At 35.1% G+C, this 72,089-nt stretch overlaps 6 protein-coding genes across 7 annotated transcripts; all 6 read right to left on the bottom strand.

The window, feature by feature from the left end:
- Positions 1 to 37,849: 37,849 nt before the first annotated feature.
- On the bottom strand, positions 37,850 to 38,991 carry LOC127096031 (protein WHAT'S THIS FACTOR 1 homolog, chloroplastic). Its single transcript, XM_051034658.1, has one exon. The coding sequence runs from the start codon at positions 38,909 to 38,911 to the stop codon at positions 37,850 to 37,852; it is 1,062 nt and encodes a 353-aa protein (XP_050890615.1). The 5' UTR covers positions 38,912 to 38,991.
- Positions 38,992 to 39,828: 837 nt separating this feature from the next.
- On the bottom strand, positions 39,829 to 40,743 carry LOC127097592 (protein WHAT'S THIS FACTOR 1 homolog, chloroplastic-like). The gene has a single exon (XM_051036092.1). It carries the CDS (start codon positions 40,741 to 40,743, stop codon positions 39,829 to 39,831), a length of 915 nt encoding a protein of 304 aa, XP_050892049.1.
- An 876-nt stretch (positions 40,744 to 41,619) lies between these two features.
- On the bottom strand, positions 41,620 to 50,455 carry LOC127097593 (uncharacterized). 2 transcript variants are annotated; one of them, XM_051036094.1, is made up of 6 exons: positions 50,290 to 50,455; positions 45,792 to 45,931; positions 44,559 to 44,682; positions 44,214 to 44,399; positions 41,949 to 42,020; positions 41,620 to 41,850 (listed from the first exon to the last, which is right to left on the bottom strand). In XM_051036094.1, the coding sequence occupies exons 3-6, from the start codon at positions 44,664 to 44,666 to the stop codon at positions 41,764 to 41,766; spliced, it is 453 nt and encodes a 150-aa protein (XP_050892051.1). In that variant the 5' UTR covers positions 44,667 to 44,682; positions 45,792 to 45,931; positions 50,290 to 50,455; the 3' UTR covers positions 41,620 to 41,763. The 2 variants fall into 2 exon arrangements, with proteins under 2 accessions (XP_050892051.1, XP_050892052.1); XM_051036095.1 differs by lacking the exon at positions 50,290 to 50,455 and adding an exon at positions 46,253 to 46,447.
- LOC127097590 (protein WHAT'S THIS FACTOR 1 homolog, chloroplastic) lies at positions 46,092 to 47,935 on the bottom strand. The gene has a single exon (XM_051036090.1). It carries the CDS (start codon positions 47,843 to 47,845, stop codon positions 46,559 to 46,561), a length of 1,287 nt encoding a protein of 428 aa, XP_050892047.1. The 5' UTR covers positions 47,846 to 47,935; the 3' UTR covers positions 46,092 to 46,558.
- LOC127097591 (protein WHAT'S THIS FACTOR 1 homolog, chloroplastic) lies at positions 46,092 to 51,977 on the bottom strand. The gene is made up of 2 exons (XM_051036091.1): positions 50,575 to 51,977; positions 46,092 to 46,537 (listed from the first exon to the last, which is right to left on the bottom strand). The coding sequence occupies exon 1, from the start codon at positions 51,880 to 51,882 to the stop codon at positions 50,596 to 50,598; it is 1,287 nt and encodes a 428-aa protein (XP_050892048.1). The 5' UTR covers positions 51,883 to 51,977; the 3' UTR covers positions 46,092 to 46,537; positions 50,575 to 50,595.
- Positions 51,978 to 52,205: 228 nt separating this feature from the next.
- LOC127096030 (uncharacterized) lies at positions 52,206 to 58,241 on the bottom strand. The gene is made up of 13 exons (XM_051034657.1): positions 58,154 to 58,241; positions 58,010 to 58,063; positions 57,837 to 57,932; positions 56,892 to 57,664; positions 56,513 to 56,696; positions 53,651 to 56,402; positions 53,400 to 53,596; positions 53,128 to 53,207; positions 52,958 to 53,035; positions 52,757 to 52,866; positions 52,545 to 52,623; positions 52,382 to 52,446; positions 52,206 to 52,269 (listed from the first exon to the last, which is right to left on the bottom strand). The coding sequence occupies exons 1-13, from the start codon at positions 58,239 to 58,241 to the stop codon at positions 52,206 to 52,208; spliced, it is 4,620 nt and encodes a 1,539-aa protein (XP_050890614.1).
- Positions 58,242 to 72,089: the final 13,848 nt, after the last annotated feature.

The following is a 72,089-nucleotide window of genomic DNA, read 5'->3' as shown; positions in this document are numbered from 1 at the left end:
TAACACACACATAAAAAAATGAAGAATATACTATAATAAAAACTCTTTAGTTGCAACAAAAGCGACACGGTTACGTGACATATGCCTTCGGTGCTCCCGAAATACTGCACACGCGTGTGCTCTACCAAGGCGATAAAACAATATATCACCACTCAAACAAAAATAGAGATGAAAACATAACAATGACACACAACAAAAAATTTGCTAACATTATAACATGTTCAATCACAATTCATGAGACAATAGATAACAAGCCAATGCACCAATTATATATTTTAAGCTTGACGAAGATAAACATAAAGTCACTATAAGCTTATAATTGACATACATGAATTAGACATTTTTGGAAATGAACATTCATGAACTATCTTATAGATGAAGAATATCAATCATTCTAAACATAACAACATGCAAAAGGAAAAACTTACACATAAAAGAAAATAGAACGATAGTACCTTGCTTATGAATTCATAAGATATATATATATATATATATATATATATATATATATATATATATATATATATATATATATATATATATATATATATATATATATATATATATATATATATATATATATATATATATTGTTTCTTTAACTTCATCAATTCATAAGCAAGGTACTATTATCTATTTTCTTTTATGTGTAAGTTTTTCCTTTTGCATGTTGTTATGTTTAGAATGATTGATATTCTTCATCTATAAGATAGTTTATGAATGTTCATTTCTAAAAATGTCTAATTCATGTATGTCAATTATAAGCTTACAGTGACTTTATGTTTATCTTCGTCAAGCTTAAAATATATAATTGGTGCATTCGCTTGTTATCTATTGTCTCATGAATTATGATTGAACATGTTATAATGTTAGTAAAAATTTTGTTATGTGTCATTGTTATGTTTTCATCTCTATTTTTGGTTTGAGTGGTGATATATTGTTTTATCGCCTTGATAGAGCACATGCGTGTGCAACATTTCGGGAGCACCGAATGCATATGTCACGTAATCATGTTGCTTTTGTAGCAACTAAAGAGTTTTTATTATATTATATCCTTCATTTTTTTATGTGTATGTTACATTATTTTACATAAGTTGTGACAATTATGTTCTATTGTTACTTTATTGCCTTTTATTTATGTTCAGGTGTCAAACCCCAATTTTGATCCTGAATTAGCATATAAATATATTCATCATGATATGAACATCATCTGTATAACATAACATGTATCTTATCTCGCACAATGCTTAAAATGTAAACTTGAATAAAATTTCGGATCTACAGACAAATCGGTTGAATCCTTTTTCAAGTATACGTAAAATTAGCAAGCAAAAAAGTTTCAAAATTAAGTTTGCATACGTCAGTTTTGTTAATCTACGGTTCGCGTAGTTTAACTTGACATGCTTGTTTTATTTTTTTTGGTCCTTTTTTAGTCTCATTTTGATTAGATTAAGCTAGATCAACCATACATTTTTTACTTCAAATTTTGACAAAAACATGTATGTTTCAGAGAAGTTTATTTCATGTTGATCATTCTAGTGCATTCATTTTAATTTCTTGGGTGCTTTTACACTCAATTTTTATTTTTATTCAGTCATTTTATTTTTGTTCTTTTGTCAAAATATTCAGAAAAATTAAATAGGAATTTTCATGTCTTCAATATGTTTTTATCATATTTATTTAAGATGGTGTAAATTTTAGTTGTTTTAATTAATTTAATCTTATTTTAATTAATTAAAGCTTCTATAAGGGGTAACTTTGACATTTTAAATTATGTGTTCTTCTTTAATTTAATCCAGATCATTGATTCAAATCAATCAATGCCCCATTTTACTATTCATGCTCATTTCTATTATCCAATTAAAAAATAGATTTAAATGAATAGATTTAATAAAGAGAAATAAAAAGTCCTCCCTCTTTGAATGAGAATCACGAACAACTAGTGGGAGGATTTTTCTTCATGTATTTTGGGATAGACCATTCTCTTGGTGGACGAGTGACATTCGATTAGAGGGGGAGCCAAAAAATGTTTTTTTTTTCATTTAACCTTATCCAAACACTGCTTTGAGCGAGGACCTCCCTCTCACAAATCCAGTCTCTCTCTCTCTGTCTCATTTTGGAGTTTCATAGAAAGAGACTCACACATGGCCCTTTTATCCCACTCACCTCATTTTTCCCGACCCACCTCATTCTCCCTCCATTTAGCAACACTGAAACATCTCCCTCTACTTCCACGTCCTCCATCTTCACCACTGAAATCCACACATCTCTCAGCGTCGGAGGACAAACAATAAAATCTCCCATGATACCATTATGTTTCTCTCTTCCAACTACCATTCCTTCCTTTTCACTACCCATTAAACCAAACACCACCACCTTGAGATTCCATCTCAAGCTCCATTAACACAACCTTCAATTTGAATCTCAAACCTCTGTCGTGTTAACTCACCTCTGAAGCAACCAATCACTGTCATCCTTCACCGAATGATAAACCACTTTCACAACAAAAACATCACTGCGCCGGAACTTACTCCCTCCATTTCATCACCACCGCCTCCATAAACTTCTCACGACAACAACCACAACCACCATTGAAAATCACCCATCGGTTGCGGAAGCCACCGTGAACTGCCTGTAACCACCACGAAATTCCTTATGTTCACCCTCTCTCTTCAACCTTTACACCACAACCATAAGCTTTGAAACTTCCTCTGCTGTAAACTTTCATACATTTCCAATTTCGTCCACGGTCTCTACCACATGCGGCTCACCCCCTTAGTCGTATGGAGATTCACATGAGAAACCTCTTTTGGTGATATTCTTTCTCCGCCGCGATCTGAAGTTTCTTACTACCACCACCTTAACATCCACTAACAACTCTTCTTCTTTCTGTAAATGAAAGCAACCTCAGCTCATCTCACTCCTTGATATAGGGATGACGGTGGATGGTAGATATTCAGCTTCATACTCATTTTTCAAAGGGCCTTGTCGTGTCTATTACAAGCTAAACACTATATTTCCATTTGCTGCATAAGTTCACTATGATTTGAATTTCTATTTGTTGCATAACTTTGCTAGTATTATGGTCATTTAGTTGTTGTTCTAAAGGAAAGAATAGATATAGCTAGTGGTTGTGCAAACAGAAGTGACTTCTCACGCACAATTTAATTCGGCTTTGCTACCCACTGACAAACTGTTCACGGCAGCATCTTTCGACATCGCGGTAATGACGTACATTGCTTTTACCTTTGTGTTATTTTGTTTTATGTATGTTTTTTTATTTGATTTCATGGCGGTGTTAATGCTTCTTGTTGTTTGTGATTCGATTTTTTGGAGGTGTAAATGTTTCTTGTCGTTTGTGTTTTATACTGTAATGAACATTGTAAATAAATCATGTATGTTGCTACTGTTTCTATTGATTGTGCCGCATTACGATTAGTCGGACTTTGATCCGCGGATTTGACGATTATATATCGTTATGTCGCTAATTTTTCTTTCGATATATTAATGTAACATTATTGTTGCACCTTTAAGTTATTTTAATTCAAATAGTGTAACATTATGTTTCGGATAATAACGATGTAAGTAATATTAGTTTGCCATTGTTTATTTTCATTAATTTAAGATCGGTCTTTGATCCCCGGATTTGACATTTTTATGTCGTTATGCCGCTAAAATTTCTACACATTAGTTCAATATTTTCTTCGCATTTTTGTGCTTACGTACGACACTTCGATCTCATTGTCGCTATGTAGAAACCGACTTTGAGCACATTTGGCTTCAATCACCTTGCCCTCAATATTGTCACTTATTTATTTTTAATTAAATTAACTAATTACCTAAAGTTTTGATTAATTAGATAATTTTGTTAACCAAATTTAATTAACATGATTATTTGATTTCATTGAATAATTTTGATAATTTATCTTAATTAGCTTAATTAATCGATTTAACTTGATTGTAATCAATTAATTTTGTTAATTAAAAAATTGATAGACTTATGTCATCATCATTTAAAAATCGTTTATATACCATTTCAACAACCATTTTCATAACTTAATTCACTCCGCAAACACAAATCAAATGTTTGATCCAACGTCAATCCATTTTCCCAATCAAATTCAAAAACACTGAATTCTTATTAAATATTTTCAATAAAGATGGAAAAGGAACGTGGTGGTTACCACAAGCTCCATAAGTTAGGATTCAAAATGGTTATCTCGCTCATCCAAGCTCTCACCGTCTATTAAAACTTTTAACCTTTTTTTCGCGTAAATATTTTTTCAATCAAAACCTCAAAAAACATCTAGAAATATCAAATCATTTTGCAAATAAGATGGAGAAGGAGCGTTGTGGTTACCACAAGCTCCCGAGGCTAGGATTCGAGATGGTTATCTCGCTCATTCAAGTTTTCGCCATCATTCAAAATACATCAAACAAATCAAAATCTTTTTTTCACCATCGTTTGATCTTTCAACTCTTTCACAAACATAAGATATTGTGTCTTGAGACGTTGCAAAACATTGCTTCATCCACAACCATTTGAGTTGAGATAAGTGGTGTTTTTCCCATGAATGTTGATATGTAGAAATCCATTTAATGTGATGCAAACGACTGCTCATCACCTAATTTGGGTAAAATAATATTTTCTGTCGAATGCGACTAAATATCTTTTTTCTAAAATCGACTAACGAACAAACATTTTCTACCCAAAACTACGTAGTCTTGAATTCTCTATTACACCGGGAGATACATAGGAGCAGGATTTTGAAATCTTGTCAGACACATTAATAAAAAAATCCAAAAGCATTTTCTCTTTTCTTTTTGCACCCAAATAATAAAAAACAAACATTTTTGTCTCATTGTTTTTCCCTTTCAATAATTGAGACGCTCAACATTTATAAGTTAACATTAACGCTTAGAACTAACCTAAAGGTTCCTATTGAGCACAACAAATGTGAGTGGTGCTAATACCTTCGCCTTACGTAATCAACTCCCGAACCTTGATTTGGTTGCGATGACCATATCTTATCCTTTCATTTAGGGGTTTTATCAATATTTTACCTTTCCCCCATTTGGGAGTAAATAAAGTTCGGTGGCGATTCTATTTAGTTTATCTCGTGAGCGTCGTGTTCTCATTTTTCAAGGTACGACCGATGGCAACTCTGCAGGGGACTTCTTCCATAAGTGAGTGAATCCTGGTTTGGTTTGTAGTGTGTTTATGTTTGTTTTACTTGTATGTTTTTCCTTTATCTTATTTGTTGTTATCTCTATTGCTTAATTGTTATACATTATGTTGTATGGTTCCATTATGCTGTGGTATTGGATGAATGCTTTGATTGAAAGAAACCTTAAGGGAAAAACTCTTTACCCGAGTTTAGAGAAAAAAATATGATATGTGACGAGGTTGAGTAGTATGGACTCTTGAGAAGCTTTTTCTCGTAAGGGTCACACAAGAACCTAACTTATAGTAGATTCTTTTGACATTTTTGGCGATCGACAAGCTTTTTCCGTAAGCATCAATGTTTTCATTGGGATCCATGACTCTAAGGACCTTTGTAGAACCTTGAACCTTTGGCCAACTAGGAATGATGGTCACGTAGTGCGGGTCCCCGAGAAGCTTTTCTCGTGTGGGTCGTTACGAAGACCTCACTCAGAATAGATTTCCTTGATGAAGTTGACGTCTAGCAAGTAAATTGACATAAATGGCAAACATTAAAGGAAATCGATGACTCTAAGAACCTTATCTAGAAACTAATGTTGATGGTCGCATAGTGCGGGTCCCCGAGAAGATTTTCTCGCGTGGGTTGGTACTAGGACCTCACTCAGAATAGATTCACTTGAAGAAGTTGACAATCGACAAGCATTTTGTTGTAAGTGATAAACATTCTTGTGAATCCATAACTATGGGAACCCAATTAAGCCCTAGACAATTCCCGGTGAGAACCATGTATATCAAGTAATCAACCTTATCCCTCATCCATACCTCGGACTCATGAGACCCTGTACTTGGAAAAACTAAAAATATGCAGTGCATTGCATTCATTCACATACTATTACATTTGTATCCATCAATATGCTTGCATATCATTTTCCAAAATAACAAAAAGAACTCATTACACCTTTTGTCCATAACCAGTCGTTGATTTCCTGGTGCACATATTGAACCTGTCTGTTAAAGGATGATAGAGCATTTGAAGCAAGATCAAGTAGAAACAATAGGGACCATATATAAATTAAAAGGCCATCTAGACTAGACGTTGGAAGCTGCACTAATCATGTTAAAGACCAATATTCAGCATGCTTCTGCGGAGAATGTCAATCCCCCGTCAGGTTTTACTATGGTGACTAACCTAATGTATGATCTTCCTTTTGATAATGTGGGTGTCTGTTAGGGACCAATTAGTACTACTTTTTATACAATTTTATTGGTCCCTTTTACCAATTTTTGATGTAAATTACACACTTTTATTCTCACTATTTCCTATAAATGCAATTAGGTTTAATTTATGTTGTTTTGAGTAGTTATTTCACATATTTGTTAGTTTTGTAGAATTTTTGGACAAGAAAGCTTTGGAATGCATAAGCATAATTTGGAAGAAGTGTTGAATGCAAATTGGAAGCCTAATTTTAAAGAATTACATTTGGAAGACTATTTGGAGGAAGCTTGCAAGGCAAGGAAGCTGAAGTAGCTTCAGTTCGCGCCGCGAACCTTGCGAATCCAGCAAGCTGTTTTGGCCAAGTGTGCTGTTTTCAAGGCCAACTGTGTTTTGCCATTTCTGTGTCTGTTTTAGGGGGGCTTTTTAGCTTTAGATGAAAAGGAGCAATTTAGGAAAGGTCAACCCTTTTTAGAAAACATAATGGAAAATATGGATGGATATTATTGATAGTTTGATATTTTGTAAAAAAAAAATAGAGTTTTGTTCTCCATTTCCTTTGGCTGTCCAAAATGATGATGAAGAGCTAAACCCCATTTTGTCAAGATTGGAGGTAGTAGCTATTCCTATTTGTTTATGTATTTCATTTGACTCTTATATATGATAAAAAATTGTTGATGTATTGAATGATATTTTTGCCCTAAGTTGAATATTAGATTTGAGTAGTTGTTGAAAGAGATTATTTAAGTCTTGACAGAAAATATGTTTTCAAGTAGTGAATAAGTTGTAGAGATAGATTTATTCACTACTCTTCTTTTGTATCAACCATTAAAGATTGCTATATTAATAGTTAGGTGGAGAGATCGTCTAAGGATTAATATAGTGATTATCACAATATCACTTAGACATAAATGATATTGAGAGGATACTTGAACATCATCAATAATCTTAAATCTATATAGTTGTCATAAGGAATCATAAGCAATTGGAATAGTGAACTCCAATCTTGCCAAGCCTTTTACATTTGATTAAAACCATTTTATTGTTTTAGTGACATTTTACTCAAAAGATAACTTTTCAAACAAAACAACTTGGTTACTTTTTAAACTTATAACAATTTGGATTATAGAACGGCGGTAATAACAACCAATCTCTGTGGATACGATATATAAATATTTGCCGAAAATATACTTTTCAAAAAATTGGCGTCGTTGTCGGGGATTGATGTTCGGTATTACAAGCATTGCAATAATTCATTGTTTTAAGTTTTGTACTTACTATCACTCTTGTGTTTCACTTGGTTTGTTAGTTTTGTAGATTCTAGTGCATGCGAGGAAAAGCTACGGAGGAGCAATTTCAATTCGATCCCGAAATTGAAACAACACTTCGAAAGCTCAATAGCAAAACACGAAGAAGAAGGAAACTAGCCGAAGAGAGGAACCGGAGAGAAGAAGCATCTACTTCCACACTTGTTCAAATTGAAGAAGTGGTTGTAGAGGCTTGTGAAGGAAACATGGCGGATGATACTCCTACCTAAATGTCCGCTAATAGTCCAAGAAGGAATGCTCAATTTGCTCGTGGAGGAAGGAATACGGAGATGAAGACCGGAATCCTCCAACTTCTCTATGCAAATCCATTCACCGGAATGGACCATGAAGATCCGTATACCCATCTCATCAAATTCTATGAGATTGCGGGTTCTACGGGAATTGATGAAACGGGTGAAGAAGCATTATTCAAGAGAATGTTCCCACACTCCTTAGTGGGAAAGGCAAAAGAGTGGTACCTTGATCAAGCACCAAGAGTGATGACGGATTGGAATTTGCTAGAAGAAAAGTTCTTAGAAAGATATTTCCCTCAATCCCGATTCATGGAAGCCAAAACGGCTATTGCGGTATTCACTCAAGGAAGCAACGAGTCTCTAAATGAGGCTTGGGAAAGATTCAAGTCAATGTTGAGGAAATGCAAGGGTCATGGTTTTGATGAGCTCACTCAAATCCATATTTTTCTAAATGGGATCCAATCAACTCACAAGACACTTTTGGATGCTACCGTGGGTGGCTCTCTTATGTCAAAGAATGCGGAAGAAGCTAAAGTCATTATTGACCGGATGACACTCAATGATCATCAAAGTCAACATGACTGTAACCCTTCACAACGTAAACCGGGAGTTCTTGAGTTAAATACCAATGATGTCATCCTTGCTCAAAACAAGCTACTTTCTCAACAAGTGGAGTTGCTTACTCAACAAATGGCCAAGCTTCCACAACAAATGAAGGAAATTCAAGGGTCTCAAGCTCGACATCAAGTAGCATGTTGCGAATTATGTCAAGGAGATCATCCTACTAGTTTTTGCCCTCCACTAGAAGAAGTGAGCTATGTGAACAATCAAAATCAAGGCTATCAAAGACAACCTCCTCCCAACAACTCATATCCAAGAAACAATCAAGGTTATCAACCATCAAGGTTCAACAACCAAAATTTTCAGCAACAAAGTCCTTATCAACACCCAAACTCTCAAGGACAACAATCGCAAGGAGGAAATTCAAAGCTAGAGGACACTCTTCAACAATTCATGCAAGCTTCCATGGCAAACCAGAAGAGTAACGAGGCAACAATTAAGAATCTGGAAAATCAAGTAGGCCAACTTGCGAAGCAATTGTCGGAACAAAATGCAGGATCTTCCTTTTCCGCTAACACTCAAACCAATCTAAAGGAGCATTGTAAAGCAATTGTCACGAGGAGCGGTAAAGAGTTGACAAGTGGAAAAAGTGAGGAAATTACAGTAGAGAATGATATGGATGGTGTGCTGGAAAAAGAGGATATGGTTTGTGGAAAGGAGAAAGTGGCAGGAACTCTTCAGTTCGCGCCGCGATCCCCCTTCGCGCCATGAAAAGAGCAGGAATTGCCAACAGAGCAGCAGATTGAAGTGGAAGTGAAAAAGGATGTCGAACCAAGAAAGAAGAAGAAAGGAGAAAAAAGTGTGAGTGTCATTCCAACCCAACATCTACCTTATCCGCATGCACCATCGAAGAAGGACAATGCTAGACATTATGCACGGTTCATGGACATATTCAAACAACTTCAAATCAATATTCCATTTGCCGACGCATTAGAGTAAATGCCACGGTATGCAAAGTTCATGAAGGATATTCTTACAAAGAAAAGGAGACATGTGGAAGACGGAACCATCTTGCTTGATGCACGTTGTAGTGCCATCATTCAAAAGACTCTCCCAAGGAAGGAATCCGATCCAGGCCGAGTCGTTTTACCGGTAACCATTGGAAGCACCTACATTGGTAATGGTTTGATTGACTTGGGATCTAGCATCAATTTAATCCCCCTATCCATTGTTAAAAGATTGGGAAATGTTGAGATCAAATCTACAAGGATGACTTTACAACTAGCCGACAAATCTACTACTTCACCATATGGAATTGCTCAAGACATGCTAGTGAAGGTAGACAAATTCTTGTTTTCGGTGGATTTCGTGATAGTAGAGATGGATGAGGATCGTGATGTTCCTCTAATTCTTGGAAGGTCATTCATGAAAACAACCCGGATGATGATTGATATTGATGATGGACTAATGAAGGTGAAAGTGCAAGATGAAGAGGTGACCTTTAATCTTTTTGAAGCCATGAAGCATCCAAATGACAAGCATGATTCTTTCCGAATCGATGCAATCAAAGAGGAAGTAGTGGAGGTCGCAAATCAAGTTCATATTTCTAATCCTCTAGAAAGATCTCTTATCGGAGCCTACAATGTGTGGACCGAAAATGAAGAAAAAGAGATTGAAGCAATGTTGCATGAATTAGAGTCTTGTGGGGAGCTTGCTTATCATGAAGAAACAAATGAAGACTTGGATGCGACAAAGAAAATGGAAGAACCAAAACTAGAGTTGAAAATGCTACCTTCACACTTGAAGTATGTGTTCCTTGGTGACGAGTGTACTAAACCGGTGATCATTAGCAACACCTTGTCCATAAAAGAGGAATACAAATTGATACAAGTGCTGAAAAAGAATGAAGGTGCAATAGGGTGGGTGTTATCCGGCTTGAAGGGTATTAGTCCGGCCTATTGTATGCATAAGATCATGATGGAAGAAAATTTTAAACCCATTGCACAACCTCAAAGGCGTCTAAATCCATCAATGAAAGAAGTAGTTCGGAAAGAAGTTGTCAAACTCTTGGAAGCCGGAATGATTTATCCTATCTCTGATAGTGAATGGGTGAGTCTGGTACAAGTAGTTCCCAAGAAAGGTGGCATGACGGTTATCAAAAATGATAAAAATGAGTTGATTCCAAGAAGAACGGTAACCGGGTGGAGGATGTGTATTGACTATAGAAGGCTAAACCAAGCTACAAGGAAAGATCACTTCCCACTACCGTTCATGGACCAAATGTTGGAAAGGTTAGCCGGTAAAAATTTCTATTGTTTCTTGGACGGGTATTCGGGGTACAACCAAATTTCGGTCAATCCGGCGGATCATGAGAAGACGGCTTTTACATGTCCTTTTGGCATCTTTGCTTATCGAAGAATTCCTTTTGGGTTATGTAATGCACCGGCAATATTTCAACGGTGTATGCAAGCGATATTCTCGGACTTAATAGAAGAATGCATTGAGGTGTTCATGGATGATTTCTCCATTTATGGATCATCTTTTGATTTGTGCTTAAAACATCTTGATGTGGTTTTGGGAAGATGCGTGGAGACCAACTTAGTGCTCAATTGGGAAAAATGCAACTTTATGGTCACCGAAGGTGTTGTACTCGGTCACAAGATCTCCTCCGAAGGATTAGAAGTTGACAAAGCTAAGGTGGAAGTCATTGAGAAATTACCACCTCCAACAAATATAAAAGGAATAAGGAGCTTTCTCGGACATGCCGGTTTCTACCGGAGATTCATCAAAGATTTTTCAAAGATAGCAAAGCCATTGAGTAACTTGCTCAACAAAGGTATGCACTTTCTTCTCGATGAGTCGTGTCTTAAAGCTTTCCTTGATTTAAAAGAAAAGTTAGTCACCGCACCCATAATCGTGGCACCAAATTGGAAACTTGATTTTGAACTTATGTGTGACGCAAGCGATTATGCGGTTGGTGCGGTGTTGGGTCAAATAAGAGATAAAGTTTTTCATGCTATCCACTATGCTAGTAAAGTGTTAAATGAGGCACAAGTCAATTATGCGACAACTGAAAAAGAGTTACTAGATATAGTGTACGCATTGGAAAAGTTTAGAGCTTACTTGATCGGGTCAAAAGTTGTAGTCTACACTGACCATTCGGCTATCAAATATTTGCTAACCAAGCCGGATTCTAAACAAAGACTAATTCGTTGGATTCTCTTATTGCAAGAGTTTGATTTGGAAATCCGGGATAAAAAAAGGTTCCGAAAACTTGGTGGTGGATCATTTGTCTCGTTTGGTCAATATGGACATTACAAACAAAGAAGAGGAAGTAAGAGAAGAATTTTCGGATGAAAAATTGTATGCGATTCAAGTGAGGCCTTGGTTTGCCAATTTTGCTAATTACAAGGCAACCGGTTTAACACCGGAAGACCTCACTAGTAATCAAAGAAGAAAATTCTTGGCGGATGCAAAATATTATGTGTGGGATGATCCATATTTGTTTAAAGTGGGTGTAGACAATATTTTGAGAAGGTGTGTAACAATTGAGGAGTCAAGAGACATCCTTTGGCATTGTCACAACTCTTCGTATGGAGGTCACTATAGCGGTTTGAGAATAGCCACTAAAGTGCTCCAATCGGGCTTTTATTGGCCATCTTTATTTAAAGATGCATATGAACACGCGAAGAGTTGTGATACATGCCAACGGAGTGGAGGAATAGGCAAACGGGACGAAATGCCTCTAACCAACATGCTAGAAGTAGAAGTTTTTGATTGTTGGGGTATTGATTTCATTGGCCCATTCCCCTCTTCTTTCTCAAATGAGTATATACTAGTGGCCGTTGACTATGTTTCGAAGTGGGTGGAAGCAAATGCTTCACCTAAGGCCGATGCCAAAACAGTGATTAAATTTTTAAAGAAAAACATATTTTCACGTTTTGGTGTGCCTAGGGTGTTGATAAGTGATGAAGGATCACACTTTTGCAATACACCTCTAGAAAAAGTTTTGCAACATTATGGTGTAAAGCACAAGGAGACCACTACCTACCCACCACAAGCGAATGGTCAAACAGAGGTTTCTAACCGGGAAGTCAAGCGGATCCTTGAGAAAACAGTCTCGAATTCAAGAAAAGTTTGGTCTTTAAAACTGGATGAAGCTTTGTGGGCGTATCGTACCGCCTACAAAGCACCTATTGGACTAACTCCATTCCAAATGGTGTATGGGAAGACTTGTCATTTTCCGGTGGAAATGGAGCATAGAGCATTATGGGCTCTCAAATTCTTGAACTACGACTCCACTTTAACTGGAGAAACAAGAAAAGGACAACTCCATGAATTGGAGGAATCAAGGAACAACGCTTACCATTCGAATAAACTTTACAAGGAAAAGGTAAAAGCATATCATGATGGAAAGGTCCGTTATAAAGAGTTTCAAGTTGGATAAATGGTATTGCTTTTCAACTCAAGGTTGAAGTTATTCCCTGGTAAGCTGAAGTCAAAGTGGTCAGGACTGTTTGTTGTCAAGGAAGTGCGCAACTATGGGGCCATTGTGGTCGAGGATCCAAAGTCACAGGAGAGCTGGACTGTAAATGGACAAAGACTCAAAGTCTACCATAGTGGCGAAGTGAATCGAGATGTTTGTGTTATCTCCCTAGCTAGATCGAGCTAATCATTGAACCGTCGAGCTCAAAACGACGTTAAACAAAGCGCTTGTTGGGAGGCAACCCAATGTTGTAAGTCTGCATTTTATATTTTCTCAATTCTGCTGTTATGATATTATGTTGTGTTAATTTTTGTGAAACTTGGGTTCTATCCACTGCAAATTAATTTTTTTAGAAATTCCTTCAGTTCGCCCCGCGATCATCTTTCGCCCCGCGAACTGAATGGAAAGCTTCAGTTCGCGCCGCGAACAAAGTTCGCCCAGCGAACGGTGCGTGGCAGATCCACTTAAATTCTGTTTAAGTTAGTTTTCTGTCCACTCTCTTTTATCTTCAAAACAACAACTCTTTTCCACTCCCACTTCCAAAACTTCCAAAACAAAAAAAATTCCCTTTCCATTTCCCAAATCCCAATTGTTAACAAAGAATCAAGTGCTCTTCAACAAGGTATGTTTGTTCTTTTCATTTTCTTTTCCCATTCCTTTTGGGTTCTCACTTAGGTATGAATAGGGTTTTGCAAAAATTGAAATTTGACACTTGAAATAACCTTGCATGTCTAATGTGGATTCAGACTAGGATGGGGATAAATATTATGATTATGTCTGTTGGTAGTGCAAACCTTAGGAACCCTAGAAGGCTCCTGGAATTTTCCTGGTTCGCAAGGTTCGCGCCGCGAACTGGGAAATTCCAGTCTCATGTTTTATGCTGTTGATTGCTAACTCCCTTCATGTTTGGTTGTGTGGTTGTTCTGATGTTTATTGCAGATGTCTAAGAGAACAAAAACCACGACTTCCGGTCCTTCTCGTTCATTGAGACGGTTCACAAGTGACGAACCTGAAGAACGATTTGAACAATTAATCAAGAGAACCATCCAACCGGAAAGGTTCATCCGTTTATCACTGGGTGGGACTTATCGGAATTTGGTATCAAATTTTGAGAAAAGAAGGTGGACCAAACTTTGTGAACCAGAGTCAGCAATCAATTATGATATTGTACGAGAGTTTTATGCCAATGATATGCATCTTGAAGAGGGAGTAGCTTTCAATTACCAAACAAGAGTAAGAGGCAAGATTATTTCTTTCGGCAAAGATGCAATTAACACATATCTTGGTAATCCTCTCACCTTGGGAGAGAATGAGCGGTGCGAGTATCGTACCCAGGAATTAGCCAACGTTTGGGATCTTCCAGCGGTGAGCGCTACCTTATGCCTTAAAGGAAAGACATTTGACTTAAATGATCAAGGATTCCCAAAGTCATGGAAAAGAGAAAATCTAAATCTGGAAGCAAGGGCATTTTTGGTGCTGTTGTTGAACAATATCCGGCCAAGGAGCCACAACACCACTATCCCTTTGGATGTAGGGTGTCTACTATATTACATCATGATCGGCAAATCTGTTGATGTAGCATCAATCATTGCGGGAGAAATGTGCAAGATGGCTATAAGCGGAACAAAATTTGGTGGTAAAGCAGGTGTTCTTGCATACCCGGGGCTGATTATGGGACTTTGCCGACGGGCAAATGTTTCCATTCCGGATGAAGTACATTTCTCTATTACTAGTGTTATTAATGATGCTTATCTGAATAGGTTCTGCCAGAGCCAGATGGACAGAGCCGAAGGAGCTGGGACTTCGCCCTCTAGACCCCGACCCCACACTACTCCAGCATTCGATCAGATGGCGTTTGCTAATTGTTGCTGTGAGAGCTTTGAGGCCTCTAGGAGGTCTCAATCATTTATCTTTGATGCTATGCAGCAACAATTTCAGAACACTTTCCTTGCACCTGAAGCCCGCACATTTCCTTCCCAAGTGGAATATGTTGCTTATGCTAATTGGCCTGAGGGCAGACCAGCTTTTATAGGGGGTGCAGGAGGTGGTGCAACCCGTGACGATGAGATGGAGGACGTGCTTGGATCTGTTGGTGATGGCCAAGAGGAGGAAGATTGAGGAGTTTGTGAATTTGAGGAGTTTGTTTTTATTTTGAGTTTTCTTTGTATTATTTTTGCTTTTGTAAAATTTTGATTGTACTTTTGGGTGGCTCTAGTTCACCATAACTTTGGTTTGTTAGTTGTTTTGATAATTGCATGAATACTATTTAAGATTTAAGTGTGTTACAATCAATTTGGTTCACCAACAAATTTTTTGTTTATTTGTTCTTACTCTTAAGTCAAGCTTAAAGCAACCAAGAAATGTTCGCAAAGAAAGAAGCATAGGACACTGCGAGTGGTGATGATAAGAATTAGTGTCGGCATTTCAAGATACACTTTATCGCTTTCTAGACTTAACATGAGTAGTTTGATGGTGTGTGCAAATTCCATATCATAAATTCATTGAAATACATGTCATTTTTGAATCAAAATAGGACTTAACCAATTGTGAGGAGGCTTTCCATTATACACTAAAATGCGGGAAACCGAGCATTATTTCAACTCATTCTTATCATGCTAAATCATGCATTAATCTATTTTTGTGTGAAAATTTTGAAAATGATAGAGGCATTGTTTGTTATGAGAAAAACCACTTGACCAAAAAGTTTGAATCAACTAACCTTGTGAGGAGTGATCCTTAGTTAACCCCCTTTGAGCTTACTTTAGGATTCATTTGATTGATAAGTGTAAAATTAATTGAAAATTTTGTGAATAAATGAATCCTAATTTCTTTCGTGTCAATTGAACCCTCAAACCGAGTTGTTTGCAAATTTTGCCTTTTGCTTATGTCTAAGTAGGGAGCATTATTGAATAAATTTGGTTTTGGAATCTAAAGTTGGGGAGAGTAAAGTAAAAAGATTTGATTAGAAACTTGGAAAAATTAGTTTTTATGAAAGGGTGAAAATATGAAAAGAAACAAGAAAAAGAAATCACCATTGAAACCATAGAGCAAAGAAAAAGAAAATATAAAAAAAACAAAGAAAATGCTCATGGTTGTATGGATGTAAAAAGAAAAAGAAAAGAAAAAGACGGGGATCAAAGAAATGGAAATTGTGTAGAGTTGAATATATGGAAATGCTCCCTTAGGATAGACAACTTTGTTGAATTCTCTTAATCATATCCTTTCTTGTAACCCAAGCCACATTACAATCCTTGAAAGACCTCTTGATTCTCATTTTTCACATGATTTGGTATTTGTTTTGATGACCGCATGATTTGAGTTGTTGTTGATTTAATTGCTTGGATGAGTGAAAGTAACCCTTCATGTTATTCATCATTATTATGATGTGTGTGTAAGTTTGATTCAATTTTGACATACATGGCTTTGAATTCCTTGGTATGATTTTTGCACTCAACCATTGCTCTTGTTCATGTTTCGTCTAGCATTGAGATAGGTGGATTGAGAAAGTGTCAAACACTTTTGAACCATTTGAATATCCTTGGTTAATTCTTGTTTCAATCTTTTGTGTCATTGCTTTGGTTGTGATGGTGGAAACTTTTGTTTAAGGACAAACAAAATGCTAAGTTGGGGAGAGTTGTTAGGGACCAATTAGTACTACTTTTTATACAATTTTATTGGTCCCTTTTACCAATTTTTGATGTAAATTACACACTTTTATTCTCACTATTTTGTATAAATGCAATTAGGTTTAATTTATGTTGTTTTGAGTAGTTATTTCACATATTTGTTAGTTTTGTAGAATTTTTGGACAAGAAAGCTTTGGAACGCATAAGCATAATTTGAAGAAGTGTTGAATGCAAATTAGAAGCCTAATTTTGAAGAATTACATTTGGAAGACTATTTGGAGGAAGCTGAAGTAGCTCCAGTTCGCGCCGCGAACTCCCTTCGCGCCGCGAATCTTGCGAATCCAGCAAGCTATTTTGGCCAAGTGTGTTGTTTTCAAGGCCAACTGTGTTTTGCCATTTCTGTGTCTGTTTTAGGGGGGATTTTTAGCTTTAGATGAAAAGGAGCAATTTAGGAAAGGTCAACCCTTTTTAGAAAACATAATGGAAAATGTGGATGGATATTATTGATAGTTTGATATTTTGTAAAAAAAACAGAGTTTTGTTCTCCATTTCCTTTGGCTGTCCAAAATGATGATGAGGAGCTAAACCCCATTTTGTCAAGATTGGAGGTAGTAGCTATTCCTATTTGTTTATGTATTTCATTTGACTCTTATATATGATAAAAGTTTGTTGATGTATTGAATGATATTTTTGCCCTAAGTTGAATATTAGATTTGAGTAGTTGTTGAAAGAGATTATTTAAGTCTTGTCAGAAAATATGTTTTCAAGTAGTGAATAAGTTGTAGAGATAGATTTATTCACTACTCTTCTTTTGTATCAACCATTAAAGATTGCTATATTGATAGTTAAGTGGAGAGATCGTCTAAGGATTAATATAGTGATTATCACAATATCACTTAGACATAAATGATATTGAGAGGATACTTGAACATCATCAATAATCTTAAATCTATATAGTTGTCATAAGGAATCATAAGCAATTGGAATAGTGAACTCCAATCTTGCCAAGCCTTTTACATTTGATTAAAACCATTTTATTGTTTTAGTGACATTTTACTCAAAAGATAACTTTTCAAACAAAACAACTTGGTTACTTTTTAAACTTATAACAATTTGGATTATAGAACGGCGGTAATAACAACCAATCTCTGTGGATACGATATAAAAATATTTGCCGAAAATATACTTTTCAACAGTGTCCCTACCCAAACCCAAATGGTGCATATCCTGGTATCAAGTGAGATCCCTATTATGTCAAAGAACCCCACTGTTAATATTGCTGAAAATGGTCCTCAATTTACAAGGAACATGCAAAATTCTCAAGGTGCCCACCTGATGACAAAAGAAGAGCATCCTCAAATTGTTGAAGCTACGGAAAAATTTTGTGATCTTGAGAAACGATTGAGGGTTGTGGAAAGCTCTAGTGCATTAAATCTTGACGACATGTGCTTGGTGCTAGACCTGATTATACCCTAAAAATTCAAAGTACTCGACTTCGAGAAGTACAGAGGGGATAGCTGCCCAAGACACCATTTGGTGATATTTTGTCGAAAAATGACCTCTTATACTCACGATGATAAGCTGATGATTCACTATTTTCAAGACAGTTTGAGTGGACCATTGCAAAGTTGGTACATGAAATTAGAAAGGAGTCGTACTCAGTCATGGGAATACCTAGACAACACCTTTTTGAAGCAGTACAAATACAACTTGGACATGGATCCATACCGAAGCCAGATGTAAAACTTATCTCAAAAGAACAATGAATCCTTCAAATGATATGCATAATGATGGAGAGAATTGGCAGCCGAAGTGCAACCACCACTCTTATAGAAGGAATTAGTTGATTTATTCATGGATACCTTGCAAAGCCCATACTTTGAAAGGATGGCAAGCAGTGTATCGTCAGACTTCGCCCACCTAGTGAAAATTGGAGAGCTCATCGAGAGTTGCCTAAAAAGTGGAAGAATACAGGGTGCCTTGAGTAGCCAGGCTAGTGAGAATGAATACCTTAGCAGTTCCCAAGAAGAAAGGGGGGATGTAATCAATGCAGTCATGACAGATATTGAGTATTCTCATGGTGCACCAGCTAGACGTTATGGTCCTCCATCTTTTCAGCAATCATCTTATTCTTATGAGCAACCAATGATGTCTATAGCGCCATACCAATATCCATGGATCACTCCTCATGAGAATTGGCGAGCCCATGGTTGAGGATATCAAAGTCAACATCAGAATCAATATAGGCCTCAGAATAATCTAGAAAAAAGGAATGCTTCTCTCGATCTAATTCCCATGTCATACAACCAAATTTTGCATCCTCTAATTCAAAGCTCGTTGGTGGATCCCAAATCTCTAAAGTCGTTTCCACAACCATACCCACCTAGATATGATCCTGATGTGCAATGTGGATATCATGTCAGATTAATAGGGCACTCGACTGAAGACTGTAACGCTTTCAAAGCTAAGGTTCAATAGTCGATCGACAAAAAGTACATATCCTTTATAAAAGGAAACCTGGTGGTGCACGTCATCCTCTCACCTGAATGATTTTGAAGACTTCATGGGGCACCTCCTAAGGCTGGTGGTTCAAACCTGAAGACGTCCCCAACATTGGAAATCATTGGGAATATTAAACATTGTTGTTTGTAATGGTAATATTAATGAAGTGAGCGTGCATTTTTTTTAGAATTAATTATGTCGTGTTCACTCATTTTTATTCTCTTATATAAAAAACAAAAATTCATACATGTTTCTCCACTTCACTTTTCTTTATCAAACTTTCGTTCTAGAAAAGATTGAAAGGAGGATGATGAAAATAAAATACCTATAATTGTTGTGGTATGCTTTCGATTAAAATCTTGTTGATGATGTAATACATTATTACAAATCCCCAAACACTAGAGAGATAAGGAGTTAATTCTTAGTTAACCACTTCGAGCCTAAAAGTAAGTGTTTCCCTCAGACCTAAAAACCCTTACGCTTAACCCGGGGAAAGGTAATGTTCAGTTAATCTAACTTCGCATTTGAATGACAAGATAAAACATCCCATATGGGGATCAACCACATGTTGTTCTTCGTACACGTCCTGACGTATCGAAGGAATCATACAAATCCAAAAGATATGCCAATTGTTCTTCAAAGTCCAATGACTTGGCAGTCATAACCCTTCAGCAAAAAAAAGAGAAAAGAGAAAAGCCTGCTAAGTCGAACACCCAAAAAGGCGACTTAGGCAAAAATCAGGGCATCCGGGTGGACTAAAAGCTTCAAAAAGCGGTCCAGGAAAAACTAGGGATAAAAAAAATCAATCAAAGGAGGTCATGTGAATCCTCAGTAAGAATAAAACAAGACTTAGTGACCGCCATATCAAGAATCAAAAGGTCACCGACATCCATGACAAAAGCAAAATAAGTTGACAATCATTTCAAGAAAATCTTGAATCATGATCTTGAATCCCACACTTTTAAACTCTCTTGGAAGTTGAATACACGTGTTGAATTAACTGAACGTAGGACTGGAGAATCATCATGAAGAAGGGGTGGGTTAAAAAAAATTGATCCTCATATCCTTTGTTTCATAAATCGTGAACCAGGCCATGTTACAACCCCTAAAAGACCTAATTGAGGCAGGGTTTATTCTGAAAAGCATACTACAACAAGGTTGCATAAATTGACTCCTAAAGGTTTGCTAATCTTATATATTGATGCCATATTCACGTTGTATCTTTGAATGGCTAAATCAGCATTGCGTCTGTACTAATGGTCCACTCGTCACACACTATCACATCATTCTAATAAATGATTTTTTTCAAAACCTGCATGATCATTGCATTAAAATTACCATTTTTGAATGAACAATTTTAATTGCAAGTCAGTACTTGACATCAGGGAAATTCTAACAAGGGGCAATTAGAGGCGAACTTGATCATTCACCAGAATTAAGACTACCTCATAAATCTATGGATCAGATGGGTATTGACATCCAATGATTATGTTGACCCAAGAATTGGCCAATCTAAAGCAAGTCTTAAATATGAGTTGATTAAGGGGTAAATCATTCAAGAATCGGTTTATCAGGAGAGAACCATCTCATGACTCCATCAACCAGGAACATATTACACAGAGGTTCTATTGACTAAGGGAAAATCCCTCAAAAGCTCAGTCAGTATGAGTAAAGTCGCTTCAACACTCGTATCAGGGCAAGTCACCTCAAGAGTGAAACGCGCTCCTCTAGAGATCCGTCGATCAATCTGAAGTCAATCACTCAAGGAGTTGGTTAATCAAGGACAAATCCTTTCATAACTCAAAATTTCGGGACAAGCCATCTAATGCCATATTATGGCACAATTTCTTCCAAACACCTTTCGAGGTAAAACTCTTCAAAAACCCAATAGATTAGGGTGAGATGAGCCACAGAGGAGCAAGCCCTCTCCATGCCTTCAAACTGCTCAAGCAGCTTTGTCGTATGTCAACAACCAATGAGTTCAAGACGAGTACTAGGGAATCATGTTAACACCCTATCAAATTACCCTTTTACCTTTCAACAAAAGCTTTGAAAAGATTTTCCATCCAATACCCACACAGGCGCATGTTTGGAAACCATCAAGTCATTTCATAAAGCATTCTCATGCATTAATAATGTCGCTTCGCTCTAGTGTTAAACCATTCATATCATATCATTCATTAAGCATGTGACTATGGCATGAAAAGATAAATTTCGAACTCCACTTATCGTCTGGTAGATCTATCCTGTAAGTCCGTTCCTGTCCGACAGTCAGTTTTCAAACTCTAGTTCTCGTCTGTTAGTCTTTTCTTGAAACAAGTTCTTGTATGGTAGCCTATTTTTTAACTCCAGTTCTCGTATGGTAAACAATTTTCCTTTCAAAACCAGTTCTCGTATGGTAATCCATTTTAAAGTCAGTTTCCGTCTGACAAACAAAAAACACAACATTGGTTCTCGTCTGGTAGTTTATCCTTTAGTCCAGTTCTCATATGGCAATTCATTTTCAAAAGTACAACTTTGTTGACATTTAGAAAAAGATTGATGTTTGTATATTGAGATCATTTTATTATGTGTTATGATGAAGTTCTATAACCTATCTGAGGTATTACCGTATGTTATTTGGTCTGTTATGTGAGAAGGCAGAATCCACCATTTTGTTACGTGAAAATCTGTCACTTGTTGTTGGATCCGTGAGTTATCAGATACTATTTGGGCCATTCTCCGAGAATGTGAAACCTTTTCTTGTCGTTACGTGAGAACCCATAACTTTTTCATTGTTTTGGTTAGGTGAGAAGCCATAACATGTCATTTGTGTCGTTTTGTGAGAATCTGGAACATTTTCTTATGGTTATGCGAGAAGTCATAACATACCATGATTGTTCTGTGAGACTCCAGAGCTTGTTAACCTTTCACTTTGTTACGTGAGAACCCATAAATTGCTTTGTTGTTCTATGAGAAGCCAAAACCTCTTCTTTTTACGTAAAAATCTATAATTTTTCCATCAATGTTATGTAAGAATCCTATATTGTTGTTCCGTGAGAAACTAGAACCATTCGTTTTCGTTACGTGAGAATATGTATCCCTTTTCATCAGTGTTGTGTGAGAATCCATAACTTATCTTTTGTTGTTGTTCTATGAGAATCCGGAACCTCATATTTTTTCTCGTTATGTGAGAATTTATGACCTTTCAATGCTGAATCTATAACTTTCCTTTTGTTGTGTGAGAATCCATAACCTTTCTTTTTTGTTAATATACTACTTTTCTATGTGAGAACCCATAGTCGTTTCATTTTGATACGTGATAATTCGTAACATAACCATTTTTGTTATATGAGAAGTTGTAACTTAGTTTGCCTTTCGTTACGGGATAACTTGTAACATGTTACCTCAGTAGGTCAAGCTTTCCGAACCTACCTTTATTGTTATGTAAGAAGCCATAACTCGTCCACTTTTGTTACGTGAGTACTCGTAACTTACCTTGTTGTTTTGTGAGAAGTCATAACCTTTCTTCGCTATATGAGAATCCAGAGTCATTTCAATTTTTACAATTTGTAACCCTCCTGTCATACGGTGAACTGACTTGGGGTGTTTTGCTTTTTATCGCAATGTCGCGGATAGCAAGAGTCGCCACCGACTTTTCTTTTATCCAATAAGGAAAGGTGGAAAAGAACAGGAAAGACCTCAATAGATTTTGGGTTCGGGAGGTACATTATACAAAGGGAAGGTGTTAGCACCCTTTGTATCCATGGTTATCCATGGGCTCTTAATTGCTGGATCACTTATATTTTTGTCTGAAAAGTGTTCGTGAATTGTTTAAAAAATGTTTCGAAAAGAGAGTTTAACTTTGTAATGATTCTCGTATGAATGTATACAAAGTATTTATCTCGTTTGATTTTGAAAACGGTTTAGAAAAATGTAACTTGGTAATGATTCTAGTATGAATGTATACCAAGTGGTGATTTTCTAGGATTTGCAAAGTGTGAGGGGTGGGAAATGTTTTAGGTTATGATCCAGCAATTGAGAGTTATATCTTCCTAAGGTCGTTATGAACGTTTCCTATCCTTATGAGGGTAAAACTGTCCTTACTATTGAGAAGTAAGTAATTTTACCCTTTGGATGTTTAAGGGTCATCGATAGGTCATTGAAGGCAACAGTTGTAAGGATACCTTAGCATTCGAAGGGACGATCATCATTTAACCGTAGGCTACACCGAAGGGTCATCGAGGGACGAAATCATATATTCGAAGGCAACATCCGAGGGACTATGATTTATTTTATGATGATTTAATCGAAGGGCCATTGCTAAGTGTATCCCCACATTCGCGGGACATGACCGTGGTACCGTAATATCGTAAGGCAAAAGAGAGGTCCAAGATCACATATTTAGAGGCCGTATTTTACAATCGATTAGGTAATTAGGATGAATCTCCACATTAAAATTAATACATTAAAATTAATACATTAAAATTAATACATTAAAATTAATACATTAAAATTAATTAGGTAATTTAGGGTGAAACTCCACAAGGGTATCCCACAAATAAAGTGGAAGACCTAGACAACAATCTTTTCCTGGGAAAGGTGAACCTTTACAAAATTCAGCAAACGAGTTAGAGTACCAAGTCAGGATGCAATCAAGGATTGCACCGCAAAAGAAACCAGAACAGCAGTAGGGTCAGATAAACAATGCATGGCTATGATAAAAACATGACAAGTTAGCAAAGGACAGAACAGAAAAATCAGCGACTGTCCCGGTCGCCGCTGCCTCGCCTAGCGAAGGCTTAGCGAATACTCGCTACATGCTCGCTTAGCGATGTGCTAGCGAGCGGCTGCGGATTCTGGTTTTGATAACAGCATAATGTCAGCAAGCTTCACACCTTATAGCATCCATTACAGAGATTATGTGGTTAGACATTCAGATGTTCATGCATACTTAAGTTCATATGTAAAACTTAAGATAGTTTCATAAATTCAATCATGATACCATATGCAAATTAAGAACATAAGGTAGTAATAGCAATGCCAACCTGTTTGTAATCGAATTGTAACCTTGAATTGGCCGATCGGATCGAATTGAGCGGAAGTGACCTTGCTGCCGCCGGCTTTCCTTCAGGGTTTCCTTTAGGGTTACTCGGAATTCTCAGGGTTAGCCTCCAGGGTTTGCCGTCTGTGAGCGCTAGGGTTTGCTTGGTAGGGTTCTCCTTTCGTCCTTTTTCGTCCTCCTTTTCATTACTGAAGTGCTGGTATTTATAATGCTCTTTTTTGTGACCTAATGGGCTCAGAGTGAAGCCCAGAATTTTCTGTTATCTGCCAGCTTCGCTAGGCGAGCGTGTAGCGAACGTTCGCTAGGCGAGCGTGTAGCAAACGTTCGCTAGGCGAAGGATTTGCTCGCCTAGCGAGCAGGCCAGTTTGGGCCATTTTCTGGATTGGGCCATTCGTGAGCTGGCCCTTTGTTCCTTTAAGATCAGTGTCATAAAAATGAGTCGGAGTGCCCTGAAAAATGTCTTAAAATATTAATGGGCAAATTTTGGAGTATGACACCTCCCATCGCTCCGTGAGAATCCAAAGCTTACCTTTTCTTTTACACAAATTGTCAAATACTCGTTGGTTCGTTTTATGAGAAGCCAAGACTAACTATTTCGTCTCAGTATATCCCTAATAAGTTCATTTCACCTTCTTCATTTAATCCCCAACTAACCTCATTGGAAATCCATCTCAGGAATCCCTATAAATTCCGCTTCACATTTCATATCCCAAACAATATGAAAAAAGAGTCCTTCGTGCATAACATATTATATCATGTCATCTGCATTCATGGTAAAATCCCGGTATTTTAGTATTTAATTATCTTCCACTGCGATCATATGAAGAATACCGTTCTTCATATTCTTTAGTTGAAGATATTTAAATATGGGCAGCTGTCACATCTCAATTTTGATCCTGAATACGTATATCAATATATTCGTCATGACATTAACATCATATGCATAACATAACATGCATCCCATCTCGCATAATGCTTAAAATGTCAACCTGAATAAATTTTCAGATCTACAGATAGACCGGTTCAATTCATTTTCAAGTGTACATAAAATTAGCTGACAAAAAAGGTTAGAAATCGAGTTTGCAGACGTCAATTTTGTTAATATATGGTTCACGTAGTTTAACATGCCATGCTCATTTTATTTTTTCGGCTCCTTTTTCAGTCACATTTTGATCAGCTTGAGCCAGATCAATCAGACGTTTTTTACTTCAAAATTTGACAAAAAATTGTATGTTTCGAGAAGTTTATTTTGCGTTGATCATTCTAATGCATTCATTTTAATTTTTCGGACACTTTTACGCTCAATTTTTATTCTTATTCAATCATTTTATTTTTATTTGTTTATCAAAACATTCAGAAAAATTAAATAGGAATTTTCATGTCTTCATTTTATTTTTATCATTTTTATTTAAAAATGTGTGAATTTTAGTTGTTTTAATTAATTTAATCTCATTTAAATTAATTAAAGCTTCTAGAAGGGGTAACTTTGATATTTTAATTATGTATGCTTCTTTGATTTAATCTAAAACATTTATTCAAATTAATCAATACCCCATGTTTACTATCCATGCCCATTTCTATTATCCAATAAGAAAATATAATTAAATGAATAAAATTAATAAAGAGAAATAAAAAACCTTTCCCTTTAAAAGAGAATCACTGACAACTAGTGGGAGGATTTTTCTTCATGCATATTGGGATAATCCACTCTCTTAGTGGACACGTGGCAGTCAATTAGAGGGGGAATCAAAAAACTGTTTTTTTATTTAACCTTATCCAAACGTTGCTTTGAGCGAGGAACCCCCTCTCACAAATTATGCCTCTCTCGATCTCATTTTGGATTTAAGAGAAAAAACTCATACGCGACCCTCTTATCCTATTCACCACTTTTTTTTTCTTCAGATCCACCTCCTTCTCCCTCCGTTTTGTAGCACCATAACACCACCCCAAACACCACCATCTGCTTCCATGCCCTCCACCTTCACCACTGAAATCCACCCATCTCTCATCGTTGAAGTACAAGCAATAAAATCTCCTACATTACCCTTATGCTTCTCTCTTCCAACTACCCTTCCTTCCTTCTCACTACCTAATAACCCAAACACCACCACCACCACCACCGTGAGATTCCATCTCAAGCTCTATTAAACTCTCTCTGTCTCCTTATGCCTTCACCACACCTCATCACTTTAACCACAACATAATTTTAAATTTGAATATCGAACCTCCATCGTGTTAACTCACCTCTGAAGCAACCAGTCACCACTATCTTTCAACAAAACGATAAACCACTTCCACAACAAAAGCATCATCGCATCGGAACATACTGCCTCCATTTCATCTCCACCACCTGCATAAACTTCTTACAATAACAACCACAACCACCATCGAATATCACCATTGCCTCCCTTGGCCGCGGAAGCCACCGTGAACCGCCTGTCACCACCATGAAATTCTCTACGTTCACCATCCCTCTTCAACCTTTAGCCACAACCATAACCTTTGAAACTTCCTCTGTTGTAAAATTCCATACACTTTTAGTTCCATCCATACTCTTCACCGCACGCGGCACACCCCTTTAGTCGTTTGGAGCTTCACAGGAGAAACCTCTTTTGGTGACATCTTTTCTCTGTCGCGATCTAAAGTTTCTTACTACCACCACCTTAACATCTACTAACAACTCTTCTTCTTTTTGTAAACGAAAGTGAGCTTAGCTCATCTCACTGCTTGTATATAGGGATGATAGTGGATGGTAGATATTCAGCTTCTTACTCTCCGCTCAAAAGACATTGTCGTGTTTATTATATGTTAAAACACTATATTTGCACTTGCTGCATAAGTTCATTGTGATTTGAATTTCTATTTGCTACATAACTTTGATAGTATTATGATCATTTAGTTGTTGTTCCAAAGTTAATAATACATATATCTAGTGTTTGTGCAAATCAAAGTGACCTCTAATGCATAATTTAAGCCGGCTTCGCTACCCACTAATAAATCATTCATGGCAGCAACTTTCAACATCGCGATAACGACGTGCATTGTGTTTACCTTTGTATTATTATGTTTTGTGTATGTTTTTCAATTCGATTTCATGGCGGTGTTAATGTTTCTTGCTATTTGTGTTTTATACTGTAATGAACATTGTAAATAAATCATGTATATTGCTATTGTTTCTGTTGATTGTGTTGCGTTGTGATAAGCCGGACTTTGATCCGCAGATTCGACGATTATATATTGTTATGCCGCTAATTTTTCTTTCGATATATTAATGTAACATTATTGTTGCATCTTAAGTTATTTTGATTCAAAGAGTGTAATATTCAGTTTCAGATTATAATGATGCAAATAATATTGGTTTGCTATTGTTTAATTTCATTACATTTAAGATCGGACTTTGATCCCCGAATTCGACATTTTTATGTCGTTATGCCGCTAAAATTTCTATCCATTAATTTAGTATTTTTGTCGTGTTTCGGTCCTTACGTACGACACTTCGATTCCATTGTCGCTATGTACAAACCGACTTTGAGCACATTTGGCTTCAATCATCTTGCACTCAATATTCTCGCTTATTTATTTTTAATTAAATTAATTAATTAATTAAAGTTTTAATTAATTAGATAATTTTGTTAATCAATTTTAATTAACTTGATTATTTTATTTAATTGAATATTTTTGATAATTAATCTTAATTAGTTTAATTAATCGATTTAAATGAATTTTAATCAATAATTTTGCTAATTAAAAAATTGATCGACTTATATCATCATCATTTCAAAACCGTTTATATACCATTTCAACAACCATTTTCATAACTTAACTCACTCCGCATACACAAATCAAATGTTTGATCCAACGTCAAGCCATTTTCCCAATCAAATTCAAAAACATCAAATTCTTAGTAAACACTTTTCAATAAAGATGAAAAAGAAACGTGGTAGTTATCAAGAGCTCCAATAGTTAGTATTCGAGATGGTTATCTCGTCCATCCTAGCTCTCACCATCTATTAAAACTTTTAACATTTTTTTTCGCGCAAACCTTTCCTAAATAAAAATCTCAAAAACATCTACAAATATCAAATCATTTTGCAAATAAGATGGAAAAGGAAAGTATTAATTACCACGAGCTCCTGAGGTTAGGATTTAAGATGGTTATCTCGCCCACCCAAGTTCTCGCCATCACTTAAAATACACCAAACAACTCAAACTCTTTCTTTTGTCTTCGTGTGATCTTTTAGCTCTTTCATAAACGTAAGATATTGTGTCTTGAGATGACGTAAAATATTTCTTCATCCACAACTATTTGAGTTGAGATAACTTGCATTTTTCTCGTGAATGTTGATATGTGGAAATCCATTCAATATGATGCAAATGCCTTCTCTTCACTTGTTTTGGATAAAACAATGTTTTCTGTCGAATGCGGCTAAATATCTTTTCACTAAAATCGACCAACAAACAAACATTTTCTACCCAGAATTGCGTAGCCTTGAATTCTCTATTGCACCCGGAGATACGTAGGAGCAGGGTTTTGAAATCTTGTCATGTACATTAATAAAAAAAATCTAAAAGCATTTTCTCTTTTCTTCTTGCACCCAAATCATTAAAAAAAACTTTTCGGCCCATTATTTTCCCCTTTCAATAACTTGAGAAGCCTAACATTTCTAAGCTAACATTAACATGCACAACTATCTAAATGGTTCACGTTAAGTACAGCGAACGTGAAAGGTGTTAATACACTCCCCTTACATAATCGACTCCTGAACCCTGATTTAGTTACGATGACCATATCTTATCCTTTCATTTAGAGGTTTTATTAATATTTTGCCTTTCCCCTGTTTGGGAATAAATAAAGTTCGGTGACGATTATGTTTAGTCCATCCGGCGAGCGTACGACTGCACTTCGTGAGCGTCATATTCTTATTTTTTGAGGTACAATATTAGGCCTTTTTAAAAAATATGCAAATCATTCTATGTGAGTGTTATCATATTGATCATCTTATCTTTGCAAATCGCATATGTGTGTTATATTGGTTTATGCGTGATTCAAGATACTTCTCATGAATTGCTTTGTTTCTTTTTGATGTTGTCAGTAAAAGCAAGATGAAGTTGGGATGCATATGTTTAGGATGCGCTTTTAATTGCAAACACATTGTATCAAGTTTTTCCATCATCAAAAAGTGGGAGTATGTGAGTGCAACTTCTGTTAGATGTGTTTTATGTGATGTCAAAGCTATGATACTTTAGTGTTAATAAATATTGGACGATATTCTCTGATTCTCTATGTGCATCTTAGCATTAGGAAGCATAAAAGAATTTGGAAACAACTAATAAAAGGTCTCATGCAACAAACATGCATGAAAAATCAGCTTTTGTGAAAAATGACATTACAGGTCGACCTACGGAATTTTTTTCTTAACTATAGGTCAATACATGTATTTTATAAGTCGACACGTATGTTGCAGTATTAAAGCTTGTAGCTTTTGTTTCATGTGCCGACTCTTTAGGTCCATACATATGGAGCATCATAGGTCAACACATGACCTTAGACAGGTCGACCTATGCATCAAACATGTCGACCGTTGACTTTTATAGGTCAACCTATACGATGTGTTTTTTTTAAATCATATTTTTCTCAAGTCCTTTGCATTCCTTTTTTCCCCTAAATCACTCATGCATATTAAATACTTCATACATGCATCATTGTCTAGTAAAGTTTCGAGAGTGAGTAAAACCTACATGAATCCAGGATTTCAAATCATTCTCATCATCTACAACTCTATATATGCATACACACAATCAAACTACACATAAGCATTTTTTAATTGCGTGTCATATAGATTAGGGTTGATAACATCCAATTAGGTTTATTGTACCGAGAATATTGGGTTGAGAACTTTAAGGGATTCAAATCAGAAAACCGAGTTGGGGTTTTCTATCAAGATCTCTTAGGGTTTGAAGGTTTTGGACAAGATTATACAATTCTGATCTAATCGAGTGAAAGTCTTGGGATAAGGGGTGCCTTGCAAGGGAGTAGCGTGATACGGTAGATTGTGTTGGAAAATATTAGGTTTCAACAAGTGTGCATTTAGGATTAATTAAACTAGGTGAAAACCTTAGGACAAGAAGTGCCTTGCAAGGAAGTAGCAAGAACAAGTGAATTAAATCGACATTGTTGGTTACTTGATCAATCTTTGATAAAGGGTTTTGGAGGTGGTATAGTCAACATCAAACTTAAGGTTTGTACAATTCGATTTCTTGATCTCTTGTATATACACATTTTGCAAAGTAAGATTTATTATAATATCTCAACTCAAATTTGAATTAAGGGTAGACATATCCATAATGAGGTCGATTGGGGAACTGCCTAAACAAATCCTCGTGTAATCTCTCTCTCTCTCTCTCTCTCTCTCTCTCTCTCTCTCTCTCTCTCTCCATCTCTTTTATTTTACGGTTTGCAAATTATCGACTGCATTTATCATTTGACCAATATTGTTTGGATCGTAATTTCGAATGAATTTTGAAATTTGTGTTGTTGTGTAGATCATTAATCATTTGGTTATGATTGGATTTCTAAGAACAACAAACACCACATAAAGTTCCAAACATTATTAATCGTATACTAAGTGTTCGACAAATTGCTTGACTTAATTTTGCATGTGATTTGTTCATTGGATTTAGACTTTTCCTAATTTATTGTATTCAACTAGTTGTGATTAGTTATTGATGATTCACTTATGGATTATTATCATTGCATTGACATCTCTACGCATATACGAGCTTTTTGATAGTAGGTTCGATTACACGATTTTTTGATTCGAGAAATTTTTGAATCTTGCTTTCGCGTTATAAACTTTTTCAAAACCAATTTTAGTTCAAGTTTTAAACTTGTGATCTATTCACCCCCCCCCCCCCTTTAGATCTAGGTCTACCATTTAACACTTATTACAGGTTGTTGCAAGTAGGAAATGTTGTTTGTCTATTTATTGGAAATGTCTTTTGAATCAGTGTCATTCAAAGTCCACCATAGGTTTGGTGTTTATGTTAGAAAGATTGTAGGAGAGCTCTTGGTGTAAGGCTTGTATAAAGATTCTAACATAGGTAAATCTCTCTCAGGGTGTGAGGGTACTGAAGTACTCTAGTTGGGAAAGAGGAACCAAGATATATCATTGTGTAATTTACTTTACTCCCTTAAATTTTTTGCATATCACTTTTATCACTTGAACTAGAAAATTAAGACATATCATAAACTAGTAAATAAACCAGTATAAATTACAAGACAAAAATAAGTTTGTTACTTTACTCTAAAATTCTTGTAAACCTAATTCACCCCCCCCCCCCCTCTCATAGGTTCACTCTAAAAAGATTCATAAAAGTAGGTTAACTTAACTTGCTCATAAAGATTCATAAATGGCTTATGCAAATCCGATTTTTAGAGACGGTGGTAGCATCAATAAGCATCCTTTATTCTGTGAAGAATATTTTGATTTTGGAAAATCCGAATGAAAGCACATATTGAAGCACAAGGAGATGAAGTTTCGGATGTTGTAGTAAATTATGTTTTCGTTCCTACTAGTGTTGTCAATGGCGTTGGTACACCCAAAATAAAAAATTTGTGGGATGAAAATGATAAGAAAAAAGTTATCTTCAACAAGAAAGCAATAAACTTACTTCAAGGAGCACTAAGCATGGATTAATTCTTCTGAGTCACTCAATGCACAATGGCAAAACAAATATGTGATACATTAGTAGTCACTCATGAAGGAACTGCTAAAGTAAAAAGATCAAGATTGAACATTTTATGTCAAGAATATGAATTGTTCAGAATACAACCCCAAAAATCAATTATTAACTTGCACAAAAGATTTGTGCACTTGACAAATCACTTCATGGCTCTTGGTAAGACTTTTTCTAATGATGAAATGTATCTTAAAGTACTTAAATCTTTGACTAGAACATGGCAAATGTAAGTGACGATGATATCGGAAAATAGGAGTTTATCCAATATGTCATCCACACCATTGTTCGGAAAACTCCAAGAGCATGAGATAGAACTCGAAAGATTGGAAAATCATGAAGATCGAGTAAATAACTCAAGGATACTGCCTTAAAGATTAGAATCAAATATCATTATATAAATCAAGAAGATGAATCCACTATTGATGAAGATTATGATCATATCAAAAAGATTAAAAACTCTTAAGAAAAGAAAGGAAAAATAATATCATTCATAAAGAAGCACCGATAAGGAAGGTTACTTGATTTGAATATGGAGAAAGAGGACATGTCAATAGTGAATAACCTACACTTCAAAAGAAGAATAAATTCAAGAGCAAGAAGGACAAAAGGTCAAAGAAATCATATGTAGCATGGGATGACAATGAAAATAAGTTCTTCTTCAGATGAATATCATGCAATCAAGGAATTGATGGCATCACATCATTCAAGTGATGAGGATTATGAGGTTAGTGATTATGAATTTGCTTATACACCTTCATATGATGAATTACTAAGAGCTTTTAATGAATTACATGATGGATTTTTGAAACTTTCTATAACATTTTCAAAGCAAAAGAAAACTATTTTAAATTTAGAAAGTGAGGCTAATATCACAAAGTGGAGTTAGAGTTAATAAAAAATTCAACATGCAATAATTATATTTTTTTTAGTAAACAATTGTAGAATTAAACGAAGTCATTGCCAAATATGAAAAGGGGCAAATCAGCTTGGATAATGTGTCAAGTAGTCAAAGATTTTCAAATAATAAATTTGGATTTTGTTTTTCTAATTTTGATAAACCTAGTACAAGTCCAACTATCTTCATAAAGGCTACTAGCAAATTCAATAATAAGGAATCAAATAAAGAACATGTTGTAAGTCATCATAAAAGGCCTTATGATAGAAATAAATTTTATGTAAATAAAAGGAATCATGTTTTTAGACCTATTTGTTTTTATTGCAATGCAAAAGGACATACCTTTAATGTTTGCTATATAAGAAATTGTCGTATTCTTTATAGTGAGTATGTATGGGTAAGAAAGGAATATAACCCAATAGGACCAATGAATATTGGGTACCAAAGCACTATTAATTATTTTTTAGGTATTTGAAGATCACATGCTAGAATTATAAGTCAAGGTTGATCTTTCAAGATAAAAGACAATTTGATATGATAATTTAAAAAGTTTCATTGAATGAAAGATGTTTTGAAAAAACATCAACATTGATATCATCTCTGACTTCATATGATAGTATTGCAAAGAAGATAAGTCCTTTTTTGTTTAATGTATCATTTCCCTTATATTATTATACTTCTTTGCGATTTTACTCCTTTTCTTTTTGATAATGTCAAAAGGGGAAAATATATGGTTGTTTTTGTTGTTTTTTAGGATACCAAAGATATCATAACATATATTGCAAAAGAAAAGGGGGGATATTCAGGATAAATAGAGATATACAAGATGGGGGGAAAATTAAATATCAAGCAAAAACTTCCCATCAAAAGGTTTTGTCATCATAAAAAATGGGGATATTGTGAAGAAGATATGTTCATCCTTCTTAGCATGATTTTGACGAAGACAAAAGGATATCATAAGAAGAAAGATCAAAAAAGAAAAAGAATGAATCAAGTTTCAAGTTTATGTCAATATTTTGATTTCAATGAGATTGGATCATAAACAAAGGTATAATGTCTAAATCAATGGTTATAGACATAAGATGCTAAAAAATTAATGATAAACTTTTAAGCATGAATTGGTTCGAGTTTCATCTCATAAGAAAGCAACAATTCCTTTTTTAAAACATGACAATTGATTGTCACCAGGCTACAATCGATTGTCACTTATTTGTCATATATCTCTTGACAGCGAAAAAATTCCATTTTCTGAGCATAACAACCGATTGTCATCCTGATGCAATCAATTGCCACTATGAAAAAGTGTTGAGAATTTCAATGTTTATATTCTATTGACTTGTTCATTGAAGGAGAATAATAAACTTTTCATACATCCTAAAATCAACAAAGTATCAATTTCATCACAGTCGCTGCAAGTCTATTTATAATATATTTTATACAAATTGTTGTATATTTCACTAAGTGTGTGGTGATTATTTATCTATAAGAAAGTGTTGTACTTATTATAGGCTGTTAAAAATAGGAAAGGTCTTTTGAATCAATGTGATTCAAAGTCCATCATAGGTTTGGTGATTATGTTAGAAAGATTGTAGAAAAGGTCTTGGTGTAAGGCTTGTATAAAGATTCTAACATAGTGAAATCTCTCACGAGGTGTAAGGGGACTGGAGTACTCTTGTTTGAAAAGAGGAACCATGATTTATCATTGTGCATGAACCTAACACTTTTTATTGATCTTGCAGAATAAATGTCTTGGCTCTATGAAGAGAGTATAAGATCTCGTTTGTGGATGCTCAAGACATGATATGTGTGACATCTCCTTATTTCCTTGACTTTGTGGCAATGAAGAAGGGTTGTGTTACCAAGGAGGTCAATATTTAGTGTTTTTTTAATTGGTAAAAATATGTTGATTACTACTAATGTTTCCTATCCGAGAAATATCAGAAAATGTATTATATTTCGTGATGTAGGTTTATCTTCAATAAGACATACTCAAGTACATCGAATAAGGGATTTATCAACCTAAGTCGATGAAGATTGAAGAGGAGTAAGATAACTATCATGATATGGACAAGAATGAAAGTCCAATCATAAAGGATGATTAACAAGTCAATAACCTTCTTGTATACATTATTAATCACACTTTCGAGTACTTTGTCAAAGTGAAAATTGGTAAGAGCATTGATATCAAAAGGTTTTGTGGCACGTTTATCATTTACTCCAACTTTCGTTTAAGAGTTCCTTGTGCAATGCATGTGCATCCCCCGTCATTCGTACGCTGAGGTAATATCGTTTCAATTTTCGCTTTGTAAGTAAGATCTTTCTTTTACCTATTTATTTTTCAAAGTTTGCACTTGTTCCAAAGAGTTCAAGTTTATGTCGATGATATCATTTTTTATTCCACTAGCATGCAACTTGTCACAGAGTTTTCTAAGATAATGCAAGGTGAATTTGAGATGAGTCTCATGGGGGAGTTGAATTACTTTCTCGCTCTTCAAATCAAACAACTCAACAAATGGGACATTCATGTGTTAAATAAAATATTACAACAAATTACTAAAGAGATTTGGTATGGAAGATGCAAAATCAATTGATACTCCAATGCCCACAAATGGAATTAGGGATACTTGATATATCAAATATTGCATAAACATGATTTGTTGTATGCACTTTATATACTTTTTCTCTAACTTTCCTTTAAATTTCTATCATATAAGAGTGCAACATTCATCAATTCATAAGCGAGGTAATATTGTTCCATTTTCCCTTTTGTAAGTAAGCTTTTGCTTTTGCATGTTGATTATGTTCCAAATGATTAATATTCTTGATGTATGAAATGATAAACAAATGTTCACTTCCAATTTTTTTTATTGGTGTATGTCAATTTATACGCTTATACTGACTTTGTGTTATTCTTCCTTCTTACTTGAAATAATGTTGCTTTAAATGCTTGTATTTATGTTTATGCACGTTTTTTCAATATGTAAATCATTTTATGTGAGTGTTATTGTATTGATGATCTTATATTTGAAAATGCCTATGTGTGTTATATTGGTTTATATATGATATAAAATACTTCTCATGGATTTTTTTATCTCTTTTTGATGTTGTCAAAGGGGGAAAAGCATATGTAAGATGAAGTTGAGATGCATACATTCAGAGGGAGCCTTCATGAAGACACAAAACACATCGTCTCAAGTTTTGCCATCATAAAAAAAGGGAGTATATGAGTGCAACTTTCTGTTAGATGTATTTTATATGATGTCAAAACTATGATACTTTAACGTTTATGTATATTGGACGGTAACCTTTAAGTATTAATGTACATCTAAGCATTAGGGAGCATAAAAATATTATGAAGTGAGTTAGAAATGAATTGGAAAATGTTTAATGCATCAAAAACAAGTTTTTTATGGGCAAAACAACCTATGTGTTGACTGCATAGGTCGACACAAGTACTACATTTTTAAAGCCTGTGGTATGTGCTAATTGCATAGGTCGGTGCATATGATTTTTTGGTCGGGTTATGTACTCCATTTTTAAAGCATGTAGCATGTACTGACTGCATAGGTCGACGTATGACCTATACAGGTCAACACATACGATTTTCAGGTTGGCTCACGTACTATGTTTTTAAAACCTATGGCCTCTGTTAGATGTGCCTCCTCTACAGGTCGGTACATGACCTATACAAGTCGACGCATGACCTATACAGGTCAACACATGACTTACATAGGTCGACACATACAACATATTTTTCCAAAAATTCACAACTTTTTCAAATAATTTGCATTCCTTTTGCCTCCAAACATGCATGCATATAAATACTTCATACATGCATCATTTCTAGCAAGGTTTCTAAAGAGTAAAACCTACACGAAACCAGGATTTCAAAGCATTCTCATCATCTTCAATATCATTATATGCATACACACAATCAAACTAGACATAATCATTTTTTGATTAAGTGTCATCTAGAATTAGGGTTGATAACGTCCAATTTAGGTTGATTGTACTATAAATTGGGTTAAGATCTTTGAGGGTTTCAAATCAGAAAACTGAGTTAGGGTTTTCCTTCAAGATCGTTTAGGGTTTGAAGGTTTTAGAGAAGATGACACAATCTGGATCCGATCGAGTGAAGCCTTTGAAGAATGATAGGTCCTTACAAAGGAGTAGCGTGAGACGGTGGATCGTATTGGTAAATCTTGGGTTTCAGCAATTGCGTGTTTTGAATTCGATCGAGTGAAAATTTTGAAGAACAATGAGTTTCTTGCAAAGAAGTAGCGTGAGGTGGTGAATCAAATCGATATTGTTGGGTTACTTTATCGAGATTTAATAAAGGGAAGAGAATATGTCATAATCAACATCAACCTTAGGATTTGTAGTGTTGGATTGCTACATCTCTCTTGTATACATACATTTGCAAAATAAGGTTAATTTTATTATCTCAATTCGAGTTCGAATTGGGAACTGCCTAGACAAATCCTTGTGTACTATCTCTTTCTATCTCTCTTTTATTTTTGTTTTGCAAATTGTTGATTTCATTTATCGTGCGATCAATTCATTTGGATAATATTTTTTATTACATTTTAAAATTGACGTTGTTTAGTTGATCACAATTCTTTAGGTTGTGATTGGATTTTAAGATAAACAATACCACATAAAATTCCAAACAATATCGATTGCATACTCGGTGTTCAACAAATTGTCTCAATTGATTTTTGTGTGAATTATCATTGAAAGTAGACCATCCTTATTGCTTTGCATTCAACTAGTTGTGACTAATTCTATTTGATCAATTTGTGATTCATTATCATAATGTGATTATTTTATGCATATCCGAGCTTTTTGATAGCAGATTCGGTTAGACGATTTTGTTCTGGGATACTTCCGCTTGCCATAAATTTTTCAAAATTATTTTTTGTCAAAGTTTTAAACTAGTGATTTATTCCATCCTCTCTAGATCTAAGTCTATCGTCTTACAAATTTGCTAAGAGGTGGCAAAACGGGTCCGACTCGTTGGACATGCTCATTTTTCCCACACTTTAGTACGAGACGGGTTAGAGTTTAGTCTTGCACATTCTAATGTGTCCGTCATGCCCTATCCCTTTTTTTTTGCAAATTTTTGCGGACATATGCATTAACATAAATTTTGTATTTTTGGAGATAAGTAAAACAGTATAAATCCTCCTATACTTATTAGAAACATAGAAAATCCCAGGATGCTTAAGCAACAACACATTCAACTTATCAGGCAAAAAAAACTCTCTTTTGAAATGACCCAATTTCATAATTGAAACCTTCTTCCAAAGAGTCAATGACAACAACTCATGAACCAAACCCACATTCCTCTTCTCCATCTCCTTCGACCCTTCCACCAAAACTCTCGGATCCGAATACGGCGAAACATAAGGAATCGATTCAAATTCACGAAATTTCTCCAACGATTTCACCCAACTAGAAGGCAAACAACACGAAAAATTTGGCTCCACACCTTTTCTCAAAGCGGAAGCATCAACTTCCGAAACTGCAAAATTAGGGTTCCAATGAATCAGCTCAATCGCCATAGAGCTTCTCCTACCACTCCCATTAACAATCCGAAAGAAATCAGGATATCTCGGCACTATTCGAATCAAATAATCATCAGGAAACCCTAAACTGCTTTTGATTTCGTTGATCTTGATAACATTGAGGGTATTATTAAACGAAAGCATGAGAAGTTTCGCGAGACGCTGAGCGAAAACAGGATCAAGTGAATCTTTGATGGTTTGTTCTTGATGAACGAGATTGATCATACGTTTGGTGAGACGAATGCGATTTTGGTGAAGTTCGAAACAAGAAGGGTATTTGGAAATCCAATTGAGGGATTTACCTTGAAGATCTAGGGTTTTGAATTTCTTCTGAAGAGTTTCGATTGGGATTTCGTTGTTAGGGTAACGGAGGATTATGTTTTTGATTTGGTTGTTTACTACCCATCGTCGGTTTCGTGAGAGTGCTGATTCTAAGTCTGGGTCCTTATTCATTGACCATAGACAAAAGTGTCTTCGGAGAATGGGGAAGTTTGGTTGTGATTGAGGTGAAGTTGCTCGGAGAATGGTAACGTTGGTTTTATGAAGCAACATTGCTTCTTTACTGGTATGAATGTCTGAGAGTGTGATACACTGAGGAATAGAAAAACATATACGTTGATGTATGCTTCAAGATGAATGGTCATACAAGTGTTGAGACTTGCATCAAGAAGGCTCTTTTTCATTGTTTCGAGGCCCCTCGGTGGTCATCCGAGTTGGGGAAGAGATGAGAGGCATGTTGAGGGGGAGTGACTTATTTTGAGAACACGCGCATTAATATGCTTGTTTTGTCATCAAAACATTTTGGTGTAAATCTTTTATTTGACCCTAGACTTGGAGGATATGGATAATATTATTAGAGTGCTCGAATGACGTTACAATATCAAGATCAAATATATTGGTCTTTTTTTTTTTAGATTGGGGCCCACTAGTTGCCAAGATCGACTTTTTTTTTGTTTTGTTTGCAAAGTGTTTATTTTTTTGGTGTTTCTTGTTGTCTTTGAATTATCGCATCTTTTTTCTTCTTCTTGGACTTTCTTCTTTTGCTATGACGTTTCTCTCGGAGTTGAGATTCAACTCCCTCTTTTTTGGAACATGTGGGTACCTTAAGGTAACAGTCTTTTCCTTTTACAAGTTCATTTGTTATTGGGTAATGCTAACTTGTGCCCCAAGGGCACATGTTAAGAAACCTACAAATAGAAAATTTGTTTTGAAAAAATAAATAAAATTATTAATGATAAGTTTCTAATAAATTCAATACACATTTTCGAAGAATTTGTTTCTATATTCATCTCTTAACTTGTGCCCTTGGGGCACAAGTTAGCATTACCCTTTGTTATTTACTTGTTATATAGGTACAAATGCTATGGGAAACCAAAGGCCTCATACTATCGTGAAGGAGGGAAGCATCCTTACGAGTATTGACCTCGAGGAGGTTGCTAGATGATTTACTTTTCTAACTTTGCATGTAGCTAGAAAATCCCAGGATGCTTAAGCAACAACACATTCAACTTATCAGGCAAAAAAAACTCTCTTTTGAAATGACCAAATTTCATAATTGAAACCTTCTTCCAAAGAGTCAATGACAACAACTCATGAACCAAACCCATATTCCTCTTCTCCATCTCCTTCGACCCTTCCACCAAACCTCTCCGATCCGAATACGACGAAACATAAGGAACCGATTCAAATTCACGAAATTTCTCCAACGATTTCACCCAACTAGAAGGCAAATAACACGAAAAATTTGGCTCCACACCTTTTCTCAAAGCGGAAGCTTCAACTTCCGAAACTGCAAAATTAGGGTTCCAATGAATCAGCTCAATCGCCATAGAGCTTCTCCTACCACTCCCATTAACAATCCGAAACAAATCAGGATATCTCGGCACGATTTGAATCAAATAATCATCAGGAAACCCTAAACTGTGTTTGATTTCGTTGATCTTGATAACATTGAGGGTATTATTAAACGAAAGCAAGAGAAGTTTCGCGAGATGCTGAGCGAAAACAGGATCAAGCGAATCTTTGATGGTTTGTTCTTGATGAACGAGATTGATCATACGTTTGGTGAGACGAATGCGATTTTTGTGAAGTTCGAAACAAGAAGGGTATTTGGAAATCCAATTGAGGGCTTTACCTTGAAGATATAGGGTTTTGAATTTCTTCTGAAGAGTTTCGATTGGGATTTCGTTGTTAGGGTAACGGAGGATTATGTTTTTGATTTGGTTGTTTACTACCCATCGTCGATTTCGTGAGAGTGTTGATTCTAAGTCTGGGTCCTTTTTCATTGACCATAGACAAAAGTGTCTTCGGAGAATGGGGAAGTTTGGTTGTGATTGAGGTGAAGTTGCTCGGAGAATGGTAACGTTGGTTTTATGAAGCAACATTGCTTCTTTACTGGTATGAATGTCTGAGAGTGTGACACCGACATTAAGAAATTTTGTAAAGGTTTACCCGTTCGTCATCTTTAGACATGACAAATTATGAATTGAGTCTTCGAATTAGATTGTCTTAATGGATGGTTTCTTCTTAAAATTTTTATCGACTAGAAAAAAAAATCTTTTTCATTAACACATTACAAAAAAATTGACATATCTAACCAAAAACTTTTTGATATAAATTCCTCAGGTATATATTATTATTTTTTAATTAGTTAATTAGAAGATGTTTGTCTATTTTATAAAAACATATAAAAGAGTAGCGTATGTTTTAATATTATAGAAGATATTAATATCATTTAATAAATTTTATGGGAGGAGGTGAGTGTAATTTTTCAACTCTTCTTAATATTAAAAATAAAGGACAAAGAATTTAGCAAATATTCATCAATACTATAAAATATTTTATACTAATAATTAATTAATCGTAATTTGAATCACGAATTATATTTAACTTTTATTTAAGTAGTATTAGTTATGATAGAATTTTGTTTTTCTATTACAAACTTTTTACTATTAAGACAATAAGATGGAGAAAATAAAAAAATATATAATTTTAAATTAATAAGAAATATGTTAGAATCATGGAAATACAAGATAAAAGATTAAAATTAAAATTAAAAGTGTAAAATAAGTGCATAAAATTTTGTCATATTTTATTTATACTCTAAGAATGTTTTGAATAAATGTCTATTTAAAAGTTATAATTAAATTTAAAAATGACTATTTTATTTTAAACATTCTCATAAAAGTTCTTTTACTATAGGTTTAAATGGTTAAATATGAACTATTATTCTTCCATGACATGTAATTTAAAAACTATAATTAAGCTTAAAAACATTGTATGACTATTTTATTTTAAGCATTGTCATAAAAAATTAAAACGTTAAATATGAATGATTATTCTTTTATTAAAAAGTTATTTACAATTTTAGTGAAATATAAAAATGTAGTTTTTTATTTTAGATTTTATGAATGAAACATTACACCTAAATCCATCCTTCCATCAAATACATTTGCGACAGCCTGCCCACAGAGCAGTAGGTTTACAATTTCCTGAACAAGATTTGTAGAAAAAGACAAATGTCATTCTAAAATTAATTTATAATGAACTGAATTTAAAACATAAAAAAATGGCGGCATTTTTCAATTACCTGGGAGGCATGCCCAAAAGGAGCAGTAACCAATGGTAGGCTGGGATCATCCCTGTCACTTTGAACCAAATCCTAGAGGAAAGAAAAATATTGCATACATTAATTGGAGAACTTTTTAAAGACATGATAACAACCAGTGTAAATTCAGTTACCCTTTGCAATTTATGACATCTAATTTACCATTTTAAATGTTATGAGGTGTAGAAAGTGAAAGACCTAAAATTTCTAAAAAAACAGTGAAAGAACTCAAAGTTTAAACTTTAAAGGTATGGGACTATAGGTGCTGGTAAGTGGTAACAACTGCTCCATTGCCCTACAACAGCTTTGAACAACAAAGGCTTATAAATTACAACATCAACACAATTTATAACGTGAACAAGGAAATCCATCTAGCATGATACTGATACTCAACCACCCAAGCTAATTTAAGCTTACAGGGAAAGAAACATTGTCATCCTAGTTTCCAAGACATTTTGTAGACCATAAATGTCAGGAGAATATGTAATTAGACACCGGATTTGTGCTATTGAATCAACTTGGTATTGATTGTGATGTTAGACCACAAACTTTGAAATCCTTAAAAAATTATAAATTCTAATTAACTTTTGATGGATCTGGTTGAATATTTGTATTTCTTATAATTGACCTAGAAAAATAGCATAAATAGGATCATAATGTTGGTGTTTATTATCACAACATAATATTTATTTAGAAATACAACACTAAACTAAAATATATTCTCTCGGTTTTCCATTCCATATTTCAACACGGTATAAAATACCATCTACTATTACTAGCATGACAGATGACCGTGGTGTCTTCTACAACAGAGCTCCCAATATAGCAAATTGCTCTGCATTTTTATTTTTATACAATTTCAGTCTGCTTATTGGTTCTTTAGAATAAATAGCAGTATTTAGCAAGTGTCTATCATCACAAAATCACAATCGTTCAGTGCCCTATTGGTAAAATATACTTCCCTTTTTAATTTTCCATCCAATCCCTATGATTTCAACAGAGTCCTTATAGAATAAGCTTTTTTGGCAGGTTAAGCTTTTCTAAAACAATTTCTAAACAGAGTCCAGTCGGACATTCTTAAAACAGTTACTTGCCAGAGAATCCCTAACTCTGAACTACTCCTCAAGCTTAATAAACAATGAAGGTACTGCCACAATTATTATCCACATTCTTAATATAGCTAATTTCGAGTCAAAAGTGACACAATTGTCGCAAACAATGAGCATCCAGCATTTCCAGAATCCAGACCCAATTGGGTCAAGTCGCTCCAGGAGCTCAAGACAATATCCAAGGTCTCAAAAAATAATAACCATGAAATGGGTTTAGGGGTGGGGAATGACATTGAGTTCCAAAAATATAAGCTAATTCAAGCCACAATCTTAGAACGTGTGGGCTGGGACTAACTCATCCCTACAAAACTGACTTGTAAGGTGAGGGTTGACCAAACTTTATAAACACTACACAGACCATATCTCTAAGTAATGTGGGACTAAATTCACCCCTTCAAACCCAACACGATGAAGATGTTGGAGGCTGCAATGAAGGCAAGCCAAATGCCGCAATTGGACGACTAGGGGTGGACCACGATGAAGGTGGAATTTCTAACACACAACAGCACGTGTTTGCTTGGCTCACTGTTGGCATCCTAATATACAGGCAACTTTAAACCTTACATTCAAATATAAAAGCCCTATTTGGATTAGCTTCTAACTTACAACATCTTCTTAATTAATATAAGTTTATGGTTCTTCACTTATGGGAAAGTCTTTATGAGCTTCAAATATGTTTATTATGGAGAAGTTAAATAAAAGAGCTTATGAAAAATTGTAATGGAGAAGCTGATTTCAACTCATATGTTAAGTTGTTTGTTTAAAAACCTCAGTTCTTGCAAGTTTCTGCGAATATATCTTTTTATGAGAGTGCTTATAGAGAAAATAATCTGAATTAACGCAAACTACATCGCATCAACTATGCAAATAACTTAGATAAACAAAATGTTCATATACTACTTTTCAATCATTGCATGAAATTCCTATAGAAGCAAATGAAAGTACAAAACACAAGCAAACCTAATAAAAGAGTTTCCATAATCATACAGCGAAATTCTAATATTCTTGCAAAAATATCCACACATTGAGTCACAAACAAATAATTAATTCCTTTTAGGTAGAAGCATGACAAATTTCAGAAGACAGAGGCAACACTCTGATGTGAAATAGATAGCAAAGATTGAGTAAGAAAACGTACCAGTCCACGAGAAAGTAAAGCAGAGATTAGGAAGAGCAATGCCCCCATACGACTTTGGAATAAAGGAATAATTGCTTCAAGCCTCTGCAAAGCAGTTGCTTCTGACGTGTGAATTTCAACTCTAAGAACTTTCAGCAGATCCAAGGAAGATTCAATAGAAAGAGCTTTAAGTGAGTTTGCAACAACCTGCTTATTGTAAAGGACAAGACTCAGCACAACAGATAATAATGTCATCGGAGAATCATGGTAGAAGACATCGGTAACAAGATAGGAAATTCACATCCATCTGTTGCCAACAAGATGTTGCACAAATAACTAATATTATCAGCACAAATAAGAAGGTACCTCATCCTCTGAGATTCCTTCAAAACGTTGAATATCATTCCCCGGAATACTCAAAGTTGCAATCACGGCCCTTTTATTACTTCCACATAAAAATAAAATTTCACCCATACTTCTTACAAGGGCTCTGCCGAGAAATCAATAAAGAGAAATATATGATGAGTGTAGCATATATGAAAGAATACACCTACCAACATTAAAGACCAGAGAAGCGCGTAGAAGGACATTGAGTAGGAAAGGATCTAAATTTTTAGGCTGTTTGAAATTTAATGTACACAATACACTAATAAACACACAAACTTGTGTTCATACTATATTCCACATTTAATTAAATTAATTAATAAAACAGGCAAATAAATAAAGCCCGTGTAGCATATAAGCTGGACTCAAGTATGCCATCAATGTTCAGTCACCAAGGAAAATGGACTACACAAAAAAGTTTATTCTCCATCTGATGCTTTCTAGATTGGTATACACCAGCCACTAACCATTCCATTTTAATGCCTCATAGGTAAAATAAAGGTTGATTTATAATTTAGGAATTCTCTGTGGGTAAATAATTCTTCGGGAATTTTCGTCACCTTGTTAGGTTAAATTGTTTGTTACTAACAGGAAATGTTTCTACCAAGAATTCCCAAATAGTGATTCTGTTCAAATAATTAAGGATGTTGAGCTTCATAGTCACTCAAAAAAATAGGGATGATGAGCTTCACAGTCACTCAAAAAATGCCTTGTAAAATGAAAAGAAAACATGCTAATAACAGAATCACCACAATCACCACATTTTAAAAGATTTTTGATGATCAAATATCTTAAAGATTCCAGACAAGTGTAGGAAAAACTTGTCTACAGCAAATGCACAGCTTGAACAAAACATTGATAAATAGAGTAAGTTCTGACTCAATGTTGTTAGTGAGAAACTAAAACAGCCTACTGTAAATGAAATACAATTAATGAACAAAGAACTCAATACAGATTGAAAATGATTGAAAGAAACATAATTGGAACAAATCTGTTGAAGAAAAACTATATTGTGTCACTCGGGAAAAAAAAAGACACCTAATTTAATCAAATTACGTTCATGTTCATGATAACAAGAAAACTGAGTATTTGAAATCAAAGAAATTGACAGGATGAAGTACAAAGTACAAGCAATGGAAGTTTATTGTTTTATTACAATTAATATTATTTTTACCTAGGTATACACAAACAACTGATCAGGAAAAAGTTAATCACCTTACTTTTACATCTTCAGTGAGTGAAGAAATATTATATGATGGAACAGAGTGACTTTTACTTGACACGCCCAGACCCCGATTCTGTGGAACGCGTGATAATTCATTACTGAAGAAAATAATGTATTTGAGCACAAGTGCCTGAAAAGTTAAAGGGAAAAACAAGCAAAATCAATGTAGAACGAAAAGAATAATCTGGCACTTACATTGTCTTTTTGTTTTTGTTAACAAAACTGGCAAACTGCAGATCAAATTATTTACTAATGTGATTCTGGGAAATTACTACATGAAAGAATTCTGCTTAAGAATTGCTCTTTTCATTATGTTCCTTACCTTGGACATTATTTACATACATCCATATCACTACTACTACCCTGTCTTTTCTAGGCAGAGACAAACAAAATGGCATCCGCCTCATAAATATATCCTGGCCTAAAACCTAACATAGGAAAACTGCAATACCTTAACTCCGGCTACAACTAATCTGCCCCGAGATCACTAAACCTCCAACAGATAACAAAGTAGCAACAGAATATGATACAGGCCATTGAGGACAAGCCTACTCGCTCGATAGTAGTTCAACTTCTTTAAACTGCGGCCAAACCGCTCAAATAAACAAATCATCGGTGGTCGAACTTCCCGTATAGCCGAGCCATAGACAATATTGATTCACAATTCAGCCGATTAAACTTAAACCATCCGGTTCAATTTGGTTTTTGAAACACTGATCTATATCCTATTCCACACCTAGCCTAAGCAAATCTTATCTCATGATCCATCATCATCAAAAAGAACTTTATAAAACCGTTTTCTCTCTTCAGGGTCAAGCAACCCTCCCAACTTATTACCATTTACTCCATCAACAACAACATCACCATCATCATCAGAAACTTCACGGCTTCTTCTTCTCCTTCTTCTACCCTTCATTTCATCCTCATCCACCCTACTCAAAGGAACACCTTTGTTTCTCTTCTTTTCGATATTAACCAGACGCCGCCTTTGGTTATACTCATGAAGTCCTTCCTGCATAATTTCCCCAAATTTCTCCTTAACAACCACAAGAGGATCCTTATCAAGTAACTGAGACCCAACATACCCTTCTCTAAGTAAAACAGTATAAATCCTATACTTATTAGAAACATAGAAAATCCCAGGATGCTTAAGCAACAACACATTCAACTTATCAGGCAAAAAAAACTCTCTTTTGAAATGACCCAATTTCATAACTGAAACCTTCTTCCAAAGAGTCAATGACAACAACTCATGAACCAAACCCACATTCCTCTTCTCCATCTCCTTCGACCCTTCCACCAAAACTCTCGGATCCGAATACGGCGAAACATAAGGAACCGATTCAAATTCGTGAAATTTCTCCAACGATTTCACCCAACTAGAAGGCAAACAGCACGAAAAATTCGGCTCCAAGCCTTTTCTCAAAGCGGAAGCTTCAACTTCCGAAACTGCAAAATTAGGGTTCCAATGAATCAGCTCAATCGCCATAGAGCTTCTCCTTCCACTCTCATTAACAATCCGAAACAAATCAGGATATCTCGGCACGATTCGAATCAAATAATCATCCGGAAACCCTAAACTGTTTTTGATTTCATTGATCTTGATAACATTGAGGGTATTATTAAACGAAAGCATGAGAAGTTTCGCAAGACGCTGAGCGAAAACAGGATCAAGCGAATCTTTGATGGTTTGTTCTTGATGAACGAGATTCATCATACGTTTAGTGAGACGAATGCGATTCTGGTGAAGTTCGAAACAAGAGGGGTATTTGGAAATCCAATTGAGGGCTTTACCTTGAAGATCTAGGGTTTTGAATTTCTTCTGAAGAGTTTCGATTGGGATTTCATTGTTAGGGTAACGGAAGATTATGTTTTTGATTTGGTTGTTTACTACCCATCGTCGGTTTCGTGAGAGTGCTGATTCTAGGTCTGGGTCCTTTTTCATTGACCAGAGACAAAAGTTTCTTCGGAGAATGGTGAAGTTTGGTTGTGATTGAGGTGAAGTTGCTCGGAGAATGGTAATGTTGGTTTTATGAAGCAACATTTACTGGTATGAATGTCTGAGACAGTTATGCGCTGAGGAACAGATGTATCCTTCAAGATGAATTGTTATAGAAGCGTTAAGATTGGCATCAAGAAGAAGGCTCTTTTTCATTATTTATAATTAAATTTAAAATTATTATATGAATATTTTATTTTAAGCATTATTATAAGATCTTTGTGCTATAATGTTAAAACAGTTAAATATAAATTATTATTCTTTCACAAAAATGTGATTTATGATTTTAGTGAAATATAAAAATATAATTTAAAAATTATAATTAAACTTACAAATATTGTATGATTATTTTATTTTAAACATTATAAAATGGTTAAATATGAATAATTATTCTTTTATTAAAAAAAATATTTATAATTTTAGTGGAATATAAAAATATTTTTTTATTTTCAAATTTTATTAAAAAAATTATTTATAATTTTAGTGGAATATAAAAGTATAATTTTTTTTAGATTTTATGAATGAAATGTTAAACATTATAATGAAATAAGTATTATAAATTTTTATATTTTAAAAAGTGTCAATTAGATGATGATTTCTCATTAAAATAAAACACTAGTCAGATTTTATATATTATAATAGAAGTCATACTATCTAAATGCAAGTTCATAACCCAATGACATTTTATGCTGATATGAAAGAATACACCTACCAACATTAAAGGACCAGAGAAGCGCGTAGAAGGACATTGAGTAGGAAAGGATCTAAATTTTTAGGCTGTTTGAAATTTAATGTTCATGATAACAAGAAAACTGAGTATTTGAAATCAAAGAAATTGACAGGATGAAGTACAAAGTACAAGCAATGGAAGTTTATTGTTTTATTACAATTAATATTATTTTTACCTAGGTATACACAAAAAACTGATCAGGAAAAAGTTAATCACCTTACTTTTACATCTTCAGTGAGTGAAGAAATATTATATGATGGAACAGAGTGACTTTTACTTGACACGCCCAGACCCCGATTCTGTGGAACGCGTGATAATTCATTACTGAAGAAAATAATGTATTTGAGCACAAATGTCTGAAAAGTTAAAGGGAAAAACAAGCAAAATCAATGTAGAACGAAAAGAATAATCTGGCACTTATATTGTATATTGTAGAAGAAATAAATAAAGTGGAAATAACAAAAATGCCCACACATGAACAAACACGCTACAGAAAAGTCTTACTTTCTTAATAAAGCAAGGAGTTCTACATTATTATGGTGAAAATGTGGAAAACAATGAATGAGCAAAGCAGATATTGTTTAACACAAGAAAAAACACAAAAGGAAGATGAAAGACACAAATTACATAAAATGTAAAGTCAGTTGTTAATATTTAATAGGCTGCCATACTCATTTAGCAACTATAGTTTCACTTTGAAATCAATCATGTCCGAACGGTCAAAACCATTGAAAACAGTCTCGAAGGTTTAGAGACCTTGATGGTCACTATTAGATTGGCTGGCTATCCAGAATGTCCCTACAGGAGTGAAGACATAAGAACCAAATAGGGATCTCACATCACTTGAAGTAGGGACTTTATTAAACAGTTTTGAAAAATAGATAGAGTGCCACAAAAAAGCAAGACTGAAAAATGTAGCCATTACTTGTATAGTTGCCAAAACGCCACAGGGGCCTCCTTCATGCTGCACTAGGCCCATTGATGTTTCAGGATCAGAGCTAAACCTAAAGGAAAGTTATCATAGTATTAGCACAAAAAAAAAAACAAGTAAATAATTCAATTGGAACTTATAATTATAAGAAACAAATAATTCAAAAGTCAAACAAATATTTAGAAGAGGACAATATGAAAAACACATGACATGTTATTTGTTAGAGCAAGGACTTAGTTTTCCTTTATTTCCCTTTTATTTTTTTAATTCAGCCTCAAAAAAATGTTTCAGTGCGACATGACATTGTCTAGTCAACTAGATTTCATCTACGCCAACATATTTAATGTGACTTTGATATCCATGTACTAAAAGTCAGGAAATTTAACTTGTTTAAAATTTAAAGTATTTTTTTCAAAAGCCTAAAATCAAAACTCGCTCAAAAGTTAAGGATTAAAAATATAAATAGTTATTTGATCCTCTACTTTGACTACTTTAAACAGTTAAGTTATTTGACTACTTTATATGCATGCAGTCTCAAGTCGGACAATAATATGCACAGAACATTTTTTTACATTGTCTTTTTGTTTTTGTTAACAAAACTGGCAAACTGCAGATCAAATTATTTACTAATGTGATTCTGGGAAATTACTACATGAAAGAATTCTGCTTAAGAATTGCTCTTTTCATTATGTTCCTTACCTTGGACATTATTGACATACATGCATATCACTACTACTACCCTGTCTTTTCTAGGCAGAGACAAACAAAATGGCATCCACCTCATAAATATATCCTGGCCTAAAACCTAACATAGGAAAACTGCAATACCTTAACTCCGGCTACAACTAATCTGCCCCGAGATCACTAAACCTCCAACAGATAACAAAGTAGCAACAGAATATGATACAGGCCATTGAGGACAAGCCTACTCGCTCGATAGTAGTTCAACTTCTTTAAACTGCGGCCAAACCGCTCAAATAAACAAATCATCGGTGGTCGAATTTCCCGTATAGTCGAGCCATAGACAATATTGATTCACAATTCATCCGATTAAACTTAAACCATCCGGTTCAATTTGGTTTTTGAAACACTGATCTATATCCTATTCCACACCTAGCCTAAGCAAATCTTATCTCATGATCCATCATCATCAAAAAGAACTTTATAAAACCGTTTTCTCTCTTCAGGGTCAAGCAACCCTCCCAACTTATTACCATTTACTCCATCAACAACAACATCATCATCATCATCAGAAACTTCACGGCTTCTTCTTCTCCTTCTTCTACCCTTCATTTCATCCTCATCCACCCTACTCAAAGGAACACCTTTGTTTCTCTTCTTTTCGATATTAACCAGACGCCGCCTTTGGTTATACTCATGAAGTCCTTCCTGCATAATTTCCCCAAATTTCTCCTTAACAACCACAAGAGGATCCTTATCAAGTAACTGAGACCCAACATACCCTTCTCTAAGTAAAACAGTATAAATCCTATACTTATTAGAAACATAGAAAATCCCAGGATGCTTAAGCAACAACACATTCAACTTATCAGGCAAAAAAAACTCTCTTTTGAAATGACCCAATTTCATAATTGAAACCTTCTTCCAAAGAGTCAATGACAACAACTCATGAACCAAACCCACATTCCTCTTCTCCATCTCCTTCGACCCTTCCACCAAAACTCTCGGATCCGAATACGGCGAAACATAAGGAACCGATTCAAATTCGTGAAATTTCTCCAACGATTTCACCCAACTAGAAGGCAAACAGCACGAAAAATTCGGCTCCAAGCCTTTTCTCAAAGCGGAAGCTTCAACTTCCGAAACTGCAAAATTAGGGTTCCAATGAATCAGCTCAATCGCCATAGAGCTTCTCCTTCCACTCTCATTAACAATCCGAAACAAATCAGGATATCTCGGCACGATTCGAATCAAATAATCATCCGGAAACCCTAAACTGTTTTTGATTTCATTGATCTTGATAACATTGAGGGTATTATTAAACGAAAGCATGAGAAGTTTCGCAAGACGCTGAGCGAAAACAGGATCAAGCGAATCTTTGATGGTTTGTTCTTGATGAACGAGATTCATCATACGTTTAGTGAGACGAATGCGATTCTGGTGAAGTTCGAAACAAGAGGGGTATTTGGAAATCCAATTGAGGGCTTTACCTTGAAGATCTAGGGTTTTGAATTTCTTCTGAAGAGTTTCGATTGGGATTTCGTTGTTAGGGTAACGGAGGATTATGTTTTTGATTTGGTTGTTTACTACCCATCGTCGGTTTCGTGAGAGTGCTGATTCTAGGTCTGGGTCCTTTTTCATTGACCAGAGACAAAAGTTTCTTCGGAGAATGGTGAAGTTTGGTTGTGATTGAGGTGAAGTTGCTCGGAGAATGGTAATGTTGGTTTTATGAAGCAACATTTACTGGTATGAATGTCTGAGACAGTTATGCGCTGAGGAACAGATGTATCCTTCAAGATGAATTGTTATAGAAGCGTTAAGATTGGCATCAAGAAGAAGGCTCTTTTTCATTATTTATAACTAGCGTTCAGACGGGCACTCCCGTGCCCGTCTGCCCGCTTTTTTAAATGCGCACAGCGTAGAGGAAAATAAATATTTGTTTTCTTTTTATGAGGTTTTTACTGTAGGTCGCATTAAAAATAATATTAATACATTTTGAAAACGGTAAATAAAGATATTCAAAATTATATCGAAACATGCAAAGTAATATTGATACTGTGTAATCAATGACGTTCTTTAAGAGGAATGCCGAACATGAAATCTCTATTCGAAGTATTTTCTTTTTTCCTGCAATTGTTTTCCGTAGTAAAGAAAAAATGTAAGACTCTTAAATTAGACTTTTTTTAAAGAAAAAGATAGTAAAAATAATAGTAAGTAGTGTAATATAGCTTTTGCTTACCTTATAAAGATTCGAATCAATTCTTCGTACATCCCTTTATCAATGCGCTCTTGAGATTTAAAAAACTACAAATACATGATGAAATGTCATATTATAAAAGAAATACATTCAGAACACTTGACTCGTTTGAATATAATATGGTTTATTGCGACTCAAATAATACCTGGAGAATGGAGATACTTTGTTTTAGTCTAGATTTCGTAGAACAACAATTATGACTTGTTTCTGAATTACCTGGATTTCTGGTAAATAAGGAAAACAATGGAGTTAGTAAATATATATGGTTTTATTTATATAAACCACAAATAGCAGTTAAATTCATGCATTTAAAAATAATCTAGAGTAAATATATTCTTAAATGAATTAAATAAAAACCTTTCCATCCTTTGAGATATTATTTCTCTTTTCACCATTTTCCAAAGTTGTGTTTTATCTGTTATTACCGTGGAGCTCCAACCGATGGAGTAAATTTTCAAACGTTTGACCTGTTTCAATGAGGATGATAAAAATGTTAGTGAAAGAGTGATGAAAGTGCAAGAATTTTTTTCATACGTATTACAGAAAAGATAAATACACCTTATTGTCGAGTTTGCCGATGGATGAAATACTTTGTTCATCCTTCCACGTGTTCCATTTATCTTCAAAGTCTGTTATCTAAAATTTATTGCATAAGAATAGTGAGAATAACTATCACCCCATTTATATCTAACATAAAAGCATAAAATAAATGATTAAGTATAACTTACTTTCATGTCGAAGCAAGTTTCAACATTCTTTCGTCTCAACTCCCTACATAATTGGAAGATTTCATCGTGTTCTAGTTTGGCTGTATATTAAAGCAAAAGAAAATTATATTTAGTTATTATCTATCTATGATATAAATAATACAATATAAGCTTGGTATGTCGTGTAACCAAAATGGGAATCAACGTGTGAGCAATTTTTTCATTGTACTTAATAAATACCTGCGAGTGCGATAAAAGAATTTGTTTGTAGACTACATTTTTTGTGTAGTCACCATCTTCTCCTTTCAATTTTCCTTCCCTGGTTAAAACTCTTGTTGTAGTCTGTGAAACACCCCTGGATAAAGCCACATATAACTGTCCATGACTAAAAACATGTCGTGGAAGATATATTCCAACATTTGGAATGGTTTGTCCTTGTGATTTATTTATTGTAATTGCAAAACTTAGTCGCACAAGAAACTGCTTTCTACTAAGGACAAAAGGCAGTCCATCACTTGCAGATGTTTTTATTTTAATTCTAGGCAAAAAAGCACGTTTTCCTGCGTTGCTTCCTGTCAGGATTTCCACATCCAACATATTCATAAATAAACCACGACATAATAACCGGGTCCCATTACACAATCCATATCTAGGATCTAGATTTCGTAACAACATCAATGGTGCACCCTTTTTTATCTTTAGAATATGAGGTGGCAAACTACCTTGTGCAATTGAGTTTAAGAATTCTTGCTGGTATAAATTATGATTATCTCCTTCAACCTCGTCAAACGATAACAAATTATGTTCTTCTCCTGGAAACTGATCGATAATCATATCATTCAATTTCTGGACATCATCATTTGTTGGTGTCAAAATAGCTCTTTGTACCATATATGGGGCATCCCAACCATGCAATTCTAGATCAGGAAAAATATGTTGGATAAGTACTTGTATGGAATGTTCACCTTCCCATGGGATTGCAATATGTAAAGGTAACCTCACCATGTCATCTGGTTTGGTAGGTTCGACACCATCACCAATGCGAATAAGAAATTCTACAAACTCTTGATCATGCAATGATCGCATATTTTGACGCAAATGCAAAATCTTGGTATGAATCCATAAATGAGACTGAACAATAGACGCTGAAATCATTTGTGCCTTAGTACCTTTTCTTACAACTGGAAGAACTTGACGAAAATCCCCCCCCATGATCAGAACTTTTCCACCAAATGGAGCACTGTTGCTACAAATGTCTTGTAATGATCGATCTAAGGCTTCCAAACAATTTTTGTTTGTCATTGGTGCTTCATCCCAAATTATTGCGGCAGCAACTCTAATGAGATTTGCAAGATCCTTTTGCTTTTCAATACCACAAATGGAACTCGGTTGAATATCAATAGGTATCTTAAATCGAGAGTGTGCAGTCCTACCACCGGGTAACAATGTTGCAGCTATACCAGATGATGCAGTTGCTAAGACAATTTCTCCTTTACTTCTTAAACTTGCCATTAATGTTCTATAAAGGAATGTTTTACCTGTTCCTCCTGGACCATCAACAAAAAATACCCCACTGTGTTTTTGAACAATTACATTCATAATGGTGTTGAATGCAATCATTTGATCATTATTTAACTTAGCAATAGATTCAATATCTTCATTGGGGATATCGATCGCTAACTCCTCTTGTATGATACTTGGAACTGCACCTCTGTCTATTGTATTAGGGGGTAAAGATGGGAGATCATAATCATCAATCTTTTTACCGTGCAGGTTTAAGAGTTCATTCAAGTTCTTCAACAACATATTAGTTAAGTTTGACTCCACAACATTGTTAGCTGTTTGATAATCCTCTACCATATGTGTAAAAAACTCATTCCAAAGGCCTCTAACATCAGTAGGTTCACAAAATATTAAAATCGTCACGAATAACCTTCGTAAAGCATATGGCATTCGGAGACTCGTAGCCTCAACCAAACAATCACGAATACTATGATCAGTCTCTAGAAATCCCCTATCCTCGGCTGATTTTTTGAATGTACTGAAAGTCATGCCATTATTTGTAAGAAGATATTCCCAACTGGTTGGACCTATGACATGCGATAACAACAGTCGCAAGTAAAACTTATCTCCCTCCGAAGGTGATACCGTATAGATTCTCCCGATAACTTTTCTTGTTGATCGCCTACGATGCCATTCCATATCCCGCTTGTTCCAACAATAATGCTCTGGAATCTCTCTATACAAATACTTTCTTGCTTGTGGATCTCGTAGATTCAATGCAAAGAATTGTGTGAGCATTGTTTTGGAGTTGCATTCATTATTTAACACATCTGCAATTTGTTGATGATCATAAAAGCGCACTTGATGGCGGTTCGGCAAGTGGATCTGCAATCTTTCAACCGAAGGATATAATCGGTAAAGAGTGAATCGAAATATTTTCCATAATGCCTCGGGAGCACAAATCCATCTTGCATCAACATATTGCTGAACTTCATCCATGTATGATCCTTTATGAACCTCCATAGCCACACGATCAGGGCCCTTGTACACATATTTGTATAGATACTTGATACTTTTAATGCTACTGCAAATCTCTACATTGATGTGACAGTCATACTTTAACAGTAACCAAGGGTTATAAGGAACCACCCATCTATTATCGACAGACTTATCTCTACCTAACGATACAGACTCATCAAACCTTCTCCTATACTCGGGATATGAGTCAGTGCCTTGACGTGTTTCATCCAAGAACTGTTTGGGATACCTTTTTTTACAATGTCCGTCTTTCATACATGGAGACTTTCGGTTGATTATGCCGCAAGGTCCGTGGATCATATGTCTTACAACAGCTTCATGCAACTGTGGTTCACATTCTAATTTAGGTATTTCTGCTCTTACCATACTATCATAATCTTTTGGGTCACGCAACTTATCGTTACTTTCTAAGACCAATAACATATGCACATGCGGCAGTCCTCGCTTTTGAAATTCAGTGACATACATGTAGCTTTTAACTTTACCCAAGACTCCTTTATTAATAACATCATCCTTCAATTTCTCAAATTTCGAACGAAATATTCTTGTTAGCAAATCTGGACGATCTTGTGGTGTTTGAAAAGGCAAAAGTTCTGATGTTATCTCACTCCAAGAAGGATTGCATGTCATTGTTAGAAAAATATCTGGTTTACCGCCATTAAGAACAATAGCCATGTCATCTTCATAACGTTGTGTCATGTCTCGACGACTGCCAATAAATGATGATGGCAATATTGTTCTTTTTCCAATGTTCTCTACGATGATTCATGAAATGCATTAGTATTAGAATATATGAATTATTAGCATTAGAAGTACAACTAATTATTAATCCAAAACTGTATATTTATGCTATATGAATTTGTACCTGCATTAGTTTCACCAACATGCAAAGCATCATGTAAACCTTGGTACAATTCAGAACGTATATCACTTTGGTGCTCTTTATTCCACCTTAATCTTCCTGATTCAATTTTGACATAATTGTCTACAACATATTGTTGCAACAGTCGACCCGCATTTAACAACATTGATTGATCATTTGGGCGAACCTACAGTTGATTGAAAAAAATGTCGGTGTTAAATGTAAAGTTTTTTAAACAACGCTTAGCTAAGTAGATTATCTACTAAAATTAATCCAAATTTACCTGAAGCATGTAACTGTAATATGCTCGACATGACACTCTTCATCCATTGCAATTTGTTGTGTTGATGTCCCAACCATGCGTCCCAAATGGAAACAATACAGGGTATTGCAAAGGATCATAATATCCCCTTGTCTCTTGAACTTTCTTGAGATTTCCATCACAACGAATGACATTAATATCCCTTCCATAATCCATCGAATCTGCATCACATCCAACAATAATTGCCGCAACTTGTTCAGCAGTTGGAAGATTGTATTGATGGTGATTACGTGGACGCTCTTTAAGTATGAGGCTACATTCACTGATATTTGGAAGTATTGAAAGTTGCTTGAACCTAATTACAAAAGGATTAAACTGATGGAGCATTTTCTGTAATTTGTGAACTATATTTTGGTGCAGCCGTGGATTTTCCTGCATTCTATTATGTAGCTCGTTATCGGTGTCGTAGATGTATAGTTGTAAGAAACGCGGTCTGACACCCTCATTTGGATAGAAACCTCCTATGTTATGGTAAAAAGCACCTTGAGCACGAAATGTGTATATACCACGACCAGATGCAAGAATATTCTCATCAACATGAACACCAATTGAAGTGAATGAAACCACATGGTTATAACTTCGAATATGTTGCCTAAAATGTTTTCCTTCAGCTGAACTATCCAAAAATAATTGTTGCAATACTATAGGAGCATCAACTCGTGAGAATGATACATTTCCACCATTACAACACGTATCACGTGATTCATGATGAAACAATCTTGCATTGCAGTGTCTACAGGTAAATGGATGAGGCAACCGGGCTTTTGCCATCATCATATTATTTTTGAAATTTCGAGCAATATTGTGCTTTGCTCGAAAAGCATGTCCTGATTCTACAGGCAGGAGTTTGATATTGATTACTAAATATTATCTAAAATCTAAAATACAAATAAAAAATATATGCAAGATGCCTCAATTATTATATTTTAATATTGCATGATTTGAAATTTTACGTCACATGAGCAAATGCTACATTTATTTGAAGCAAAATTTTTACGAACATACCTTGAGGACGACGTGATAATGCACCATTTTCTCTGGCATCCATGTTAACATATGATATTACTGCATCCTCTAAAGCTTCGTCAACATCCATATCATCTGATACAAAATAATAATTAATATATATACATTTGTAAAAATTAATACTCGCATACTTAGAACTATATCACTTATACCTGTATCGGATTGACTCGTGATGTTTTGTTGATTAGGGGATGTACAATTACGATCTGCGGGTTTAAATACATAGAATAAGATATGGCGAAAGCGAACAAAATTATGAAATATAACGTATAATATATATATTGATCATCACCAACCAGGTGCAACATCATTAACATGTGTAATTCTACTTGGACCGGCTTCACTGTCATGAGTTCCTTGAAAGTGTGATCTTGAAAAAGTCATATTTGTAAAATTTTGAAATGGAACTCTCGACTGACTGTTTATATGGCGAGATGTTTGAAATGGAATTCTCAATCACTACACTATGAGCTAATCGAATAAGAACAACATAATATATATTTTTCAATTATAAAGTGTGGGAAATGCTAATAAGGGGCATTAGTTAAGAAATTCATTAAAAAGTAAGTTGAACCGTTCTTAAAAAATTAAAAATATATGTTTTTTCTAATATATATATATATATATATATATATATATATATATATATATATATATATATAACAGAATTATTTTTTTTTTTTAAGAATATCGTGTCTATTCAATGTACTGAACTCATAATATTCTTTTATTTATAATTCTTAATCCGTCGTGGGACACCGGTTAATATGACCCATAAAGTATTATTTGTCTTTACTAATAATACGTTAATTTTAATTGTATTATAAATATTTTAAATTGAATAAAATGTTTTAATTACAATTTAACATATATTTATCAATTCTACGAAAAAAAATTGAAAAAATAATTTATCAGGTATTGCAAAGGATATCCATTTTATATATAGGTATAGATTTACATTTTTCTTTATTACAGACTTGTGAATATCAGTGTGATGTTATATGGTTGCAGACACATAGTAACAATTTCATTATGGATATGTAGGCTAACAGGAACTTTGCATCAAAAGGAAGATATAGGCGATTCTGTATGTTGTTATAGGTTTTGACTATTTTTTGCGTTATTATTATGTTTTCTTTTAAAAGAAAATATGTAGTGGCAGTCATTTGATCTCTTGTTTTCCTTTACATTTTTCATAAAATATAACAACCAATATGATTCTAGAAGCTGTGGACATGACAATCCACTAAATCAATTAAATATAATTAATTAAATTAATTAAAGAGTGATTATCCATTAACTAACTACCCTTCCAACATGGTGGCTAACCAATTCGAGGTTAAATGTTTCCAAAGCTATATATTTCATTAAGAATTCCTTTCTTATAAATTGATAAAGATTCAAGAATTAACATGTGAAACTGACCACATAGAGTGAATTTTCAATGCGGTCAACGCGAAGCACTTCCCAAAGATTTTCTTCACTATCTTGTATTTTTTTGGGTGCAAGATAAGGAAGTGAATAATATGAGTATGGGAGTTGGGTCTTTATTGATATTAATTTGTTTACTTTCACTTTCAAAACATCTCCCTGCAACAGATAAATATTGAGCAAGTCAGTTAAGGACATAAAAAATAGACCTACAATGAATCCTTATAATTATAATCAGATCAAGATTATGACAAAAAGATATCACATTTTACAAAATCCATGACATTTTTTTGCAACAAAATATCCATAGTATAACTTCAGTCCTTATAAAAAGCTACATGAATATTCAATTGATTTCTGCGTCTTTCACAATTACCATTAATTAAGTCAAAAATTCAACAATGGAAGTTGATCTGATGACATATCCTTCATATTTAGAAATACATCACCGTGTTTCACCTTAGACAATAAGAACAACTATCTCTAACCTCACACATCTTACTATAACACCCATCACTCAATCCATCCATTCAAACAGACACTGCAATCCGTTTTAGGCCAAATTAAGTAAGTGGTAAAACACAGAAAAAGAGTAATAGAAATCAAAACCTAAACCACATAATCCTCCATATATCAAAAAGTTAAATCAATGAACAATTTTCGTAGAAGCGATCCACTAAAATTAAGATTCAATTCATTTCAAACACACTCGTACCTCTTATTTCAAAATGAATTTGAGAAAATGATTTGGTTATGGAAGAGAGAGATATAGTAAAAGAGGAAGGAGGCAAATATGGGGTTGGTATGGTTATGAATTTTTCTCCTAACTTTGGTGTGGAGAGAGAAAGAAAGAGAGAGAAAGAAAGAAATATTCTTATTTTTGAAATATGCAGTTATCATATATAGTGGTGTAGGAGGAAGTTATTTAGTATAGTTGATGTGTTGGAGGAAGTTATTTGATGTGTTCATGGAGGTTACATAATTAATAAATGAGTTTTTTTTTGTATTTTTTTTTAATTTAATAATTGATAGTAATTGTAACAATTGATAAAGGATAAAATTGGAAGAAAAAATACAATAAATATTTTTCTCTTTTAATATTTTTCTCTCTCTTTTAATTAGTATAAATAAAAAAATATTCTCAAATAATATTAAATAAAATACATAACCATACCAGTACAATAAATATTTTTAATTGGAAGAAAATATTATTTAGTCTAAACATTTATTAATTGGAAGAAAAAATACAATAAATAATTTTGGAAATATTAGACTAAATAATATTTTATACTAATTAATAAATGTTTAGACTAAATAGTTAATAAATGTTTAGACTAAATAATTTTAATCAGTACAAAAAATATATTAGTTACAAAAAAGTTATATAAAATTACAATAACCGAAAAAATTGAAATGTTAAATAGGAATTAGGAAGTTATTTGAGGTTACAACTGCCCTACGGCCATTATGTGTTAATTCTTTTTATTTTAATTATTATTATTTTTAAATAATAAACAAATATAAAAAAGAAGTTATTTTTTAAAATAATAAACAAATATAAAAGAAGAAGTTAAGTGAGGGTATTTGTGGAAGAAATAAAGGCCATACCAAAATCACCTATCCCCTTTATATATAGTTATAGATTAAATTTAAAATTATTATATGAATATTTTATTTTAAGCATTATTATAAGATCTTTGTGCTATAATGTTAAAACAGTTAAATATAAATTATTATTCTTTCACAAAAATGTGATTTATGATTTTAGTGAAATATAAAAATATAATTTAAAAATTATAATTAAACTTACAAATATTGTATGATTATTTTATTTTAAACATTATAAAATGGTTAAATATGAATAATTATTCTTTTATTAAAAAAATTATTTATAATTTTAGTGGAATATAAAAATATTTTTTTATTTTCAAATTTTATTAAAAAAATTATTTATAATTTTAGTGGAATATAAAAGTATAATTTTTTTTAGATTTTATGAATGAAATGTTAAACATTATAATGAAATAAGTATTATAAATTTTTATATTTTAAAAAGTGTCAATTAGATGATGATTTCTCATTAAAATAAAACACTAGTCAGATTCTATATATTATAATAGAAGTCATACTATCTAAATGCAAGTTCATAACCCAACGACATTTTATGCTGATATGAAAGAATACACCTACCAACATTAAAGACCAGAGAAGCGCGTAGAAGGACATTGAGTAGGAAAGGATCTAAATTTTTAGGCTGTTTGAAATTTAATGTTCATGATAACAAGAAAACTGAGTATTTGAAATCAAAGAAATTGACAGGATGAAGTACAAAGTACAAGCAATGGTAGTTTAGGAATTTTTACCAATATACCCCACATTTTTAATTAATTTCCCAAAATAACCCAGGTTTCAAAAAAATTCCCAATATACCCCACTTTTAGAGGGAGGCGCCAATTGGATTGGCGCCCCCTCTTAAAAATTGCAAGGAGGCGCCAATTGGATTGGTTAGGGCACCTGCCCTAGCCAATCCAATTGGCGCCTATGTGTAATTTTTAAGAGGGGGCGCCAATCCAATTGGCGCCTCCCTTAAAAAAGCCTCAAATGAAAAAACTTCCAACATAAAAGTTGTAGATCTTTTCAAAACAATGAATTTGGATATAAATTTTGCAACATTTGGATTTTTTTTGAGAAAGTTATGGGTAGTTGAAGTTGGACTTCTGAGTTTTTCAACTGTTATCTGACCTATAATGTTTTGTATTATTGCATGTGTTTCTTTTAGGAATATGAATTTTTGTCCAACATAACATTTGAAGTAGACATCTTAAATTTTGCAATGCACTTGGTCCCACCTCAAAATAATTAAAAATGAGTGAGTTATGTCCCTGCGAACTTGACCCAAAATTAGGGTTTCTGTCAAAACAAGTGTATGTGAACTTTGCCAAAAGGGACCAACTTCAAGCCCTTTAGTTTGAATGATAAAAGCCTCAAATGACAAAACCTTCAATATAAAAGTTGTATATCTTTTCAAGATAATGAATTTGGACTAAAGGTTTGCATCATTTGCAGCTTTTATGAGAAAGGTATGGGTACCTGAACTTGGACTCTTTGACATTATAACTGTTATCTGAGTCATAATGTTTTGTATTATTGCATGTGTTTCTTTTAGGAATATGAATTTTTGTCCAACATAACATTTGAAGTAGACATCTTAAATTTTGCAATGCACTTGGTCCCACCTCAAAATAATTAAAAATGAGTGAGTTATGTCCCTGCGAACTTGACCCAAAATTAGGGTTTCTGTCAAAACAAGTGTATGTGAACTTTGCCAAAAGGGACCAAATTCAAGCCCTTCAACATAACAATAACAAGTCCTTGAATTAGGGTTTTTGACCTATAAATTTTTGTTTTATGATATGTGTTTATTTTAGAATTATGAAAGAAACTTAATGTTTGGAGAATACACAAAGATAAATTTGACATAATACGAATTGATATTAATAAAATTTGGATTTTACACAATGAATCCTAATGGTGATGACCGGGATCACCTAACCGACCTCCGGTCCCACATCCCCTAGCTACCCTAACCCTTGGCCCTAACCCACGTTGACGATTCTGAACCGGTGTTTGTTCATCTGATGGTCCAGGAGCGTCATTACCGCCTACAGGAGAAGATCCGTTGAGGTATTCAGCCAACTCAGCATAGTCTTCAGTATTCAATGATGGTGTACCGGCGTAGCTGAGCTCATGACCCATGCCAGAGAAGTTGGGGTGTGGTTGACTCATGGATGGGCGACCAGGACGGTTGAAGGGGGACATGGGTGACAATGATGGGTCTAGGAAAGGTTGGAAAGGTTGTTGGGGTGTTTGGAAGAGATATGGTTGTGGGATGTTTTGGTATTGTGATGTTTGGGGTTCTTGGCTACGGTAGGTGATGGGGCGGTTAGTGTTTTGGGTAAGGCGACTTTGGTAGGGTGAGGTGTGGGTGCGAAGCGATGTTGGGTCGAAGGTTGATGGTCCATTTGTTGGTGGTGGTATGGGGGATGTTCTTGGTTTTGGGGTTGGGTGAATGGCATGTTTTGGTTGTATGTTTGTGTGTTTGTGGAACGGAAAGTTTGTCGGATAGGTGGTTGTGAGTAATTGGGCTGAGAATGTTGTTGGGGGTTAGATGTTGAGGCTTCTTGTGTGTAAGTTGTTTGACGTGGGTCGTAGAGGTACATATCATCGGCGATGAATTGAAATCCAACTGATCTATACCAAGCCATATAAGTACGACTTGGTTTTACCTCATTTGGCATGACTGCGTCAGTTAAGACATGGTCATGACGGTGCTTCCACTTGCGACACTCTGATCTTGCGAATTGTTGCCAAGGGTTGAAGTTCCATTGGTCGTTCACTTTACGCATATGCCATTCTCCTAGGCTAGCTGGGGGATCTGGGATATTCTGGACCATACCAAACTGCAGCTTCACACGATCGGTGTTGTGCAGCTCCACTGTTGTGAACCGTATTATTGGTGTGCATGTTGTCCATACGGCTGCGTCTTCAGGGTTGATCTGATGCTCATGATCCATATTAAGGTATGGACGCCAAATGAACTGAAATGTTAAAGACAATAGGATTTAAATGAATGTAGAAAAAGTCAATATAATATGAAGAAATAATGTAATTATTTTGCTTACGTCTGCCGATCGAAGGTGATCCAACAGGTTGCGATATTGAGTAATACAGTGTCTCGGACATCTGCTGTAATTCATACCGCGTGCCGACCATCTACACCAAAAAGTTAAAATAAATTAGTTATGGGTAATAAACTGTAAGGAAGGAAGTAAAGATATAGCAATTTAAACAACTTACTTTTTTGCATATGGAAAAGTGAAGGGGTTGCTATTGACCGGTGCAAGAGACGGTAGTCTTGACCATCCCCATGCTTGTAGCAAAACAGCACATCCAGAAAATGTAGAAGTATCTTTGTGGCAGTTTTTGCACAAAGAACTATAGAGATAGGCTAGACATGCGGATCCCCAACTATAACTACCTATTCTATCTATATGTCTAAGTAAAGGTAAGTACATAATATGCATGCTAGAACCACTACCTTCGGGAAATAAAAAGGATCCTAGTAACAACATAATGTAACACCTAGTTTTAATGATTCGAGCTTCTTCGGTAGAATGCTCATCTAAATAAAAACTATTATAATATGACTTTAGGCGTGAAAGTAGTATACCTTGTCCCCTAGCATTATCATCTAACAAATCAACGTTTAAAAGCTCCATGCAAATTGAATTTGGAAAGTTGGTCTTACCATTAACAGCTTTGCCTTCAATTCGTAGTCCTAAAAGCATGTAGACGTCTTCTAACGTCACGGTACACTCACCGGTTGGAAACCAAAATGTGTGTGTCTCTGGCCTCCATCTTTCGCATAAGGCGAGAATGAATTTGTTATCTATAGACCAAGACATAATTTTGCTAAGGTGACCAAAACCGGCAAGTTCAACATAAGGTTGAATCATCGGATCCATGTGGACAAATTCGTGGACTCGAGTGCGAAACCTTGAGACATCCTATAATAGAAATAATGTAACACTTGACTAAGTCGGTATTTCAAAATAAAATGGGGTTGGTGGAGATGAAACATAAAAAAGAAGTATAAGAAAAAACTTACGTATGTCGCGATGTTTGCAACTGTTCCTCTGTGTGCCTCGCCCATTGTGAGTAAAGACATATTGTTGGGGAGTTGGTGTAGATGAAAATGGAAGATTTTGTTGAAGATGAAATTGTAAAAGAAGTAATGGAGATGAAGTAGTGAGAAATGTAGATGAGGTAGTGAGAATGTTGGTATGGAAGAATTATTGAAGGAGTGGATCAATTTATAGGCAAATGGATGAGTGCATGAAAAAATGTGTTTGCATGGTGTCTCCACCTCATTTGGCGCCCATGTACAAGCCCTAAAGGTAGGCGCCATTCAAATTGGCGACACCATAGGGTACATGCATGCAAGGCTAGTTCTGAATGCATGGTTTCGAGGACTGACTACATGGGGGGCGCCATTCAAATTGGCGACCATGTACAAGCCCTAAAGGTAGGCGCCAAACCAATTGGCGCCACCTTCTGCATGTCTGACACTTGGCATTGTTGTCTCCTGCATGCTGAACAAAACACTTATGGTTGGCTTGCATGATTGACATGTCATCTCTGACCATCTTAGGTGTCCGACACGTGTCTGTCTTGTCTCCTGTATGCTGATGACTACCTTCTTGATAGCTTGCCTGGCTGACACATCAACTCACACTGTCTTGCAGGATTGACACATCATCTCAGACACGTGGCTCTCTACTATCCTGCATGCTGAATACTCACTTCTGTCTTGCATGACAAACACATCAACTCTTGACTACCTAGCATGCTTGACACATCAAGTCACACTGTCTTGCAGGATTGACACATCATCTCATACACGTGGCTCTCTACTGTCCTGCATGCTGAATACTCACTTCTGTCTTGCATGACAGACACATCAACTATTGACTACCTTGCCTGGCTGACACATCAACTCACACTGTCTTGCAGGATTGACACATCATCTCAGACACGTGGCTCTCTACTATCCTGCATGCTGAATACTCACTTCTGTCTTGCATGACAAACACATCAACTCTTGACTACCTAGCATGCTTGACACATCAAGTCACACTGTATTGCATGACAGACACCTCATCTCTGAAATTACTTGCATGCTTGACACGGTATCTCAGACTAGCTTCAATGTGAGACACTGATACCATCTATTTAAGTGTCTTACTATCACATTCATCTGCACTTGCAAAATACTTTTCATCTTCACTCACATTCCTCTGCACTTGCAAAATTTCATCTCCAAAATACTTTTCATCTTCACTCACATTCCTCTGCATTTGCAAAATACTTTTCATCTCCAAAATGTCATCTTCATCATTATACAATATCAACGTTCACTGCAACGGTGAAACTTTTGAGTCTGAGCTTCATGGTTTTTGTTTTAGAAACACTGATACCATTAGAGTTTCGATGAAGAGAAATGCAACATTTTTGCATTTCAAAAAAAGAATACAATCCTTTATAGCATCAGGTATTGTGTCAAAGATGACATATCAGAATCCTATATTTTTTGAGAATGGTCAATGCAAGTTTTTCCCCCTAAAGATACGAGACGATGAAGATGTACAAAGCATGTTTCTTAGTCATGAACATTCAGGCATGGATTGTATCGAGTTGTACATTACTCTACAACCATGTATACCGTCTCAACAGTCTCAACTAACAGATCAGGATCCAGCTGGTGGAGATGCTGTAGATGATGCACAATGGTCAGATGAACTCAACCCAGAAGCAGAAGTAGAGGTCGACGTTGTTGATGAAGAAGAAGAGGAGACTGAGATACAGGTTGATCACATCCTGAATAACGACGATGAAGATGAGGCTCAACCACCACCAATACCTCCTACTCATGCCTATATTCCTCCTCAACATATGACAAATATGGATCTTCACGACGATGAAATGTCCGACAGTGTCTTCTACAATCCGTATCCGAGACCAGTAGGAGAATTAAAGGTGGGAGACATGTTTCGTACCAAAGAGGAATGTGTCTTGGCAATCAAAAAATACCACATGAACAACTTTGTTGACTTTACGGTGAAATGCACTGATTCAAGAAGGTATGTTATCGAATGTCGTAACATGCTTTGTAAGTTTCGTTTGGCTGCATCTTACAAGAAGAAAAATGACTCTTGGGAGATCGCTTCAATAGACCCACCACACAGTTGCGTCGCAACAACCGTTGAACAAGATCACCGTAAACTGAGCACATCATTGATTTGTCGAGACATTCTGCCATTGGTAAATAAAGACCCATCAGTGAAGGTGAGTATAATTATATCACATATCCGAACAACATATAATTATACTCCATCTTACAAGAAAGCATGGATTGCGAGGACAAAGGCTGTTGAGCAGGTTTTCGGCAACTGGGAGGACTCATTCAAGGAATTACCACGGTTTTTATGGGCACTAAAAACTTATGTCCCACGAACTGTGGCAATTCTGGAGACAGTGCCAGCAATGATGCCAGACGGAACCTGTGCTACAGGTAATAGAATATTTCACCGTCTCTTTTGGGCATTTGACCCTTGCATCAAAGGTTTCGCATTCTGCAAACCTCTCCTGCAAATTGATGGCACTTGGTTATACGGAAAATACAAGGGTACGTTGCTCATGGCAGTTGCACAAGACGGTAACAACAATGTATTTCCCGTTGCCTTTGCTCTTGTTGAAGGTGAAACGGCTGCTGGATGGGGTTTCTTTCTTCGACATCTCAGAACGCATGTCGCACCACAAGCCAATCTATGTCTGATTTCTGATAGACATGCTGCCATCGAAAGTGCCTACAACAACCATGACAACGGATGGCATGATCCTCCTTCTACACATGTCTACTGTATCAGACACATTGCACAAAACTTCATGCGTGCTATAAAAGATAAGAATCTTCGCAAGAAGGTGGTGAATGCTGGGTATGCTTTAACTTAACCGTCTTTTCAATATTATCGTGATGAGATTCGTCTGTCTAATGAAGACGCGGGTAGATGGATAAATAACATCCCAGTAGAGCAGTGGACAAGAGCATTTGACGGTGGTCGTCGATGGGGCCACATGACAACAAACATTGTGGAATGCATGAACGGGGTTTTCAAAGGAATTCGAAACCTGCCGATAACCGCCTTGGTAAGATCAACCTATTATAGGTTGGCTTCTATGTTCGCAACCAGAGGTGAAAGATGGAGTGCAGTGTTAATGTTTGGACAAGTATTCAGTGAGTGTTGCATGAAGGTCATGAAAGAGGAGAGCATCAAAGCTACGACACACGCTGTAACAGTGTTTGACCGTCAAAGACAAAATTTCAGCGTCCAGGAAACAATGGGCAACAGCGACGGGAGACCAAACTTAGCCTACGCGGTTAAACTACACAGAAGTTGGTGCGATTGTGGAAAATTTCAGGCCTTCCGCATACCTTGCTCCCATGTCATTGCAGCATGCGCTTATACTCGTCAAGACGCTTACACCCATTTATCTGATGTGTACAAGGCAAACACCATCATGAATGTATATAGTCAAAGCTTTTCAGTACTACCAATGGAGGATTACTGGCCTCCATATGAAGGAGATATTGTTTGGCACAATGAAGAGATGCGTAGAAAGAAGAAAGGAAGGCCAAACAGCACACGTATCAGAACAGAGATGGATTCCACAGATAAAATGATAAGATTATGTAGTATCTGTCGTCAACCAGGACACAACAAAAACAATTGTCCCAATCAAGGAGCATCATCTAGATCTTAAGATTTTTGTAACATTTTATCTAGACCTTAAGCTTTTTGTAACATTTTATCTTGATCTTATGCTTTTTGTAACATTGTACTTCTGTAACAATCAATCAATATATATCATTAAGTTCTTGTTACAACGAGTTTCATAACCAACATCAGTACAAAACATCTGAAAACATAAATAATTCTAACTGATTACAACAATCAAATTAATGTCGTCTCGACCAAACATCATTTCCCTAGCATCCTTATCAGTCTTCATTCGCACCCAACCAAAGATACTGTCAAGTCTCTCAATACTTCTGATTTTTTCCCCTTCTGGTATTTTCCCGTCTAACCATCGAACCAGCTCCCTCTTCAGTTGATCTAACATGGTGATGTTCCAAAACAGCATCAGCAATTGCGGTTTGTCTCTCGCATAAATCACCTTACCGTATCGGCGACGAACACCAAACATGATAGCCAACTGATTATATGAGTTGTGGAACAATAGGTCACACAACGCATCTATTTATAAGACAAAAAAGGCATTTTATGAGGGACTCGCCAATTGAGTTGGCGCCTCCTTTTAAAACATACACATAGGCGCCAATTGGATTGGCTAGGGCACCTACCCTAGCCTAGGGCACCTGCCCTAGCCTAGGGCACCTGCCCTAGCCAATCCAATTGGCGCCTCCATTCAAGTTTTAACAACAGTCGCCATATGAACAACTTTCATGTTCATCAAAAATCCATTTGAAACTTGGAAGCTCATCATTCATTTCAAAACATTATAGATCATTTTGACAGAAACCCTAATTTTAGGTCAACTTCGCAGGGACCTAACTCACTCATTTTTAATTATTTTGAGGTGGGACCAAGTGCATTAGAAAATTTAAGATGTCTACTTCAAATGTTATGTTGGACAAAATTTCATAACTCTAAAAGAAACACATGAAATAATGCAAGACATTATAGGTCAAATTACAGTTGAAACCCTAATTCTAGGTCAACTTCGCAGGGACCTAACTCACTCATTTTTAATTATTTTGAGGTGGGACCAAGTGCATTAGAAAATTTAAGATGTCTACTTCAAATGTTATGTTGGACAAAATTTCATAACTCTAAAAGAAACACATGAAATAATGCAAGACATTATAGGTCAGATTACAGTTGAAAAACTCAGAAGTCCAACTTCAACTGCCCATAACTTTCTCATAAAAAATCCAAATGATGCAAAATTTATATCCAAATTCATTGTCTTGAAAAGATCTACAACTTTCATGTTGGAAGTTTTTTCATTTGAGGCTTTTTTAAGGGAGTCGCCAATTGGATTGGCGCCTCCTCTTAAAAAATACACATAGGCGCCAATTGGATTGGCTAGGGCAGGTGCCTGAAAATAATGTATTTGAGCACAAATGCCTGAAAAGTTAAAGGGAAAAACAAGCAAAATCAATGTAGAACGAAAAGAATAATCTGGCACTTATATTGTATATTGTAGAAGAAATAAATAAAGTGGAAATAACAAAAATGCCCACACATGAACAAACACGCTACAGAAAAGTCTTACTTTCTTAATAAAGCAAGGTGTTCTACATTATTATAGTGAAAATGTGGAAAACAATGAATGAGCAAAGCCAGATATTATTTAACACAAGAAAAAACACAAAAGGAAGATGAAAGACACAAATTACATAAAATGTAAAGTCAGTTGTTAATATTTAATAGGCTGCCATACTCATTTAGCAACTATAGTTTCAATTTGAAATCAATCATGTCCGAACGGTCAAAACCATTGAAAACAGTCTCGAAGGTTTAGAGACCTTGATGGTCACTATTAGATTGGCTGGCTACCCAGAATGTCCCTACAGGAGTGAAGACATAAGAACTAAATAGGGATATCACATCACTTGAAGTAGGGACTTTATTAAACAGTTTTGAAAAATAGATAGAGTGCCAAAAAAAGCAATACTGAAAAATGTAGCCATTACTTGTATAGTTGCCAAAATGCCACAGGGGCCTCCTTCATGCTGCACTAGGCCCATTGATGTTTCAAGATCAGAGCTAAACCTAAAGGAAAGTTATCATAGTATTAGCACACACAAAAAAACAAGTAAATAATTCAATTGGAACTTATAATCATAAGAAACAAATAATTCAAAAGTCAAACAAATATTTAGAAGAGGACAATATGAAAAACACATGACATGTTATTTGTTTGAGCAAGGACTTAGTTTTCCTTTATTTTCCTTTTATTTTTTTAATTCAGCCTCAAAAAAATGTTTCAGTGCGACGTGACATTGTCTAGTCAACTAGATTTCATCTACGTCAACATATTTAATGTGACTTTGATATCCATGTACTAAAAGTCAGGAAATTTAACTTGTTTAAAATTTAAAGTATTTTTTTCAAAAGCCTAAAATCAAAACTCGCTCAAAAGTTAAGGATTAAAAATATAAATAGTTATTTAATCCTCTACTTTGACTACTTTAAACAGTTAAGTTATTTGACTACTTTAAATAGTTAAGTTATTTGACTACTTTATATGCATGCAGTCTCAAATCGGACAATAATATGCACAAAACATTTTTTTACATTGTCTTTTTGTTTTTGTTATCAAAACTGGCAAACTGCGGATCAAATTATTTACTAATGTGATTCTGGGAAATTACTACATGAAAGAATTCTGCTTAAGAATTGTTCTTTTCATTATGTTCCTTACCTTGGACATTGTTTACATACATGCATATCACTACTGTCATACCCCAAAATTTGCCCGTTAATCTTGCAAGACATTTTTCAAGGCACTCCAACTCATTTTTCAAGACATTGATCTTAAAGGAACAAAGACCCAGCACACAGGTGGCCAAATCCAGAAAATGACTTAAACTGGCTTGCTCGCTAGGCGAGCAAAATCCTTCGCCTAGCGAATCCTTCGCTGCACCACTCGCCTAGCGAAGCTTGCGAATACCAAATATTTTGGGCTTCATTCTGAGCCCATTAGGTCACAAAAATTATTATAAATACCAAAACCTCATTCAGAAAAAGGGGAGATCTTTTGAGGGAGAAGGAAAAGAGGAAGGGAGAACACAAACCCACACAGACAGCAAACCCTGGAGGCTAACCAAGAGAATTCAGAGCAACCCTAAAGGAAACCCTGAAGGAAACTCATCTGCACAAAGGTTACCTCCGCCCAACTCAATCCGGCACCAACCCTAAGAGTGATCTGCCAATTCAACATTGCAATTCAATTGCAAACAGGTTTGCACTACCACTACAGCTTTATGCTCCCAATTTACATGTGACATTATGATTGAATTTATAAATATATCTTAGGTTTTGCATGTGTATCTAAATATGCATGGATGTCTTGAATGTTTAACCATGTAATTCCTGTAATGGATGCCATAGGGTTTGGAGCTTGCTAAAATCGTACTGTTATTAAAATCAAAAC

Source organism: Lathyrus oleraceus, chromosome 6, assembly GCF_024323335.1.
Source record: "Lathyrus oleraceus cultivar Zhongwan6 chromosome 6, CAAS_Psat_ZW6_1.0, whole genome shotgun sequence".
Taxonomy (NCBI): Eukaryota; Viridiplantae; Streptophyta; class Magnoliopsida; order Fabales; family Fabaceae; genus Lathyrus; species Lathyrus oleraceus.
The sequence above is the reverse complement of the archived record's forward strand: the minus strand, read 5'-3'. Positions and strand labels throughout refer to the sequence as shown.

Excerpts from the sequence above, each read along its gene's own strand:
- LOC127096031 (XM_051034658.1), bottom strand. The coding sequence starts at position 38,911 with ATGTTGCTTCATAAAACCAACGTTACCATTCTCCGAGCAACTTCACCT.
- LOC127097592 (XM_051036092.1), bottom strand. The coding sequence starts at position 40,743 with ATGTTGCTTCATAAAACCAACGTTACCATTCTCCGAGCAACTTCACCT.
- LOC127097593 (XM_051036094.1), bottom strand. The coding sequence starts at position 44,666 with ATGGGTGAAATTTTATTTTTATGTGGAAGTAATAAAAGGGCCGTGATT. Across the intron at positions 42,021-44,213 it reads CTTTACTTTCTCGTGGACTG|GATTTGGTTCAAAGTGACAG; the intron begins GTACGTTTTCTT and ends TCTTTCCTCTAG. Across the intron at positions 41,851-41,948 it reads CTTTTGGGCATGCCTCCCAG|GAAATTGTAAACCTACTGCT; the intron begins GTAATTGAAAAA and ends AATCTTGTTCAG.
- LOC127097590 (XM_051036090.1), bottom strand. The coding sequence starts at position 47,845 with ATGTTGCTTCATAAAACCAACATTACCATTCTCCGAGCAACTTCACCT.
- LOC127097591 (XM_051036091.1), bottom strand. The coding sequence starts at position 51,882 with ATGTTGCTTCATAAAACCAACATTACCATTCTCCGAGCAACTTCACCT.
- LOC127096030 (XM_051034657.1), bottom strand. The coding sequence starts at position 58,241 with ATGACTTTTTCAAGATCACACTTTCAAGGAACTCATGACAGTGAAGCC. Across the intron at positions 57,933-58,009 it reads CACGAGTCAATCCGATACAG|ATGATATGGATGTTGACGAA; the intron begins GTATAAGTGATA and ends ATTTTGTATCAG. Across the intron at positions 52,867-52,957 it reads TCGGCAAACTCGACAATAAG|GTCAAACGTTTGAAAATTTA; the intron begins GTGTATTTATCT and ends TCATTGAAACAG.